The sequence below is a fragment of the Camelus ferus genome, chromosome 5, assembly GCF_009834535.1.
Source record: "Camelus ferus isolate YT-003-E chromosome 5, BCGSAC_Cfer_1.0, whole genome shotgun sequence".
Lineage (NCBI taxonomy): Eukaryota > Metazoa > Chordata > Mammalia > Artiodactyla > Camelidae > Camelus > Camelus ferus.
The window spans coordinates 31,633,965-31,706,053 of NC_045700.1; the positions used below are offsets into that span (position 1 = coordinate 31,633,965).

General features: G+C 39.1%; 1 protein-coding gene and 1 long non-coding RNA gene across 2 annotated transcripts; both read right to left on the reverse strand.

Annotated features, from left to right (window-relative positions):
- Window positions 1-18,943: 18,943 nt before the first annotated feature.
- RPRM (reprimo, TP53 dependent G2 arrest mediator homolog) lies at window positions 18,944-20,761 on the reverse strand. The gene has a single exon (XM_032479454.1). The coding sequence runs from the start codon at window positions 20,160-20,162 to the stop codon at window positions 19,833-19,835; it is 330 nt and encodes a 109-aa protein (XP_032335345.1). The 5' UTR covers window positions 20,163-20,761; the 3' UTR covers window positions 18,944-19,832.
- A 4,747-nt stretch (window positions 20,762-25,508) lies between these two features.
- LOC116663865 lies at window positions 25,509-40,269 on the reverse strand. The gene is made up of 3 exons (XR_004320230.1): window positions 40,188-40,269; window positions 38,539-38,542; window positions 25,509-25,520 (listed from the first exon to the last, which is right to left on the reverse strand). It is a non-coding gene; the product is annotated as an uncharacterized LOC116663865 (long non-coding RNA).
- Between the last annotated feature and the right edge of the window lie 31,820 nt (window positions 40,270-72,089).

The window sequence follows — 72,089 nt, forward strand, 5'->3', positions numbered from 1 at the left end:
TTCTTATCAGTTCAGTGACAGATGAACTTAATACCAGGACCCATCTGACTTTCAGAGGTTCTGCTGGGTGGGACCTGTATGAATCCACCACCCAGCACCATGTTAGACAAAAATCTTCTCAATAGCAGCCACACTGCAAAGTTCAATTAGGATGAGGACAAGATGTCACCAGTGCTCTGCCCGAAGCCTTGGCATTTTGTAAGCTCACAACCTTGGGCCCAGCTGAGGAAAGAGGTGGGGTGTGATTGAGGGGAAGAACTTATTCAGCAGTATGGGAGCTCCTACTATGAGTTAACTGGTTGTAGAAAAAGAAGATTACCATTTTTTGTATACTTGAGTTTGTAGAATGAAATTTGTATCTGCCATCACCTGAATCTCTCTTCTTCTCTCACTTTCTTTTAATGCCCAAGTTTTACTTAAGTCCCCCCACTCCCCTACTGCCACCAAGAGTTTTTAGGGAACAGGTGGAGATTTTCACTTTTTCCCTTATAAACTGCAATGTCATGTTAAATTTTTGCAGCAGTACATACTTCTTCTGTAATTAAAAATAATAAAAAAATAACAGTTGACATCATCCCCACCCCATACCCATAAAACAGTAGGGCAAAGTAAATCTCAGATGACTTGTTGAAGGTTACATGTCTCCAAAGTACACGTTTAATTACATGTTTAATTATTCGCTGTAGAAATCATCTGGATTTTCTGCATTTAAATTTAAATTAATTGACCAAATAAAATAGATGAAGCCTTTTTAAAAAAAAGAATACTGTGAAATGCTCTAGTTGGATCTGCTTCTTTTCACAGCTCAGCAGTTGAAGCAACTCTTAACTCTGCTTATGCCTGTTAATGGCTGCACGCAGTCTTCCAGAATTTTTTCCCCTAAGACAGCAGGGCAGAATTAATGGCAGTTTCAGCTCTCTTGAAGATTGATGCAGCATTGCAGTGCTTAGCAAAGCCATGTGATCTTTTAATCAATCACTGAAATAAATCTGTGCAACTGGTGTCAAGCATGAAAGGCATTTTACATTCACCCTCCCAATTCCCTGGGAACAAAGGAAATGGACCCCCAATTAGACTCACTGAGCCACACTACTGAGCCTTCGCTCCCAAAGGGATTTCACATTTGTCACTGTTCAAAAGACTTGTCTTGCAATGAGAAAATGGAGGTTGGCATATTTATCTATAAATATGAAAGTGAAGGAGCATCGTTTATGGTCCTGGCTCATAAGTAGGCTGTCAGAATATTATCGTGTGAAACCATAATTCCTAATCGCTGGCCTGAAAACTGTAGCTATATCTTTTCATAGGATCCTAGACAGGTTTTGCAAAAATCTTATGATTCGCTTTTCTCACATAAGATTTATGAAATACTTCTACACAGAAGATTATTGTTTACTCTTAAATATCTTGAGGAAAGAAATTTCTCTAAAAATATAATTTATAATCTCACCCTCTTCATTTCTAGGAATTTCTTCCCCATAAAATCAACTCTTGATGTAACCCAGGCAATGGAAAACATGAGTGAACCAGTGAGTACATAATTTAAAAAGTATTTTAACTTTCCCTGGTAGTGTTGTGGGACCATTATGTAGTGAAGAACAATGTAATGTTATCTTAGTAATGTTCTTAAGAGCTTTTATTAGCTGACCCACCCCAAATTCAAGTATGTATAAAGGAGTGCCCATATTCAGTGCTCCTCAAATTCAGGATCAAAATAGCATCTTAAATCATCTCCTTGGCCTCTGTGTCTGAGCACTGGCCTCTCTCTGAACACTTTGTTACTTTGCTAGGATTTCAGTGAATATGCAGGCAGAGAAAGCAGCACAAATGTACAATTGATGAGAGTAGATGCAGCTCTCAGCCACACCTCTCTCCTTTTACTTTTGGTTCACATCAGTCATCATGCTACAACATATAGACCCCAGGATGAAAAGCACACTGGGGACTTCATTGCAGATCAGGGGAATCAGCAGGGAACAGGAGACAGGTGACCAAAGCTGGGAAGCTAACTCACCTGTAATTTTGGCTCCAGATGAGAGGAGCCAGCAGCTGTCCAAATTGCTGTGTCCACAGGGATGTGGTTAATACGAGCTGATCCTGACTGTCATAATTACCCCAGAGCATGTGCTCTAATTGTTGAAACATAAGAGAAGAAGATTCAAAGGAACAGTATGCTCTACTCAAAGAGGTGGCGGCTTCGCAATATTAGATTGTCACAGCAACAGCTAGAAGTATATTCAAACAAAGTTCCAGTCTCCTGAGAGGGAAAAATCTTGGCTGGGTGTCAGGACCAGTCCAATTCTGCAGCAGAAGCCAGGACGCTGGGCAGAAACCAGCTATGTAGACTAGACAAACAAGTGGACTTCAGGGGAAAAGCTGTGGTCCTCCGGATTCAGGATTGTCCGGGCATCATCCTGAGCACACCAGATATTGTAAGATCCCACCCGCTAGTCCCTACTGGATTCTCTAAGTGGCTCAGAAACTGAGCAAACATGAGCCTTTGGTTGAGGGCCACAGGGCTGAAGATTCAGCAGAGCTGTGGAAGTCAAGAGTGTGGTTTACTTCTGTTCCAGATGTTTGGGATCCTCTCCCAACAACCACTGCACTTCCAGGTGCCCAAGAGATCTAGGACATGGAGGAGCCACAAGATTTCCTTCTAGGAAGCATTTCTCTCCCCATCAGAGTTTAAGATCACAACATCTGTTATTTTTAAGTCTAAGTTTGAAGATGATTTATTGTCATTTCAAAGCATATGCTACTTTGTGTTTTATAAATGGAAACTGGGTGAGATACATCCTTTGAAAGACATTCTTTAAGACTATGATTAATCAAACTCTAGCACTCAGAATTATGGTGTTCTTGGCAGAATTTCAAAATAAAGGCCACCCTGAGGACAGGACATGAAATTATATTATAGCAAGGAGGATTTAAGCAAGATCTTAAGATGGTAATGCCAGTTACAGTGACTTTGGAATACAGGACTGAGACGTCACACCGCTGTAAAATTAGGCCAGAAGTGTCACCTAGAACATAGACAACTCAGGTCTTAGGATTCCATGATTTTTCACCTTTTGCCATAAAATGTAAAACATCAGATCATTAACAAGGCATTAAACCAATGTTAAGTGTATAACATTTTCTTTATCGAAATAAATGATAAAAAGCAGGTGATGCATGGAGACTATTATAAACTTTGCCCAACCTAGGTATTTACCTATTGGAAAGTCTGTACTAAGGCTTTTGTGCCAGGGATCAGAGATAAAAGAGCACAGTGATACAATTCCAACAGGACTGATTTTGATTCAAGATGAATGAGTGGTCTCCTGCTCAGTGAACCTTATTACCTCCTCTTTTCAATGAGATGAACAGACTCAGTCTGTATTCAGAAAAGTGGTCTTCACATCTCCACTGTGTCAGTGTCGACGAAGAATGTCTCAGCCACTTGAAAAGAAGTCTATTCTAAAACATTACTCTTGTTGGAAAAATATATTTAATTTTTTTATAGGAATCATTACAAACTAAACTATAATATTGTGGAAAGGTATTTTGGAATCTGACAGTGCACTGGCAAACCTCGCCTCTATCCTTCCGAGCAATGACTTCTTTGCAGGGCTGTGCAGATTCTGAAATACAATGCTATAATTACAGGCTTGGATTCTGTGTGTGTTCTCAAGCCTTGAGACATAAAGATATTAAGTTCTCTTCCCTAGAAACAATGAAAGGTTTCTTATATCTGATTATTTAGTGAGGCAGAGACCACATCTTGTGCTGCATTAGAGAGAATGATTTATCCATTAATACCTTTCACCCATATAGTAAGGAAACAAAATCCTGTTAAATCCATGAGAGTCTGTACTTCAGGGATCCTTTTGTTTTGGATAAATAGGTGCCCCCGAGACAGCTTAGTTTTTCTTTAGAGGCAGGGAGCTTAATGTAAGAATTAGCCTTTGAACTTGAAGAAAGCTGAGAGGCTGTGTGTGTACCTGCCTCAGGAAAATAATCTCAAAGTCATTTTGAGTGTAACTTCTGGACAAACCAACTAGGAGTGGTCCATTAGAAGTGAGATCAGAAACTTAACGATATTTATGGCTGAGATGTAATGAAAGACGGTTTCAGCACGATGGGGGAGTTATGAAAAAATGCAGGCACGTGAGTGAGAAAGGAGGATTCACCCTTTTTATTTGCACCTCACGTCTTGCCACTGCCGCCCAAATCCTGTAACTTGGGTGGGCTTTCTGCAAAATCCCTAAGCAGGCTGCTGCTTGTTCGAGCCAGACAGCAGACCGCCTGCCAGGTGCCTGTGCTTTCCTGTCCCCCTAAAAGGAGGAGAGAGTGGTAATGAAAGCACAAGATTGGAAGGTGCCGCACAGAGCTAGTCTAACCATCTAACTCTCGAGTCTCCTGTGGTATCCCTGCTGAATGGGTATCCAGTAACAATATATTTATTCTTTCCCAAGGCAGTTCACTTCATCTTTTTATAGCTCCAACTATTAAAAAAATCTTGCTTGTTAAGAGTTGAATTCTCTCTGTATGTAGCGTCCTCTCCTTACTGCTGCCAGTTTCCCTACTTGAGTTCATTCTAAACAAAAGTGACCTTTCTTGTTTGTGGCAGTTCCTCAATTCTTGGAGCACAGCTACCTTGTTATTCCCTGAAGTGTTGTTTATTTATTTATTTTCAGTGGTAAACACTGAGGAAAACTCTTTTGACCATTTTTCATCTAATGTGGTTTTAGAACCTTTACCAGCATAGTTGTTTTCTTCTGAATACACTGAATCCCCTTAAAACTTTTTTTAAGTATGACATTAGGACCAGAGCTACTCTAAAACCGGAAAACTCTAGAAACAGGAGAGTTGGCCCCTTGCCTCCCCCTTACAAGATTCTTTGCTTCCATCAATGCAGACTAAATTCACGTGGTGTTTTGCTTTGTTTTGTTTTTTGCAGTCTCAGTATTTCCTTGGCCTGTCTAGAGGTTCTTCTTGAACAAAACTCTGTGTCTCTTATATTTACAGTCTACTGATAAACCACATTTTCCCCATTCTATTCTTGTACAGTTGTTTTAGAACTGAGTACAGGACCTTGTATTTGTCCAGATTAAATTTTACCTTGTTAAAATCAGACTATTTTACTATTACTCAAGTCTCTCAGACTCTTTCGGTACCCAGATTTAGTCAGTCACTGTATCCTCCTTCTACGCTTTAGTTTCCTCCTTAATGAGAATACAAACTACCTCAAAAGACGATTGTGAAGCCTGTGACCCAACACGTGGAAAGTGCTTAGCATGGAGACAAATACATATTAAGTGCCCAGTAAACCGTATTATTATCATTTTGTAAGCAAGCCCAGTTCACAAAAATGTCTTTTAACTTTAAAGTGCATTTGTTGGCATCATGTAAATAAGCCCCAACATTTTAGAAAATAATTTAATCAAAACTGTATTATAGGCAGAGTTCAAATGAAAAATTATTTAAGCAACATATATAATTGAATACCAGAGGCCTTCAATTATAGAATTCAAAGGGAAAAAATTTTAAATCTCTATATATTTCCAAGTAAGAAGGCTACCTAATTGGACAAGTTGAGACTCATTTCGAATTGCCTGCGAAAATCCACATTTCCACTTCCTAGAGCCATCTGCTACCAGCAAACTCTAAATCTACCAAAATGATAAATTGCTTTGCATCTCCTCTATGTGAAATCATTACTCAAATCTGTAGGGGTGAGTTGTTAATGACAAACCACCATGTGTGTGAGAAAGTTGAAATTTTCCTTACTGTCAATTTGTTACCAGAAGAATTAGGAGGATGACATGTTGGAAATGCTCTTGACTTGTGATGCTTCCATATCTGGGTTCACATCATAGCACAAAATATTGTAACCATGTGACCTTGGAAAAGTTACTAACCCTCAGGCCCTCCGTTTTCTCATTTATGGGAATGGGGTAACAGTAACTTCCAGAGTGGGATGGAACTTGAAATAACATGTGCAAAACACCAACTATGATTAATACTAGTGGTTATTATCAATCACTCACATGAGTGGATGAAGATGACAAAAATCAGCAAGAATTTATGTGATGCCTCCCCAGTTTCCGTGAAGAATCTGAAGATCAGCCATGCTAATAATCCAATCTGACAGAAGACAATAGTGAGAGAATGTAGAAAACAGAAATATATCATATTATGTTTAAGTGCTTTGGAATCATTGTGAAAGTAAGATTCTCTTAAAATAATAATTTTTCTTAATTGAAAACAGGATAGGAGAAAACAGGATAGGAGAATGACCTAATATTCCAATTTCATTGAAATATGGGAATACTAAAATTCTGTAACTCCACTAAACCTTTCTTAAGTGACTGCTACATGCCAGGTAACCCGCACTCTAAGACACTGCCCTTGGTGGTCATAAAGCCTTTCTCATAGCACTCTTCCAATGTCTAAAGCACTCTTTAGGAATCCATAGAATCATAAATTTAAAATATTTTTATCTCAAAAATCACTGAATCAGGGAACACTGTTAACATTTTCTTTCTTTCACTACATAGCACATTAAGCATGAAATGAAAGTCAATACCAATAGCACAGGTTTATCCTTTGAATAGCTTCTCTTTATCTTAATAGTAAGTGAGGTCTTTGCTTTGTAGAATGGAAGTAAGATGTTGGGAAACTAAAATACATTTAGCAATTGCAAAGAATTTAGTAAAATTTAATCTCTGTATTATCATATTTGAGATGTGAATCTCATACAAAAGGTAAATATGAATTTAATTTTGAAGTAGATGTTTGTCTGAATGCTAAAGGAATCCTTCAGTAAATCCTCCTTTTAAATGGAGAATACATTCAATTTTCAAATTTGGTTCTTTATATTTTATTGTTTTAAAGTGATAAATCTCATATTTACCAGAGTTAATTGTTTTGGCAATTCTAAAAGTGTCTATTTATAAATATTCTAAATAGTAGGGAATTTTAATAAAGAAACATTAAAAAAAAACTTTTATTGGGGATGTGGCCAAGATGGCAGAGTAGGAAGACCTTGAACTTACCTCCTTCCATGGGCACACCATAATTACAGCTACTCACAGAGCTGCTACCTATGAGAATGACCTGGGGGCCAGCAGAAAAGGTTTTCCACAACTAAAGAGATAAAGAAGGAGCTACAAAGAGACAGGTAGGAGGGGTGGAGACACAGCATAGTCAGGATGTACACTCCCAGAGTCAGTGACTCACAAACAAGAGGAAAATCACAACCGCAGAAGTCCCTGCTCCCCCAAGGAGAAAGGGATTTGAGTCCCACATTTGGCTTCCCAGCCCAATGGTCCTGCACTGGGAAGATAAGCCCCAGAATATCTGGTTTTAAAAACCAGCATGGGTTACATTCAGGAGAGTTGGAGGGTTAAAGAAGATAGAAACTCCACTTTTAAAGGGTACATGCAAAACCTCACATGCTCTAAGTCCCAGCACATAGGTAGCAGTTTGAAAGGAGCCTGAGTCAAACCCATTTGCTGATCTTGGAGAGTGTCCTGGAGAGGCAGAAGGCAATTTGGACTCCTCCTGGGAATGCAGATGCTGACAGCAGACATTTTTGGGAGATTTACTGCAATGACACCGGCAAGTTCCATTTTGGAATCCTCCCTCTAGTCTGTTAATGCCAGGGGCTTGCCCTGCCCACCAGTGGGCCTGCAGCAGCTGAGTGCTGCTGGGCTGTGCAACTGGCCATGCAGAGACCCTGTCCCATGTAGTAGCAGGCTCACAGGTGCTGCATGCCACCAAACTGCACAGCCAGCCACAGGGGAAGTCAACCCCACATATGACTGGGCACACAGCTACTGAACAAGGAAGGGCCTTGTAGCCAGTCAGGCCAGGGGCCAGTCCTGCCTACCAGCGCACCCACGGTAGTCAGCCCCACCATGAAAGAAGGGAGCATGCAGTCCACAGAGGGGGCACACCTAGAGGTGAGCATGCTACTCGGCCCATAGGAAGTCTCCTGTGTAAGGCCACTTCTCCAAGATTGGGAAATGTAACCAACCTACTAAACACATAGGAGTAAAGAGGTTTTATACAAAATGAAGATACGTAAGAATATGTTCCAAACAAAGGAATGAGATGAAATTTCAGGAAAAAAGGGCTAAATGAAGTGGAGATAAGCAATCTACCTGATAAAGAAAGAGTTCAAGATAATAATCATAAAGATGCTCAGCAAACTTGGGAGAAGAATGGATGAACAGTAAGAATTTCAACAAAGAGTTAGATAATATAAGGAAGAATCAAATAGAGCTGAAGAATGCAATAACTGACATAAAAAATACACTGGAAGGAATCAACAATAGATTAGATGATACAGAGGAAAAGGTCAATGAACTAGAAGACAGACTAATGGGAATTACCCAAGATGAACAGAAAAAGATTTTTAAAGTGAGGACAGTTTAAGAAACCTCTGGACAATATCAGGTGGACTAACATTCACATTATAGGGGTCCCAGAAGGAGAAGAGAGAGAAAAGAACTCATTTGAAGAAATAATAGCTGAAAACTTCCCTAACCTGGGGAAGAAAACAGACATCCAGGCCCAGGAAGCAAAGAGAGTCCAAAACAAGATAAACTCAAAGAGGTCCACACCAAGGTACCTTGTAATTAAAATGGCTCAAGTTAAAGGTAAGGACAGAATCCTAAAAGCAGCAAGAGGAAAGCAACTAGTAACATAGAGGAGAACTCCCATAACACAATCACAGTTTAGCACCACTAAACTGGCCTTAAAAGAAATGTTAAAGGGACTTCTCTAAGTGGAAAAGAAAAGGACACATGTAGAAATAAGAAAATTATACAAAGAAAAATTTTATTGGTAAAGGCAAATAGTAAAAGTAGTGCATCAGCCACTTAAAAGCTAGTCAGAAGGTTAAAAGTTAGAAATAGTAAAATCATCTATATCCACAATAAGTAAAGGATACACAAAGCAAAAGGATGTAAAATACGACATCAAAAACATTAAAGAGGGGGTGGGGCAGTAAAAATGTAGGGTTGTTGGAACATGTTTTAACTTGAGATCATCAACTTAAAATTACATGCTATAGGACACAGTAATCTAAACAGTATGGTACTGGCACAGAAACAGACACATAAATCAGTGGAACAGAAAAGAGATCCCAGAATGAGCCCACACCAAATGATCAGCTAATCTATGACAAAGGAGGCAAGAATATACAATGGGGAAAAGACAGCCACTTTAATAGATGGTGTACGGAAAACTGACAGCTCAACGCAAGACAATGAAACTGGACTATTCTCTCACATCCTATACAAAACTAAGCTCAGTGTGGATTAAAGAGCTAAATGTATAACCTGAAACCATAAAACTCCTAAAAGAAAACATAGGCAGTGAGCTCTTTTACGTAGTCTTAGCAACATTTTTTGGTGATCTGTCGTCTCAGGCAAGGGAAACTAAAGTAAAAATAAGCAAATGTGACTATATCAAACTAAATAGCTTCTGCACACCGAAGGAAACAATTAACAAAGTGAAAAAGCAGCCTACTGAATGGGAGGAGTTATTTGGAAATGTTATATCTGGTAAAGGTTTAATATCTAAAATATGAAAAGAACTCATGCAACTCAAAATCAAAAAACCAGACAACCCGATTAAAAAATGAGCAAAGGTCCTGAAAAGTCATTTTTCCTAAGAAGATGTACAGATGACCAACAGACACATAAAGAGATGCTCAACATCACTAATCATCAGAAAAATGCAAACAAAACTGCGATAAAATACCACCTCACACCTGTCAGAATTTCTATCATCAAAAAGACAACAAATAACAAGTGTTGGCAGAACTGTGGTAAAAAAGATAGCCTTTGTACACTGTTGGTGGTATTGTAAGTTGGTTCAGCCACTAAGGAAAAAAGTATGACAGTTCCTCAAAAAATTGAAAAAGAACTGTCATATCATCTGGCAATTTCAGTACTGGATGTTTATCAGAAGGATAAAAAAACCCCTGCTAATTCTAAGAGACATATGCACTCCAGTGTTCATTGCAGCATTATTTACAGCAGCCAAGGTATGGAAGCCACCTAAGCATTCATTGATAGATGAATGGAGAAAGAAGATTTGATACATATATATTTATATAAAACACATACTGGAATATTACTCAACCATGAAAAGTGAAATCTTGTATTTGTGACATGGTAGATCTAGAGGGTATTATGCTAAGTGAAATGTCAGACAAATACCTTAGGGATCTCACTTCTATGTGGAATCTAAAAATAAATAAATCAAGATGAAAGCATATTCATAGATACTGAGAACAATGATTAGTTACAGGGGGTAGCATATGGGTTGGGCAAAATGGGTGAAGGGGATTAAGGGGTATAGACCTCCAGTTATAAACTAAAAAGCCACTAGGATGTAATATACAGCATAACGAATATGGTCAATGATATTGTAATAACTTTGGGAACAGATGGTTACTAAACTTATTGTGATCATTTCATTGTGTATGCAAATGTTAAATCATTATGTGATACAAATGAAACTAACATAATGTACATCAACTATGTATCAATTAATGAAACATTTATTATTCATTGAGAAAATATAAAACTTAGATATTTAATTTTTTAAAAGAAAATCCAAATAGGCCTGGATTTGGATCTGTCTTCAGACAAACCAGAGCAGTACATGATTTCCTGTCACAGTATGAGCAAAATTTTGTAAACCACTGTGTAATGTACTGTGCTACAATGGTACAAAAAGACTAAACACCAAGACCAACCCAGGAAATCAGAAGTCAGCAAAAAGTAGTTTAGAAAAACTATCACTGAGCAAAAACTGGGTAATCAAGCTGTTGCATATAAAGCAATTAATCAGAGATCAACATCAAAGTAAATCATATGTCTAGAGGACAGTGGCTTATGCTGTTAACTATTTAAACTTGTTTATTCCTGAAAATAAAAAGTCAAAATAGAGGAAGGCCACCATGCCAAGAAAAAGAGGAATACATTGCCAAAAACAGGGAGTGCCCTTATATTTGAACAAATGTGCCTTGGAGGCCATTATGTATGTTGCAAATGCAGAGACCCTCTACTGTGAACATTGTGCTTTCAGTTCTCAGATTCCAGCTTTCACAGTTGGAAGCCTGAAGATGAGATGAGCTTACCTGTTGTGATGAGCCACATGAGAATCACGCTCTAAACACCAGTCTTAATGCTTGATGGATTTCCTCTCTCAACCACACCATCAGCTCCACTCCCTACTTGTGAATGAGAATGAAAAGGCCCATTCGTACAAGTCTCATGGGAGGAGAAAATAACTTGCAAAGCAGCTAGTCACAGTTAGCAAGGTGATTTCCCTAAGTCAGAAGCGTGGAGCAGGCAAGGCAGCTGGAAACCCCCCACAAAATGAACAATGATAGTTCGATTTCTTTACAGATAAGAAAGCTAAGCCAACTCTGGGCTGGGACGCATTTAGACGAAGGACCATTTAGAAACAGAATATGGAAGAATTCAAAGAAAGGTCATAAAAATCTCACATGTATCCGTAAGGCAGCAGCATTTCCAAGGAAGATGGGTCATGGGAGAGGCTCCATCCAAGTGCATTTGTCAGATCAACTTTGGAAATGCTGTCCGTCCCATGGAGAGTCACAAAGCCTAGAAGAGAGAGCCTGTAGTGAATGAATCTGCTTAATTTTGTCTAATACTTTATTATAGTAAAGGCATTTTTTTAACATGAATTTATCATGTCATCTTGAAGACTTTTTTTTTGCCCTGTCAGGTCTAGGGAGGGCAGATGATTTTATTCTCATAAACAAAGAGAGAGGTCAAATGACCGGTAGAAATTCATATCACCAGGTACAAGGTGGTGGCAATGTCTGCTTCCCAAATCCAGGGTATTGTCCAGGGTGCTTGGAACTACATCAGCTCAGAGACAGAGAATCTTGAAAGAAATTATGACAGGCTTCTGAGCCTTGCTGAAAGATTAAATGGATAGATTAAATAATTTTTAAAGGAATACTAAATTAAGAGTCAGGAGATGTAGGTCCCATTACTGGCTCTACCACTGGCTGGTCACGTAGAATCTTGGGGAAGAGACTTATCTTTTCTAGGCTTTGGTTTCATTGAATGAAGTGAGAATCATTTCAGGCCATCCAGCAGCCCCGTTGCTTCTTCTGATACTGGAATCTCTTTCTCAGGTGAGCACCCATGGCCTTGTGATTTGACTGCTTGTGGATGCTGAACTGACTCTGCTTCCCCTTGCTGTCTCCCCTCGCACCATGTGGGTGATATTGACTGCACACACACTTCTCCTGGCACCTACCTCAGTCATAGATTTTTTTCAGGGATGAATACATGACTCCGACAGGCCTGAGTTTGCCCAGGAAAAGACAGCCTCTTTTTGCCTATGGTTGTTAAGTTGGTATATGTGGTAAGATGTGAGGGTGAACCTATGGGAATTATTTTTTTCTTTTCTTTTTCCTGCCATGTGGAAGGAGCTTTACTGGAAGATGGAGAGCGTGGAAGAACCTGGATGACATCAGACATCACCTTTTCATACAGCTGAAGCACCTGTGTGCTTGGACATGGGAGTCACCCAAGTCAGTAAATTCAGTTTGTTTTTTTTTTTAATTAGGTTGAATTGGGTTTATGTTGATTATGACCCAAAGAGTCTTAATTAATCCATCCCATTCTCGCTTGAACATTTCATGAATTTAGAAGATATTTATGTTACTTAAAACAAGGAGAAATCATTTTCTTAGAAAACTCATCTATGGAATGTAGGGGAGGGAATTTCACACTTGATCCTTTCGTTAATTATTCAGTGACTGAGAATTCCTGGTAGGGGCAATGAATGAAACACTCATTTTGGACCTGAATTCATAGGAAAATATAGGTAGTCTCCAGAAATTCATTTTAAGCACTTTCTTCAGGCTTTCCACATTCAAGCTTATCCTGTGCTTGAATATATAACATACAGTGAGCCTTTTGTATGCTCCCTAAAGACAGGGAAAAGTCAAATTAATCTGAGGAGGTCAGGTCCCGGAATCAATTATAGAAAAGGACAGAGTGTGTTTCATCTGTAAGGGGAAAAGTCACAAGTGTGTATGGCTCATACAGCTGGATCTCCAAGGACACATGGGCACAAATCAAGCAGAAGACAGTATGGAATCACAGAGGCCCCTTTAAATCTCATGTTACTTTGCACTCAACTTCCAAGATCTACGTTAGTACCCAGTGCAGAGTCATGCCATAATGGATACTAAATAATACATATTTATTGATGATAAAGATAAGAAGATCTGGCAAGGCCTCTTTGACCTCTGCATATAAGAAAATTGAGCAAGCTAACAGGATGCTTGCAATTAGTCCAGTACTCTGCAGAGAAGACAGAAATGGAGAAGGAATGAACAGTCTTCCCCATTCTTCTCACACTGCTGAGCTCTTCTATTCAGGTAATCTTTGATGTTTGTATAAAATCCTCCAAACTTTAAATTTCCTAGTCACCCGTTCTGAGAATTCAGAATCTGCTTGTCAATTTCTAGAGACCTAACTTGATAGGTTCTTTTTGTTTTCATCGATCTTCTTCAAATTTAGGGTCCCCTCCCATTTAGCTTAGCATTTAAAGATTTTCAAGCTTGTACAATATATAATCTTTGACTTTTCTGTCCCTTGGGGTTTTAGCTTTTTTTTCCTTCTAATTCTTAGATGAAGACTGAAACATATATCTCAAGATACAGATGTATTATAAGACTCCAGGTACCTCTTGTCAGTCTTACCTACTGAACGTTTTGGGAGTATTTACTTGCAACTTTTCCTATGCATTGTTTCATTGTTAGCAAATGAATAGTGTAAAACAAAGACTTGGGGAGTATGTGATACTTACGTTTAGTCTGCAGTGAAATGGCTGTGTTTCATCGGTATACAATCCGAGAAACACAGAGGATGTGAGTGTGCGCACGCGCGCCTGCCTCAATCAATACTATTTAGAATATGAACTGTATGATCCTGCTCAATTTATAGGAAAATAAATAAAGCCAAAGAGACACTCTGGATCCCAGAGGGATTCTTTTCCCAAAGCAATCAGACATCTGGAGTCTTGGTTTGATAAAAATCAATGACTCTTTCAGGGTAGTATATCTTTAGATCTGGGTGAGGGAAGGAGTACATAATGAGAAGGAATTGGTGAGGGTGGAAGGCAAACAAACAAAAAATATTGATAAGAAAAACTGTAACATTTTTTCCCTGTAATAAGCCATGCCAGCACACAGGCTATAGCATAATTAAGTATGTATATTTATATCACTGTGAATTCCAGAAATAGTAAATAGGGACAATGTCTTTATTATTTGACTCTGGGAGACTGTATGCCTTCCCTTACGTGTGCCTGTGTTTCATGGCTCAGATGAACAGCAAATCATCTCATTTTTTTTTTTAGTAATAAGTATAGTATACCACAGATACATGTGTGCTTGGCAAACACTAACTGTTTGGATTATGAGTTCAGAAAATATTACTATCGAATGGAAATCAGTTTTAAAATGGGGGGCAGGGCAGAGTTGTGTCCCAACATTATCACAGATGGCTTGACCTTCTATGTATTGATCACTCTGTCCCTGCATTTACCCACTCAAAAATATTTCAACAAGCAAGTGCTTACATGTATTCAGGAAAGAAAACTATTTATTGTCCCTTCAAAATACACATAAACAGTCAGATGAATGAAAATACAACTTGTTTATTTTCACTTAGAATGTATTGTTATTTGAGTTAGAAGTAAGCCACTGTTTGCAAGCTTATTGAGGAGTATTTAAAAATGCATTTAGTTATCCTTACAGTAGGTACAGTAGTCCTTGTGGAAGCTCCCCTCTGATATAGTCCGAATTTCTCAAATATAAATAATAAATTTAGAGTATTCTATTATGATCACCAGAAACACTATACTTCTTGCTGATAATATTATATACTTTATGTTTTCCTGAACTATACTTTCCAAGGATTTTTAAATCTAAGCTGATGCTATAAAACTAATCCTGGACTTTCAAGCACTTTAAGCATTTAAAACAACACAAAAATACCTGGAAGGAGGACAGAGTAAGATTGGCCATGGAATCAGTTAACCATTGAGCCTTTAAATTCAGACAGTAGGAAACAATTACTACTGTTGGAGCAGACTTTAAAACATATCCCATTTAAGCTATTGTGCACGTATCTAAATGGGATTTGGCAGGGGGATAAAAGATTTATTGATTCCTGTTTGCGGTATTGCTGTAGACTTATTTCTTCAACAGGCTCTCAAACTAAGTTTGAGTCTTACAGAATGGACTGAACTCTGGAATCCTTTCTTGGCATCGCAACCCCCAAAGTGACAAGTCTAATAAGCCAGGGCTAAGGAAGGCTTTAAATTACATGTGGAACAGCTGCTGTGTGCTCTTGCAGAAGCTCAGAGAAAAAAATGGGGGGAGAGAAATTGGCTGTTATTTAGACTTCAAACACCCATGAAGTTTCTATAAACAACAATGCATATTAGTCTAAATGTATATGGACCTAGAGGAATCACTTGCTGATTATTTGCTGCCCAGTTCACTGGTCTTTCCTTTCATTGCTTGATCTAGTGAGAACAGAGATCTGGGATATTTAAGGCACTGGTTAGAAGACATGTGATCTGTCAGCTTAGAAACTGCTGTCTTCCCAGGCCTGCCTAGGTGTCTGAAATTTTTGCTTTGGTTATTGTGAATAACATCCTGAGATGAGAAGCACTTGACTTGGCCTTGGCCAAGGGAGTGAGTGGGTCCTACCTGAGGGACCAAGATAAGAACAACAAAATATATTTCTAAGATACCTATTGAAGTGAGCCAAGAAACATCTTAAGAGACAAGGAAATACCAAACCAATTAATTCAATAGAATAATAGAATAGGAATGTCCTTTCAGAATCCATCTTCCTAGTTTTAGGGCTGATGCCACTCAGTTACTTAGAGAGTAGAACCACACTTTCCTACATCATAGTCCAGTGCCCTCACTCAGAATTAGTGCAGGAAAACATAGTAACAGGACTGACCCAGGATCCAGTGAGAGGCCAGGGTGACTTGAAAATCAGAAACAAACATGATCTTAGACTTAACACAACAGTGTGACCTGTGTGCTTAGATTTCCCTCAAGCAGCCCTCGAGGTGTTTAACACTCAAGTCCTTGATACATTTTCAGAGAAAGTGGGAAAATTCATAACAATCTTAAGAAAAATAGTATTTATTAATAACGGCTAAGCTACCTATGTAGAGGTGACCCAGTTAGGCTCAGGGGCATCAGTGGCTATCTGCACAACCTGAGAGAGGTTACAACCCTGCTATTCCACTTGTCACGAAAACCTCTCCCTGTTTCTGCTGCATTTCCAGAAGGGTTTCAGGAAGTATCAGATGCCTCCCCATGGACCATGCCAGATCCAGCAAGCTTTTACAGGAAGCCATCTCTCTCTCTCTCAGGACTTCCCACTAATTACTGACCAAATGGTGGACTTACATGTGGGATGATCAAATCTGCCTGTCTGCATCTCTCTCTCTCTCAATTCCCAGTCTCTGAAGACTGACATTAAAAAAAAAAAATGAAATTCAGAGAGTGATTCTTTAAAACTCACTTTCCTTGTAGCACATCTGTGGGAAAGGATCACGCTCCATAAACTCTGGGAAGGATTAAAAATTTCATTTAATGCATTTGTTAGGATTAGGGAAAAAGAGAGTCAAAGGCAGAGGGAGTGGTGTGGGACTGAGAAAGTGGTCGTCGTGTGGGCCACTGGGGAATAGGGAGCGTAAAAAGCTTCTTGCACGTGTTGCCTCATCTATAAAAGCAGAACCACTTGGCATCTCTCTAAGTAACAAATGGATCTAAGGGCTGTAGAGAAGAGTTGCTGGCAGGAAATGGTCCCAGGGCTATGATATTTTCAGATCATGTGCATTTCCTTATAATGCATAGATCATGGATTACAGGGCTCTGTTCACATACCTTTTCTACCTGAGGATTACATTGTGCAGCTTCTGGTTTGTCTGACTATCACAATTTCTGGTGGTAAGAGAATAAATCTGGATAGTTGAAATAAGGAGAAAGCATAGATTTTGATTTTGAGGTGAGGGAGGAGGAAAGTGGTGTGAATTATTGAGCGGAACAAGGATGGAGATGGATCATTGTGATAGTGGAGATAAAGAGTATCAGTAGAAGAGAGAGGAGCAGGGGGCTTAGGCAGACCCCTCTCTCAACTTTCAGTTCTTTGCCTTTGCATGGAGTCCTCTGTTCTACACAAACATGTACAAATTGACGTGTAGGTTTGAAACCTTTCTGTGTCTGAAACTTGCTATAAGCATGCACTTTGCACACAGCAGAGCACAATACAAGATGCCTACAAACTCTAGCTGATTGGGTTTTGACCCCAAATCGATTTCCACCAGAGCACAGAGTTCACTGTAGGCTGACAAATCTGCGGGAAGAAGGGACCCTCAGCAGATGCTGCAGCCACGAAATAACTGAGTTTAATTTTAAATGTCTGGTTTGTCAGTGAGTGCTTTGTTTCTCCCTTTAAAACATGGAGGCAGCAGATTAACTTGGTGCCACAGAAACTGTCTACAAAATAAGGAGTCTCCATTTCCTATCTTACCCACTAGCAAAAGTAAACTGCCTTCCATGACTCACTCTTGACTACACTTTGACCCTGACCCCCCTTCTTAGATAGAAACACACAAGCAAACCCTTACCTACTGACAATACAGGAACAAAAGGCAAAACTTCAAAAATCCTTCTTCCCCCCAAGCCTGGTATCTATTAGCAATCAAAAAACCATCCCAGGTCGTAATTCTTGACCGGAGTTACTTTGGGAGTGAAATAGACACTTCATAGTGGATAGGATGTCAAAGGTCACTCAACCCTTTGATCCCAACCCTTGAGTCACTGACATTGTTTATAGCAGTTGTGCCTCTTCCCAATTAAGTAGGACATTTTGTTGTTTTTTAATTTTAGTCCATTTTATATCTGCTACCGTGAAGTCTTTAATTTCTATGGCATAGTAGAGGATTCTTTATATTCTTGAAAATATTTAGGATACTGCCCCAGGTGTAAACTGCTCAAAACCTCTTGTCAAGTTTTAGCTTGAAGCTATTGTATCCTTTGGGTTATTTTCACATTCATCGTTTTCCAGGCTCTTCTTTCCAAATCCCCTTCAATTTCTGAGCCCCACGACCATTTGTAGCTCCACCACGGCCTAACTTTCCAGTTTAGGTTGTAACGCTCATTTCCGACATTCAGGACCTTGGCTAACTCCTCTGAACCTTTTTGCCTGGCCTGGGGCTAATTACTCTAAATTAAACAGCAAGCCGGGTTTCTCTTTTAATCTGGCCCTTTCGCGAAACGTAATGTGACAAAGACAATGCATGTCATGTTTTATTAACAAAGGTTTACCCCAGGGAGAATTAGCGTCACTATATACTTAAGCAGCAACTACTTTTTCTCGGTTTTTTTTTTTTTTTTTTTTTGGATCAGCATCCTGACGCCGTCTTGCTGACGCTGGTCAGGGGGAAAGACGCCCTCCCTGAAGGCTGGCCAAGCCGTCTCTTCCTTTCATTAGCGATGTAACCTTGTGTTCCCGCCGGAACCCTGCACGGAAGTGTAATCTTCCCGCAGGGGCCTCCTGTCGTCTCGCCTGGCTCAGAGAAGCTGAGCCTAAGTGAAATATAAAATATTAACTGTAAGGGAAAACAAAGGATGCTGCCTCCAGGATGGCTCCTGTGCCTGAGGCTTGGCCATGTCTCACTAGTCCCTAGGCCTCTCCGTCTCGCCCCCACCCTTGTCCCTGCGTGGAATCCACGAGTTGAATCGCAGCTCTCCAAAGAGAATTCCACCCCCGGCCGGTAACCCGACTCCTCACCGTCGCCCGTTCCCTTTGGTCGGTCGGGAGCCCAGAATGATCACCAGGAGGCCAGGAACAAAACACTGAAATGTTGCATTTATTAAGGAGGTGTTAAATAAAGGGGAGGGGGGAGTCCAAACGGTGTCACGAAATGTCAAGAGCACTTTTGTGGCGTAAACCGTGCAGTCACGAGCTATGAGTTCTATTTAAAGCCTTTGTCCCGGGGCCAGCTGGAGTGCCAGCCCCCCACCAAAGACCCAGTAGGAAATGAAATAGAAGAAACAACTCGCCTTGTTCACATTCGCAGGCTCCCCTCCCCCACCCTTTCTCCCGATAACAAAACTCTAACCCTCGGGCAGGCAAACAGGCCACTAGGGCAGTAAAAGACATCAAATTATTTGTATTCAAGCAAAGAAACACAAAATCCTTTAAAAGGGCTAGTTACAATCAACCAAAGGTATTTATCGTCTCTCCCGCCAGGGCTGGGAGAAGCGGGAGGGAACCCGCGCGAATCCAACAGAGATTTGCGTTTTCCCATTAGTTCCGTTGAGTGAAGTATACGCGGCTCACTTTTCCGGTCACCAGGCAGGCAGTGCCGCCGGTCTCTCCCCTGCCCGCCCTCTCCACCTGCCCCCAGAGCTTGGCCCACCTGTGGGTGGAAAAGGGCCTTGGCCGGGTAGGTCTCCCAGCATCCCGCGCTAGCGGCAGCTTCCAAAGTTCTGTGCCCTAATCGCCTTCTTGCCACTTGCTGCTGAGTCCGGGGTTAGGGCTCTCTCTTCCTACAGCCAGGCCTGGGGACTTTAAGAGGGCGAGCGAGAAACGGGTTGCTTCATTCCGAAAGGCAGAAGTCGAGAGAAGTAACTGACTCCGACAGGTCTGCTTCGCCCAGTCTCGGATGGTGAGGGGGCGCGGCCGGGCTGGCGAAGTGGGGAGGCGTGGGGCGGCTGCCGCGGCGCCGGGGGCCGGTCAGTAGGGCCCCACGATCACCGCCTCCACCTCTTTAGACGGTCTCCGGTCCTTCACCAGGAAGTTGATCATGCCCTCAGACTTGATGAGGAGGTTGCAGCCAAGAAAGAAGATGCCGAAGACCACGGTGAGCGAGAGCACGCACATGACGGCGATCTGCACCACGCGCATGATGTACAGGCTGCGCTCGTCCGGGCCCCCCTCCGCGAAGCCGTCGTCGGTCACCACGGACGCCTGGGTGCAGCAGCGCACCGCGCGCTCCAGCGCCTCGCTGCTGTTGGCCAGGAACAGGCCCACCACATCGGTCTGGTTGCCCAGCACCGGATTCATCGCGGGAGCGGGCGGGCGCCCGGGGAGGCGCGGGTTCGAGGGGTGGGAAGGCTGTGGCGCGGAAGAAACAGGTGCGGGGCTGAGCGCGCACTTGCAGACTTGCGCGCGCAGAGGCTGCTCGCTCTCTCCAAAGTCCCAGGGCCGTGGGAATTTCCCGGGAGTCTTTCCGACGCGCGCCGCAGCCTGGCTGTTCTGCGCCGTCTGCTCCTGCCCGGGCGGTGCTCGTTCCGGCGCTTGCTCGACTGGGGGCTGTTGGAACTTGGCGGGGCTGGGCCAGTGGGGCCGTGGGAGGTGCGGACGGCGGCGGCGGCGGCGGGGCAGGCCGCTCTAAGCGAACAGCGGCCCCTTCCGGCAGCGCCGCCGCTCTGCGCCGGCAGCCTTGGGCGGTGGGGGAAGAAAGGGACGAACCTCCTCGTCTTGCTTCTCTTGTTTGTCCGCTTTTCCAACTCCAAAGGCGAGGCAGAGGTCACTGTACTTTTCTGACTTGATGGATGATTGGAAGAGTTTGGGTGTGGGAAGGTTGGCGACCAGCTGAAAGTTTCAGAAAAACTGGGTCACACCGGCTCTCCATGTCCTTTGCCTCCCGCCTCTCTCACCTCCGGGAGTGTGAAGTGGCGAAGAATCGGAGGTGCCAGATGGCGCTTGCAAATGCACGGGCCCGCCGCCTGTGCCTGACTTTATCTCGCTTGCGAAGGATTTCTAGTGGGGTAGGGGTGTGTTTTTAAAAAGCAGTGATTTTAGGAAGAAAGAAAAGCTAGGAGGGAGGGAAGGAGGGAAAGACGAAAGGAAGAAAGGGAGAGAGGAAGCGATCGTAAGACATTAAGACATCGTGACTTTTGAGGAAAAGAAAAGGGGGTTAGGGAAAGGAGGGGTCCTACTGTGGCCTTTGTGTGGGGTGGTTGCAGGAACAGGGTCACCAATCCGGTAGGAGAGGGGAAGGTGAACAGAGCGGCCATCCTTGTCATCTTTATTGCAAATGAGTTTTTGGATGTGCTTCCAATGTTTGTCTCTGTTGGCAGTAAATCAGTTGTTTAAGGGAATTGCTCATCAGCATCCATCACCTAGAACACTGGCCAACTGCTGGAAGCCCTCCCCGCTTTCCGTAAAAGGGTTTATTTCACCGTAGTCATTTTAAACAAAGCTACAGGCGTTTTAGGGCCTGATTGGAGCTCCAGTTCATTATGATTATGCTTCTGGCTTCAGTGACATGTTACAGATCTGTCAGACCGTTTCTTGAGTTCTAGAAGAATACTTCGCTTAAAAAAAAAGGCTTCCCCTTCTCTCCTCCTTCCTCTCTACCCCCCCCTTCTTTTTTTCCTTCTAATTGTGGCAGTTGGAAACCAGTAAATTGAGGCCCAGTCCAGACTTTTGATAGAATACGTTTACTAAATTTCTATACAGACAAAGTAGCTGTCTTGCCATTTTTAACTCTGTTCTCAATTCCATTGTTTGCTTATTAACCCCTCTGATCTTTGTCTCACCAAACATTATTTATTCCATGTTAGAGGTTTCTTTAAATGTTTTTGTACTACTTCGTGACCACCATAAAATAAAATGAACTATCTTTTAGTGAAGAGTTTTCAGTTTGAGGATGATTGTATATCAGCTTCAGTAAGTTTAAGATCCTTCTAAACAGCTATTTTTACTTTGGAGGGGTGTTTAATAGCTGAAGACCCAGGCTTCCAGGCCTCATCCACAGTTCACCTGGTTTATTGCTCTAGTTTCCCAAGGTTATAATTTCCTTGAAGAATGCTCCACTCCCAACAATTTCTTCTTTGAACAAGAAGACTCAACTATCAATTGATTGGAAAAAAAAACTTTAAAAAAATCTCATTATACAATCAACCTGTCATAGTTAATATGGGTGATACTTAACAGTAGAACATAATGCATATGTGAAAAAATGTAGAAGAATTTATGATAATATAAAACATTACTGAAATGAATGGTAGAGGTAAGTAGTAGGAATCTAGAAAAGGAAAAGGTGGAGAAGAGAGGTTGACCCCCAGGGATATAACTGTGCCCAGGACTGTGTGTTTAGTAGAAGTTGGGTACAGATGAATAGAGAGAGAATAGCCCCTTCTTTATGTGACAAAAACAAATAGAGTTATAGTACATTTGTAAGGTCCAGTTATACAGATTTCCTAAAAATGTTAATTGAATCATTTCAGAAGTTGAATGTATTTATTGATATTAACAGTATTACTGTTTTAATCGGAAATGAGTGTTAAAATGATCAAATTTTGAAGTCCAGTGAGGTTTTATATTGTGACACCTCTAGATTTGAGGAGGACGTTCTTAAAAGAAATAAGGTAGTACTCTGACTTTATCTTCTCCCAGCTTTAACTAACAACCCCAGAGTTGTGAATAAGATCATGGCTATTCCTATCAGCTAGTTCAGATGTCTGGGAATGTGGTTTTGGTTCCTTATCCCCTCCTCCCCCGCCACCCCTGCTTGATTTTGTTGAATAAAATTTCTTAGAGTATTTAGATGGAAATCAACTACAAACCTGGTAATACAAAACTGGATTTAAAGGGATATGGACAACTACAGTTTTTTACAGAAGTATTTTATCTTTGCATTTTGAGTGAACATTTTCCTCTCAGCTTTACTCCTGTTATTCACCTATTTTCTTGAAAAATCTTAGAGATGTGGGAAACTATTCTTTAAGAAAGATTGATATAGAAAGACTTAATTTCTAGAAAAACAGATAGTGATGTGAAATGAAATAACATACTGATAATTCACTTCAAATAAAAAGATTGTGATACATACAAGGACTCATTGTTTTATTTGTTTAACTAGTGACCTCTCCTAATTTATTGGAAAGGATATTTGATTTCAAAAAGTTAAATGGTCAACATTTCACAATATACATGTTACACAAGGAAAGAAACATTTGTCTGTTCTTTCCAGAAAACATGTCTATGGCATATAATAAATTCTATAAAGATATTCCAGGCTGATACTGATGGCCATTGCTGATGAATAGTCACTGAATCTATAGTTTGAATGGTCTTGATGTAGGACCAGACAGTTTTAATATCAAAACTCTTTTCCTTGATTTTCTTTGTGTGTATCATGAAACTAGTAAGTAGACAATTTTAAATAAGAGAATATCAGACATAGAAAGGATATTTATTACTTTGGGACAAGCTTTTTAAAAATAAATTTCATTATATTACACAATGTAAGTAGAAGTAAGAGTAAGCACTCATATTCATGCTGCATAAGGGCAGATTCAGTACCTAGAACACAAGAAGGAAAGCCAGAAATAAGCAAAATAGGTCCTTGAACTACCAAGATAGATATATAAAAGCCAAATAACTAAACTCATATATTTTTATCCTGAGATTGATCCCTCAAGTTCTCTCAAATCTACACTTCTCACACAGTGTAAACTCTTATCTTTATCTCTTTTTCTTGATGACAGGACATCAGTGTCAACATGTGGGCTGGAGAGGAGAAAATGGCTGGAGGTAGGTGCTTTTACAACCACAAGTAGTAACAGTAACAACTAAAAGGAAAAACAAAGTAAAACATTAAACAGCATACACAAATTTTCCAAGAGTATACAGTATCAGTTTGGAGACATTGAATGTAGACACAAGCATTCTTAGATGGTTAGAAGTCTAGCAAAATGTGTAAAGACCTGGACTTTGAATCCCCCTACCTTCACTTACTCGCTGTGTGATCTTTACCTCTGTATGTGCCTCATTTACTCATCTGTGAAATGGGGATGATATTTCACAGGAATGTGAAAGGACTGATCTAATCAATGGAAATAACTGAGAATGGTTATTAAATAAAACAGTTTTCAAGTAAAAGTATATTTCAATAACGCCTGAGGGGACATGAATTATATAGCTCATTTTTTAAAGGCTAAATTTTGTTCAATATTATCTTTTTAAGAAGGCTGGGAAGTGAATGATATATTTTGGAAAGATTGCCATATGAAGTGATTGACCTTGTTAAGAAAAAAATTGCAAGGATGTGGAGAAATTAGAACCCTTGTTAATTGCTGATGGGAGTGTAAAATGGTGCAGCCTCTGTGGAAAATAGTATGATGGTTCCTCAAAAAATTAAACATAGACTTGCCATATGATCGAGCAGTTTGATTTTTAGGTATAGTCCCCCCAAAACTGAAGGCAGGCACTTGAATAGGTATTTGTACACCAGTTTTCATAGCAGCATGATTCACAATAGCCAAAAGGTGGAGACAACCCAAATGTCAATCAGTGGTTGAAAGGAGAAATGAAATGTGGACTGTGTGGAAATAATACAGTGGACTATTATGCAGCCTTAAAAAGCAATACAATTCTGATACATGCTATAACATGGATAAATCTTGAAGGCATTGTGCGAAGTGAAATGAACCAGACACAGAAAGACAAACATTGTATGATTACATTTCTGTTAAATACCTAGAATAGTCATTCATAGAGACAGAAAGTAGAATACTGGTTACCAGAGGCTAGGGGCAGGAGGTAACGGGGAGTCATTGTTTAAGGCATACAAAGTTTCAGTTGGAGAAGACAAAAAAATTCTGGACATAAATGGGGGTGATGCTTGTACAACAAGGTGAATGTACTTAATGGCGCTGACTTGTACACTTGAAAATTGTTAAAATGGTAAATTTTATGTTGTGTATAACACAATAATAATTCTACACATTTTAATGAGATCTAATGTAAATACTATATAAATTCCTGAAATTCAGAAAAGTTAGAAAATAACCCCCAGAAGTCATTACATTTCCCCTTAGCTCAAAGATCAGCACCCTTAGAAATTCAGAGTATTTTCTTCCTGTCTTTTTGCCAGTGCTCATTTTAACTTAGTCTTGACTGTGCAGTAAATACAATTTATTCCTTCCTTTGTCCTCTTAATCCTTCATTTTTCCATAACATTAAAACCTATTACATGCACATTTTTAATGAGTGTATAGCACTTCATTATTGAACATACATCTTTTATTAAACATTACTCCATAGCATGGCAGTTGTGGTCTTCTCAAATATTGTTACTGAATCAGTTACACATAGAGAAAATTTCTGCTCATTAATGGTTCTATATTTAGATGATACTGATAGGATAAATTAACACAACTGCAATTTTTAGTGAAAACGATATTATTTTTAATAAAAAGCAAACAGCCATATTGTTTGTAAAAAGGGTAGTACACATCCTCACTCCCATTCGAAAAGCATACAGATACCCATTTTATCATGTCATTTTCTCACTCTAGAGTGTATGTTTTCAACTTCAGCCGTGTTTTGGAATCACCTAAAGAGCTTTTTAAAATTGCTGACATCCAAATCGAACCCACAAGGTTTAAGTCAGAATTTCTGAGTGTAGGACTCAAGTGTCTGTATTTCTTAAAATCTCTCAGGTGATTGAATAGACCAGCTATGGCAGAAAATCGCTGCTTAGAGCAATGTTTTCAAACTTGCCTTATCTTAAGATCACCTAGGACTGGGCTGGGACATGACCAATTCCCAGGTCCTACTATAAGCCAATTGAATTGGAATTTCCCTAACTTGCTTTCTAGATCCATCTGCTGGGATTCTGCTTTGGTGGATCTGGGATGGACCCCCTAAATTTGTATTCTTAGCAAGTGCCCTTAGGAAATGCTGTTCTTGAACACCAAGTATGATTTTTAAAAGTTACCTTTGCAAGTTTGATAAGGAAAAAATGGTACCTTATTTGAATTTGCATATTTATCTTTATGGAGGACAGTGTTTCTACATTTGTGTCACAGAACTGTGTATCCTAATTTGTATAGTCTTTATAATCAGGATCAGGTCCTTTGTCTTTCTCATTTGACATTTTGTCATTAATATTGATTTATTGATTTATAATAAGTCTTCTTCATCAAATATATTAACCTTATATATGACATATTTACAAATGTTTTCCCCATTCATTTGCCTTTTAAATGGGACTATATTCTTTTTGGGTACATAGAATTTTCTCACATACATAAATGCATCAAGATTTTCACCTGTGATTTCTTTCATTGCTTTTTTTTTTTTTTTTTTAAGGGGAAAGCACAGATTTATTACATCAGAGAAAGTTCTTTCACATTAGACCTATATGGGGACACAGGGTCAAACAAGACTAGCACAATAGCTTTTGGCAGGTGGCTCACTGGGGATGTACACTTCGACCTGGCTTTGCTTTAATGATCTTGCAGGTGTTCCCATAACATCTGCCAAGGCATCAAACTGGGATGTGAAAATGTTGCAGACTCTTCCATGAGTTTTTCATCTTATGAACAGTCTAGCATTGCTATCATAAAATTAATAGTTTCCCTAATAAAACACGGCATCTACATTTTATATCCAATATCAGCCCCAGCATAGCCAGCATTTTGAGCATGTCTTCTCTTTCTCACTAGGTACCAGGTACAAGAAAGCTGTTCTGAGTCTCAGATTATATAGATCATCCACAGCCATCCACTAGAAAACGTTTAGAAATAACCCAGCCCAGGAGACCTTTCACATCCTTCTTGGAAGTTGCCTGGCTGATCTTGGAAAAGAATGTGAATAGTGGATGGTAGAGGTAGATGGTCCCTTCACACCAGCAAACAAACGTATGCTGTCCTTCCCTTGGTCATCCATAAAACCTTAGCAGAGATGAAAGTGAAGTGAAATAAAGTGAATTTCTGTGATGTACAAAGTTAAGCCAACCCCATTATACATAAAACCCACCTCGACTAAGTGAAATAAGCCAGTCACAGAAAGACAAATACTATATGATTCCATTTATACAGGGTGTCTAAAATCGACTCAGAGAAGCAGAAAACTGCCATAGTGGTTGCCAGAGGCTGGGGGATGGGGAAAATGAGTTGTTCAATAGGCACGAAGTTTCAGTTATGCCAAACCAGTAAGTTCTAGGTGTCTGCCGGACAACATAGTGCATATGTCCAAACACATCAGATTGTACACAGTAAATATCTCAACAAACCTGTTTTTTTAAAAGAATGAATTAATTATCTAAGAGAGAGAAAGAAGAGTGTCTCCCAGAATTCACTGTGGAACAAAAAACAGGCTAAAGCATTTTCCCGAGGTTGGTCTCTGACCCTGTGCAAAAAAATTATCCAGTGAATTGCTACCATCAGCAAAGCTAGCGTGTGCTATGTATTCAGGAAGCTATTGACTGAGGAAGGATTTTTTTATTGCTTCTAAACTTGGAATGTTTATCCTCATTCAGAATTTATTATTTATGTATTATTCTTTTTATTTGTAAAACTTTTTAATATTTGCATTGCCTTCCATTTAACATAATGATCTATCTAGAAGGTATTTTGCTATAAGTTTGCTCCCACTCTAAATGGACCATAATAGGTAAATAATAATACTGACAAAATTTTAAAGTTTAGAATTTTTAAAACAAGAGATTCCAGGTATCAAGTTGTTTACAATAGAAAATATGTAAACTTTCATTTTTAATGAAAAATTTAAAATTTAATCTTCTAAAATCTACAGACTGTATCTGCATAAGTTATCTTTCGTTGTTTTTTTTTTTTTTTTTTTTTGCATCTACTTTGTTAAAGGTGGTTCAGAGGAAAAACAGCCAGCAAGTAAGGGAAACAATAAAAGTTAAACCAGGTGCCTGTCTCTTCCTCTTTTATTTAAATACGCTCCCTGGATCTCTGACCCAAGGCCATCTGGTGACGGTCGATTTCTTTCTGTGGGAGGAGAGTGAAGACTGTTTGGGTGTTACACGGGTGACCTCTGTGAGTCAGAGCGCTCCTTCAAAGCACAGGCATGTGGAGTGAAACAGTGAGCAGCAGCCATGATGTTCTCCTCTGTTAGTACCGTTTTACTGTTGTTGAGACAAAGGGCCAAGGAAAGCATGCAATAACTCACGCCCAAGCTTGATTAAAAAACCCTGACCTCTGAACATGCCAAGCAGTTCTCAGAATGATACATCCTAGACCTATTTTTAGATGTGCAGCATAGACAATTTTTGCCTCCATGCAATTTTTGCCATTATTTCATTCTGATTTTCTGCCCACTCTTTCAAGTCTGCATGATTTAGACTTTAAAGTAAAAAAGCGACCGAGCTGCTTAAAGCTTTTACTGCCACTGGTGCATCCTTTCCCACATGAGAGAAACAGGACTTGCACCAGTGTCAGAATGGAGAGAAGCAAGTGGCTGCAAAGAGGCATGGAAGATGCAATTTCTCCAATTTCTTGGCTTCAGCTCAGTTCATCTAAGGCAGGATTATAGCTTTCATTTCCATAGGACAAATGTGTACTTTTTCCCTTGAATATATAAAAATATGAAGGAGACATCAGCCTGGAAGAAAAAGGGGAAAACAAAATCCCATAGCACGATGAATTTTTACTTGTATATTTGAGCTTATAGAGATGTATGCCTTCTGCAATTTTGTAGACACAATGGAGGGAAACAATGAAGGTCACCTATTTTTAGATAACAAGCAGGAGTGGCAACGTTTCTGTGTTTATTCACTGATAATCATGGCACCAATAGTCCAACATTTACTGTATGCACATCTGTGATTCTCTAGTTGAAAAAATCTTTAAAGACATAAATAAGTCAGTATGATGACATTGAACAAGTCACCTACCAATATCACTGCTCTACCCCCAAAATTCATATTTTAAAATCTATATGTTGAAAACCATCATATGATGGTATTAGGAAGTGGGACCTTTGGGGGTGATTAGGTCATGAGGGGTCCACCCTCATGAATGAGATTAGTGCCCTTATAATAAAGACCCCAGAGAGCTCCCTTGCCTTTTCCACCATGTGAAGTTATATAGAGCAAATGGCCATCTATGAACCAAAGAGGGAGCCCCCACAGACACTGAACCTGTCAGCAACTTGATCTTGGACTTGACAGCCTCCAGAATGGTGAGAAATACATGTTTACAGTCTATGGTATTTCTGTTGTAGCATCCTGAAAGGACAAAGGCAAGAACTAAGAGATGCAGTCTCTGCTTTCTGGTAATTGGGAGGGCAGACCAACAAAGAGGCCAATACTGTAGACTGATTCTGTGGGAGGTAGATGAAGAACATCTAAGCCAGATGCACTGGGGCACTGGGAGAGTGCAGGATGAGCAATGGTAGTGAGCTGAGTCTTGAAGGGTGAGTTGAAGAGAGGTTACCCAGGTGAAGTGTGATGAATGCGCGAAGGTGTGCGAGAAGGTGTATTTTACTGCTTTGTATCTGCAAGTAATTCTGTATTTTTGGAATGTTGACCACTACAAGATGGAGAATGATTAGAGAGTTTGGAAAGGCCAGCCCACGGAGTGCTTTTATATTATCTTATGGAATTCAGATTTCCACTTGAAAGCCCTGGGGATCCACTGAAGGGTTTTCAGCAGCAGACAGAAAAAGTCATATTTGCATTTTAGAAAGAATATCTGCAGGCAGTGCTAAGGATTATTAAGGTAAATGGAGAGTATAAAGTCCTGTGATGTTAAAGAAATCACACCAGAGGTGCCGGGTAGCCCTGTGACAGAGGTGGCTTCTCATTTCTAGAATTCATAAAAGACAGCACCCAGAAGGTAAACACCCACTTTTGGTTTCAGTGTCTTCAGTTGTGCTGAACAGCTTTGTGAAAGAGGCCATTGTCCCCACAGGGGACCTGACTGAGATGACCAGGGAAGGCGTTTCTACCCTGTGAGCTTCAGTTCTTTCTCTGTGATGCCGGCTTCTCCTCTTGCTGCATCTCTGCGTTTGGCGAGTCACATCCACGCACACTGAGCAGTGACTCTGAGTCCTTCCTGCTAGGGTGTTCTTTTAGGTCCTCCTTGTCTCTCAGCAACCCTGTGCTGTAATACTCTGCTTCCAGTGGTGCTTTTGTGATGCTTTGAAAATCTCTCTCTCTTTTTTTTCTCCAGGCTGCCGTGACCCACTTTCACTTTGATAGTCATACCAACCAGCTCTGTGTCCAACTCAGTTAATGATGTCTTTGGTGGTTCACGAATCCATCTAGTGGTCTGACTGCATTCTGCAAAGCCATTGCTGGAGAGCCTGCCTGTATTTAATCTCTAAGGAGCTCACATAGTGGCATTGTTGAAACTCATCCAATTTCTGGATGATGCATCTGTGATACATCCAAAGCTAGTTTCAATGTTAGAAGGCAGAGACAATTGAGAACCCTAGGGGAAAAAAATAATGGAGCCTTATCCATCTCCCTTTTTAAATTGTTAACTCCTAAATGTCAAGTATCTCTTCTTGTCCCCTGTTGTCCAAGAATTTTTTGGATAGCACTTAGACATTTAAAGTTGGTGGGGCACGTTTACTTTTTCTCAAACTTAGCTTATATTTGGTTGTGGCAGGGTAGACTGTCAATAGAAGTTAGCACATGCAAGTGGAATTACTAGCCTCCAGACTTACTTTCTCCAGATTTATTGAAGTATAAATGACAAAAATGGTATATATTTAAGGTGTACAATATGATGTTTGGATGTACACAAACATTGTGTAAGGATTTCCATAATCAAGCTAATTAATATATCCATATCCTAACATAATTACTTTTTCAGGGAGGCAGTGAGAACAGTTGAGATCTATTCTCTTAGTAAATTTCAAGTATTCAATGCTTGAATATTGAAATACTGAATATAGTATTATTAACTATAGTCACCATGCTGTGCATTAGGTCTCCAGAACTTAGTAATCTTAGAACTGAAAGTTTGTAACTTTGGATGAACATTTCCCCATTTTCCCCTACCACACCAGCCCCTGGTAACCACCAAGACTCTATGAGTTTGACTTTTTAGATTGCGCATATAACTGAGATCATGCAGTATTTGTGTTTCTCTGTCTGGCTTATTTCTCTTACCATAACGTCTTCCAGGGTCAACTATTTTGTTGCAGATGGCAAGATTTCCTTCTTTTTTAGGCTAAATAATATTCCAATGTGTGTATGTATATATTTGTATATATTTATCATTTTCTTTATCCCTTCATCCATCGATAGGCACTTAGATTGCTTCCAAGTTTTGACTACTGTGAATAATGCTGCAATGAGCACAAAATGCAGGTATCTCTTCATGATAAGGATTTTATTTCCTTTGGCTATATACCCAGGAAGTGGGATTGCTGGATCAGATGGTAGTTCTATTTTTGATTTTCTGAGGAACTTCCATGCTGTTTTCCATCAAGGCTGTATAAACTTACATTCCCATTAGCAGTGCCCTTTTCTCTAATCCTTGGCAACACTTGTTATCTTTTGACTAATAGCATTCTAACAGGCATGGGGCACTATCTCATTGTGGTTCTGACCTGCATTTCCCTGATGATTAGTGATGTTAAGCATCTTTTCACATACATGTCAGCCATTTGTATGTTTTCTTTGAAAAGTGTCTATTCAGATCCTTAGCCCATTTTTGAAAAGGTTATTTATTTATTTATTTGTTGTATGAGTACCTTGTATATTTTGAATATTAAACCCTAATCAGAAATACGGTTTGCAAATATTTTCTCTCATCCTATTAATTGCCTTTTCATTTTGTTGATTTTTTCTTTATTGTACAGAAGATTTTTAGTTTGATGTACCCCCACTTGTTTTTCCTTTTGTAGTCTTCATTTTTGTATCAAATACAAAAAAAAAAAAAAATCATTCCCCAGATTGACATCAAAGAGCTTAATGCCTATGTTTTCTTCTAGAAGTTTAATAGTTTCAGGTCTTCATTTAAGTCTTCAATACATTTTGAGTTGATTTTTACGTGTGCTGTAAGCTAAGGGGCCATTCTCATTCAGAATAGAACACATGTCCCGTGGTGTGCTTAAGAATTTAAGTGAGAAAATAGAACTATTACAAATCAATAGGAGAAAGGATGAGTTACAGAGTAAATGGTGCTATAATTTGCTTGGATTAAATTAAATCCAATTAGATTCCTTTTCCATGTCATATATCAGAATAAAATCCATTCCATAAATGAGTCATAATACCTAGACTAAAATATAAAGCAGTTTCTCATAATGAAAGTAACAGAAACTGAACAAATAACATTTGACTACACTGAAACTACAAAAGAAAAAAAACCCTCAGCACATTTTTTGACCACAATGTAATGCAATTACTCTAAAAGTTAATTTAAAAGAATAATTTTACAATCACAGTGTGGAGAGCATAGTAATGGTCATCCAAGGTATGACTATGTGCTGACCCTAGAACCTTTGAATGTTACCTTACATGGCAAAGGGGAAAGTTGTAGATGGAAGGAAGGTTGCTAACCAGTTGACCTTAAAATGAGATTATCCTGGATTCCTGGGTAGTATTAATGTAATCACAAGGGTCCTTAAATAGGGAAGAGGGAGGCAGAAGAGATCAGAGTGATTTGATATGAGAGCTTTGATTGCTGTTGCTGGCTTTGAGTAAGGAGCAAGAGGGCCATGAGCCAAGGAATGTAGATGGCCTCCAGCAGTTGAAAAGGTTGAGGAAATAGACTCCCCCGCTAGAGCTCCTAGGAAGTAAAACAACCCTGCCCACTCCTTGAATTTAGCCCAGTGAGGCCCGTTTTGGACTTAGAAGATAACAAGTGTTTTAAGCCAGAAAGTTTGTTGTAATTTATTGCATCAATCCTAGAAAACTATGATCTCGAGATAGTCGGTTCAAACTTAAAAGAGGGTATTGTAGATAATTCTATGTAAAGGTTACTGAGTCCAAACTCATTCTGCTTGCCGCACGACAGGCCAATAAATCAGAAGACGGGGTGTTAGGGCTAGGAATAACGACTTTATTCAGAAAGTAGGCAGACCAAGAAGTTGGGGGATTAATGTCCTAGAGAACCATTTTTCCCAAGTCAGAATCCAGGCTCCTTTTATATTAAAAAGGGAGGGGGTGTGGTTGGTTGTTTCAAACTTCTTGGTGTTGGAATCCTTTGTTCTTGCAACTGTCCACGTAGGTCAGGTCGTGGTATTCCTGCAAACCTCCAACAAGACAAATGTTCTTTTCTATTCTGCAGCTTTTTATCTTTATATGAATGCAAAAATGTTAATACCCTTAAAGGTTAGAGCCTTGAGAATAGGCTATCCTGTATATTTCAGGCTATAGGCAGCATTCTTTTACAAAAGGTGCAGAGCCAGTCCAGGAAACAGAGCATAGTGTTAAAGCCGAAGGAACAGATCTAATATGGAGTCAGATTTGTTCTTTTCTATTATACAAATTCATTTTAAAGGGTAGTTGATTTGTTAGACAAATGTAAGTTATCAAGATTGGCCCAAGTTTAAAAAAAATCCTAGCAGGTCAAAACTCAGATACTGTATTGGAAAAGTAATTAAAATTTTGCTTTGAAGAAGGATATTGGTCTTAAACCATCTTACTCATGAATTAAATCAGGCTTTCAAGAAACAAATGCTCTCATGCTCTACAAAGATCACATACACAGTTGGAGAGCCTCCTTATACATTTTGTAAATGTGGCTTTACCCTGATACCCCAAGCTTAAAAGTACTATACCAAAAATAAACCACAGACTATCCTTGTTTAAGAATAAATGCAAAATTATAAAGAAAACACCTGTTAAGTCAACCTAATAGTATCTTAATACTATCCCCAACCAATTATGGTTTATTCTAAGAATAAGTATAAAATACATTAACATATCACATATTAGTTTGTTATATAATATATGAACATAATTTTTCTAATTAGGAGTTTAAATAAAAAAGGCCAAATGGTCAATGTGCAATAATAAGTTTCCTTTAACCCAACAATAACAGATTATAATATGTTAGAAATGAGCCACTTCACAATAACCATGAAACATATAATCTGCCTAAAATAAACTTAAATGTGAAGCTTTACAAAGAAGAACTTTAAAACTGTGCTAGAAAACATAAAAGAAAATTTGCATAAACAAATAATGTACCACATTCCTGGATGAGGTAGTTAATATAGTTAAAGAGCTTAATTCTATCTAAATTCATTTATAAGGCATAGTGTTGTTTCAGTCAAAATCCCAAAGGGATTTACTTTAATACTTAATGAAAATATTGAAATCATTTTGAAAGGGATACCAATGAGCATAGACTTTCCCTGTAAGAACTGAAACAGTACAGTACTAATGAAGGAAACGGCCAGAAGAGCATATGAGGAAACTCAGAAACAGATCCAAACCATACTATGTTTATTTCTATATTAATTAAGAATTTCAAATCAAAAGATGAATTTTGTAACATATGGACCCAGTGAAACTGGATGGTGGAATAGTTTATGTATCTTCTCAAACGGCACCCCCCCCCCCAAATTAAAACACACAGGACAGTTAATTTATGAAAATCAAACTCCAGGGAAGCATCTACAACAAAATGAGGTGATGAAATATCCCCACTATCCCTAAAATATAGGGCAACCCACCAACAGCTTTAAGACCAATGTATGATTAGCATCAGTGTGGGAAGAAACAGAGGAAAGCAATAGGGTATCTGAAGGACATGAGAATATCAAATCAGCTCACAGGTACTTGTCCAGAAGCTTAGTGAAGCAATTGGAGAACATCATTAATACTTTTTGGGTTGGTTTGCACAACCCAGTAATGGGTGAGTACCTGTGATCCGCAGAAAAGACAAACGGAGCTGACAGGAGAGCCTGAGATCATGAACTCTCAGAATGAGTCAGCCAAATTTCCCTTCCACATCAAAGTCAAAGCCCCACTGTACTGGGAATAGAAAACAAATTGAGCTAAACAGGAACCACAAAGAAAGAAAGAAACAATGTTCATGTAAAAGTGGACATAGTAGCAGAGCTAAGAGAACTCAAAAAATAAGCTGCAACCACTTTGACCCAATTGATATTTTTTTGAATATGCGTACCTCCCTTAATAACTATTGAGTACACTCTTTTAGTGTATGTGATACAGTCACCAAGATAGACCATATGTTGGACCCTAAAACTAATCTCACTAAATTTAAAAGTTTTGAAATATTATAGACCATATTTTCTGATGGTAAGACAATTAAATTGGTATTCAGTTATAATGAAACATTTATGAACCCCCCCCATATTTGGAAATTTAACAACCTACTTTTTTCAATTGAAGTACAGTCAGTTTACAATGTTGTGTCAATTTCTGGTGTGCAGCATAATGTTTCAGTCATACATATACATATATTCCTTTTCATATTCTTTTTCATTATAGGTTGCTGTCAGATATTGAATGCAATTCCCTGTGCAATTCCCCAGTAGAAACTTGTTTATCTGTTTTAAATATAGTAGTTAGTATCTGCAAATCCTGAACTCCCAAATTATTCCCTTTCACCCCTTTCCCCCCTGGTAACTGTAAGTTTGTTTTCTGTGCCTGTGAGTATGTTTCTATTCTGTAAATAAGTTCATTTGTGTCATTTTTGTTTAGATTCCACATATAATTGATATCATATGGTATTTTTCTTTCTCTTTCTAGCTTACTACACTTCATATGACCATCTATAGGTCTATCCATGTTGCTGCAAATGTCACTATTTTACTCTTTTTTATGGCTGAGTAGTATTCCATTGTGTAAATATATCACAACTTTATCTAGTCATCTAACAACCTACATTTTTTTAATGGTCCATGAGTAAAAGGAAAAACATAAATGAAATAGAATTTTCAAACTAAATGATAATGAGAAAACAATATATCAAAATATGTGGGATGTAACAAAAGCAGCATTTAGGGGGACACTTAGCTTTAAATACTATTAGAAATGAAAGGCCCCAAATGAATGACCTAAAGCTTGACCAGTAGAAGCTAGATAAGTGAGACTGAAATAATCCCCCCAAAATAGAAGGCAGATAATAAAACTAAGAGAAGAAATCAATGAAATAGAAAGCAGATGAACAATAGGAAAAAATTAACATGAAAGCCTGGTTCTTTGAAGATATGACCAAAACTGATAAACCCCAAACAAAAATGATCATTGTTTAGTGAGAGAGAAATCAAATCACCAATGCTGGAAATGAAAGGTCCTATACATATTAAAAGGAAAACAATCAAATACTGTCAACAACTTTTATTCCAAAAATTTTACAACTTAAATGAAATGGACCAATTTCTTGGCAAATAAAGTTTATCAAAAATTGACATAATGTGAAACAGAAAATCTTCCTAGGCCTATGTCTGTTAAAGTGAATTTTTTTAATTAAAAAAACTCATTTCAAGTGATTTCACTGGTGAATTCTGTCAGTTAAATGAGTTTTTAAAATGCAGATTAGCTATTTTTCTTTGGGCTTGATGTCTGTGGCCTGAATCCCTCCTGAGCCTCTACCTCTGTGGTCCCACAGCTGTTGTTTTACCTGCTTCGTGTGTCGGTCTCCTGCTGCCTGTGATGTCTGATACACAGAAGGCACTCAAGAACTAGATGTTGAATTTGAAACACATTTAGCCCAGTAGCTAATTGTTACTTTCTTTAAGTCTCTCCCAGCAATTTTTTAGAACAGAGTGTATTCTTTACTCATCAAGTGCAAACATTTCTATTTGATATTAGAATTTGGGAAGGGGGGAGCTGATGAAAAGGGAAACTATAATGTTGTTTTGCAGTTTAATGTACAGAATTGCTGAGGGAGGTGAAAAGGAATTTATTTTTATGGATGCAATTGACCAGATACAAGCAAGAGGGCCGGCTGTTTGGGAAACATGCCTTGGAATTATTGTGTACCATGTGCCGATCTAGCCTATGAAGATAGTAAAGAAATAGATCAGATTGCAGCCAATATTTCAGGTCATATAGTGACATCTAGTGTGTGTAGGAAACAATATGCTGGATTCACATATTTACCTGACTCTCAAAAGATAGAAATTTTCTTTCTACTTTTTAATCTTTGAAAAGTTTGTCCTAAAGTAAAGGGAGTGCTAAGTTTTGCTAATATTTAAGAACTAGAGACTGTCATACATAATTAGAAAATTTTAACACACAGGCAGTAAAGAAAAATCCTGGTTAAAATATTTAAGGAAATTTTGCAGATAAATTGAGTAAGTGGAATTCGTTAAAAGTATTGTTGTAGTTGGTCATTTAGTTGCTACCATGTAAATAGGAAGTATCAGATTTTAGCATTCAACATTTAACTTGTGTTTGGCCCCTAAGGATTCTCAGAACTGACTCTGGCAAAAGGCCTTCCTTTCTTTTTTGGCTCAGTTATAAAATTTTTCAGGAAGACATCCAACTTCATTTCCTTGATTGCAGGGGGTGGAGGGGGCTGGAGTTCTGCTTGTAATTTAAAATTTGTAGTGTAGATACAGGACTGAATTTCAGTTTCAGTGAGACTTATTTTTACTATCCAATATATTTTGATTTCATTTTTATCCTGCACTGTGGTGTTTGATTTTACTTATTTGATGAATGTTTTGGTAACAGTACCAAGACTTCTCTCTCAGGAACTGTGGTTCTGTAGGGTCTTAGAGAATTTAGGAAAGAGACAGAGAGTATGTAAATGAAGGAAGAAAATGTTCCAGCTCGAGCATGACTCAGAGAATATGCATCTCGCAATGATTTATTTTAAGCCACAGTAATGCAATATCTGTTTTAGTCTTGTCCCAATTTCCACACCCAATTCAAAGGGATAATCCTAATAAAAGGGGAAAGGGCGAAGGCTTCCAAGGTGTATTGTTTCCAAAAGCCTTGTCTGGTCTATGGTGTTCCTTTACTTACCAGAGCATCACATAGGCTATGGCTAGACTCCTTAGCTCCCCACCAGGACTCATTTGCTCAGAAAGTGGCTACTGAATGCCTACAACTTGCCCAGAGCCATTCCAGGCTTAGATAAAAACCCTGCCCTTGAGAAGCTTCTATTTTATTTGGAGAGACTGAAAACAAACACACATGTGGAGCCGAGGTGGCTAATAGGGAGTGCAGGCTGAGGAGGTGCCGTTTTGTGTAGGGTGGCCAGGGAAGAGCTTGCTGATGAAATGGCATTTGAGTGAATCAGGAGAGATATCTGAGGGAAGGATGTTCCAGGGCGATGGAACACCAAGTACAAAAGCAAGAGTGTACCTGCCGTGCTTCAGGATAGTACAATACCTAGTGCGCTTGGAGTGGAAAGAGTAAAAGAGGGTGAAGGGAGATGGGTTCAGAGTGGGAGCAGGTGCTCACATCATAGAGGGAGTTTAGGTGATTGATGCTGTTACGTTTCTAAGCAGTGGCATGACATGCTGAACTAGAGCAATAATGCAGTAAAAGAAGATAAGGGCTAAAATCCGAGTTTAACATTGAAAGTGGTGAGAGAAGTAATCAGAGCCTAGGCTTATTTTGAAACAGAACTGGCTGACAGTTTGGAGATGAGATTATAGGAGAGGCATAAATGGTGACTTCAAGATCACAGCATTTACCTGTGTGTGGGTCTGTGGAGCTGGAAAGATGAAATTGCTAGTTCTTAGGGCTGAATGCAGGACACGTTAACTTTGAGAAACATATTACACATCTAAGTGTAGATGACAACAGGGAGTCATATATAGAATTCCGGAGTTCACGAGAAAGGCTTGGGCTGCAGGTACCAGTTTAGAAGACATCAGGTATTGAAGCCAAGAGATTGGATGAGATCACTAGGGAAGTGTGGATAGAAGATACTCAAGGTCTGAGATGGGGCCCTGGGGCACACCAGTGTTTACAGTAGTCCTCCGCCCGGCTGCACATCAGAATCACCTGGGAAATCTTTAACAGAATGGCCCAAGCCTGATACCTCGCCCCCAGAGATTCTGATTTAATTAGTCTGCTTGAGGCTTGGGCATCAATGTATTTAAAAAATTTACCAGGTGATTCTTTTTGTTTTAAACTACCAGGGAACCAGGTGATTCTCATATTCAGCGGGAATTGAGAAGCACTGGTTTAGAGGCTGGAGGAGGCGGAGTCTATCAGCAAAGGAAACAAAGATGGTGTAGTCAGTGAAGACGCAAGCAAGAGAGCTGTTACAGGTTTCCGCCAAAGAAAATGTTTCGAGAAGGAGAGGGTAACTGGCCAGATACTATCAAGAGCAGAGCATTGACTGCTGTGTCTTACTTAGCAACATGGAGGGCACTGCTGGATACGGATTCGTTGGAAAGGTAAGGACGAAGGCTTGCTCTCTCTCCCTCTCCCTCTCTGTCTCTTCTGGTAGGAAATACTAAAGTTTGTATGCTCATGTGAATTGATGAGGCGGGACAAAGGAGAAATTTCTCAAAGGACGTCCTTGCACGTGGGAGAAGGACTGGAATCTGGTGCAGAAACAGAGTGGCTGGAGACTGGAGCCCCAGCGGGTCGTCCACAAGTGATAGGAGAGATGGCAGAGTGTGTGGGCACAGGTTCAGAGGAGTTGCCAGGGCCAGTGGAACTTCTTTTCTGATTATTTCTTTTGTCTCAACGAATAGAAAGCTAGGGAGAGGGATGTGTTAGATGTCCGAGGCCAGAGAATAACATAATTCTGGGAGAGAAGGCACATGAGTAGACCAGGACCACACGAGATTAGTGGTCATGGCTCAAGATTTTGCCGGTTAGCATGGCTGTGTATTTTTCACTAGCCGCTGTCAGCTATGCTAGGACAGGTTCAGAGCAAATGCAGTGAGTCTGTGAGTGAAGTAAGTTGATTTTTACCAGGGTTGGCGTCTCATTAAGCATGGACAGCAAAACAAGGGAGGATCCTGAGCTTCCTGCGTGAATAGGAGAAGCTGTTTATAATTAGGAGCGGTTTGATCTCACATTGGTAAAATAGAAGCTAAAACAGGAAGGAGATGTGGGGGCGGGAATAGACGCTCAGATAATATAAATCAGGTCCCAATGAAGATGAAGAGTAATTGGGGTCTGGGAACTAAAATTAGCGTCTGGGAAGATGAGAGGACCTGGTCAGAGAGGAGATGGCTTAAATAGGAGATTCTGGAGAAGGGGCAGTTTGGTTAATCTGTGTATAACTGTTGGCAGCCTTAAGTGAGTGGTCCATGGGGCCCAGGCGAAAGTTCACAATAGCTTGCACCTGGTAAGAGATAAATGTACGCATGCGCTAGTAGCATGAGTCAGCATTATGAACACCACGCATGCGCCACTAACATCATAAAAGGACAAGTGCTTACACCTGAGGGCCGCCGTCCACTGTGCACACCACCCACTTGTACTGCAATAAAGTGCTGTTTTGCTCCATGTCGGCTCCTTGCACCTTCTTCCAGTTGGGCAACTCACCTCTTGAGATCCCTCTCCAGCCCCTCTTGGCTGACAATGACCTACTGCGTGGCTGAGGGGGAGAGGGGGTGAGATATGGTGGGGTTCAGGTGGTTGGAGGAATCAGGGGTAAATGAGCTGAGAGGCCCACGAAGTGGAAGGGTTGTCTATAAAGACACTGAGACCACTGAAACCCAAGGCAAGGGGAGTATTGGTGAGAACCATAGTGGTCCAAGTGCTCTGCGCTGAAGGAAGAAAGGAGGACCAGGTAAGTCTGTAGCTGACTGCCACAAAGCAGAGTAGCGTATGGTAGAGAGTGATGTTTTGAGGTTAAAACTGTGTTTTTAGGAAAGAATGCATATCAATTGTTTGGATGAGACAATGAGAGGCATGAAGAACACCTATTACCACTTACAGGCATAATGAACCAAGTCTGTGGAAGAAAAAAAAGCCGCTACTTGGGAGGGCTACAGGCTTTTTACACCAGATGACAAAAGCAACATTTGTAAATTCATTGAGAGCAGTGGTATGTAATGACGGTGAAGAGCGTGAGCTCCGGAGCGCAACTGTTGATATTCCAGTCACAGCTCCTATACTTACTGGCTTTGTGATATTAATGCCTTAGCGCCCTGACTTCATCTATAAAACTGGGAGAATAACAGGATCTGTCTCATAGGGTTACTGTGCAGCGTAAATGAGTCGACACACATTAAAAGACTTAGGAGAACACCTGGCGTGTGTTAAGAGTATGCAGTCAATAAAAAGATGATGATGATGACTCATCTTTAATTTGCCTTTGAGGGGCAAAAAAAGATGATTGTTGTTGTTATTATTATTACTCCTTCTTGATTTGCCTTTGGGGAGAGGAAAACAGATGCCTGGGAAAGAATGAGTAAAACAGTTTTCTGCCCAGCTGAGTTTACTCTAATGTTGTTTGAACATTTGGTCTCCATATGATATATACCAGGCATCTGTAGCATCAGGCCCCTGTAATATTAATTAATAATTCTCAACATGTTACTTGGTAATTAAAAAAAATTCTAAAATCTGAGAAAAGAAATCCCAAATAAGGGGTCCATCTGTTGGATGTCTGAGCATCGGACATGGTATTGAATTTTAACCTATAGGATAAAATAAATATCCATTGAGTTCATACTGATAGAAATAATTGAACAAATACATTCCCTCTTTTTTGTTTTCAGTCTCTATGTATTCATTTGGGTTTAATATATTTCCCACAATGTATTCCTGGTCCTTTTCTCCTTCTAATTTGAGAGTTTCTAATCTTATTTAGTAATTTTTATAGATTTATATTTGTTGAAATTGCTGCTCTCCTAGAACTTAATTTTGCCATTCTATTCAGGGAATTTTGTTGTCCATAATTTCTTTTTCTTGTCTTCTTCATTCCCTTGAACAAATTAAATTCCTCTGCTTCTTACTAAATTCTTTGGTCTAAATTACTCAGACCAAAACTTTTGCTTATTTTCCTTCTTAATCTCTAAAATTTATCAATATCCACGTCTAGTGAATAAGAAAATAATCTGAGAAGATTTTTACTTGCCTCAGGTCACTTTCTTCTACCCTCTTTTTTTTTTAAACCACTTTATTGAGGTATGACTGACCTGTAAAAAGCTGTACATATTTAATGTATGCAACTCAGTGAGATACTTGGAGATGAGTATACACCTGTGAAACCCACCCCACCGTCAAAGCCATACACATCACCTCCCCTTGCCCTTTCCTCTTGCTCTTTTATTAACTATGCTCTTTTGTCAGTTTGGTGCCTGAATTTTGGATATGTTTGTTTCCACTGGTCATCATTTATCTAGAACTTTACTAATGTGCCTACTCCTTTACTTTCCATATGATTCTTCCTCCTTATATGCCAGAGAATATCTTTGTTTTACTTTTAAGTGAAATTTTAACTCTACATAGAGATGTAAATTCAAAATTCTTTTCTTTCCAAGCTATGAAAAGACTGCTCCATTAGCCTCTTGTACCTAGTTTTGTTATTGATAAATTTGGTGTCACTTTCCTTTATAAATGGTTGTCTTTATCTCTGGAAACTATTAGATTTTGTCTGTGTGTGTTTTAATAGGCTTTATAGTTTAGAGCAATTTTAGGTTCACAGTAAAATTCAGTGGAGGCACAGAAAGTTCCCATGTACTCTCTGCCCCCACACCTGCACAGCCTCCGCCATAATCACCATCCATCACCAGAGTGATACTTTTGCTACAACTGATGAGCCTACATTGACACATCATAATATCATAATCAACCAAAGCCCATAGTTTACATTGGGGGTCACTCCATGTACATTCTATGGACAAATGTACAATGATTTGTGCCCACTGTTTCAATATACAGAGTAGTTTCACTGCCCCTAACATCCTTTGTGCTCCCCCTGTTCATGCCTCCCCCTTCCCTAGCCACTGGCAACCACTTACCTTTTAACTGTCTCCTTAGTTTTGCCTTTTCCGGAATATCATATAGTTGCAATCATGACAATATTTAGCTTTTTTAGATTGGCTTTCATTTAGTAAGTTGTGTTTAACTTTCCTCCATGTCTTTTCAAGGCTTGATAACTTATTTCTGTTTAGCACTGAATAATATTCCAGTGTCCGGGTGTACCAGAGTTTATTTAGTCACCTACAGAAGAACATCTTGGTTGCTCACAACTTTTGACAGTTATTGTGCATAAAGCTGCTATATACATGCATGTGCAGGTTTTTGTATGGTTATACATTGTCAACTTATTTGGGTAGATATCAAGGAGTTCATTTTTGGTGGTTTTATTTGGTGGTGGTGGGGTGGTGGAGAGGATGTCTTCTGTCCATTTGGCATTTACACTAGATCCAGTGTATGGACCTTCTTAGATTTGCTTGGACCATCCTGTGTACAGTCTTTGGCTACTTGCTTAGTGGACATCCTGGACTCCACTAAGGCTGAAGGCTGTCTCAACTTCCACGGATAATGCCAGGGCTTCAGTATAGCCTTGATCATGCCAAATGCTGCAGTTTTCTTGGTCAGGGTTGACCTAATGGGACTTAGGGAGACTATTACTCCCTATTACTTTTAATCTCAAAAGAAGTGCAGAAGTGTAGGGAGAGACATCAAGCTGCCCTCCAGGCAGCCTGGCTGGAAGGTAGGAGAGGCATGTAACACAAACCCCAAGTTCAGGAAAGTTTACGCCTTATGAGGCAATGAAGGACAGAAAGTGGGAGGAGGTGGCAGATAAATCCTATTCCCTGAGACACTTGCTTGTCTGAATACAATAAATATAACTGAGCACCAAACTGTGATTTATTTTTGTGAAGCTGTGGTGAACTTGAAAGCACACCACCTTGTATTTGCTTTCCCTCTTCCCTTGCTTCACTTCCCTTTTCACTCATTCTTGCCACCCTCGAATTGCAGTTTCCCAAAAAATCTTTAGCGTGTGAGCTTTACTTCAAGCTGTTTTCTAGAGGATATTTATAACATGGTGTTATTTCCAATCTGAAGTCTTTTATTTTCCTCTAATTCTGGGGAGTTCTTTTTTATTTTCATATAATCCTGTTTATTCTTCTCACTCTGGAATTCTTAACATTGATATTTTAACTTAACCCTCATCTATTTTATCTCCATTTTTTCCTCCCTTTATCTTTTGCTCATTCCTTTTTCAAGAGTTCCTTACCATAATCTTTCCAGCTTATGAAATCATTTTTCAGGTCTATTAAATTATTAAAAATTTTTAAACACATCCATTGAGTTCCTTATTTCAATGCCTGTATTTTCCAAGCCACCATTACCACTTGGTTGTTTTCTTGACTCATGTTTCCTCTTCGTCCTGCGCGTATCTCCCCCAGCTCTCTGAAGGTGAATGATTATTTTATATTCTTACTTTTCTCTGTTCCACAGTTCTGCTACCTCTTTTTCAGACTTTCGTAGCAAGTGGCCACCTATTAGCCACTTCTTGCCAATAATGGTAACTTTGGGGGAAGAGGGTAAAATCCTGGGCCCTGGCTTCTCCTCCAGAAGAGTTGCAGGGTTTTGGGAAGAGGGCCTTTTAATGGATGAGCATTTCTAGAGTTAGAATCCAGGCCCAAACAATCCTTTCTCTTCTCCTCTGCATTCTCCCCACCCCTCACCCCCAGGGAACTTACCAGGACTTCTGCTCCAGTCCTTGCTATTATCCAGGGGCCACTTCATGTTGCAGTTGTCCTCAGATTTGTAAAGAGGTCAGGGTCAAGGACACTCACTTGCTTGTGTCTTTATGCTACTGGCTTCTTCCTTCATGCTGTTAGAAGCCTGTGGTTCTGCTGCCTCTCCCAGCTGAATGCTCAGAACACTGATTTCCTGCCCAGTGATCCTGGTCGGTAATCAGTCCAGGGCAATGTGGGAAAAGAAACGTGCAGTTGACCCTTTAACAGTGCGGGAGTTAGGGGTGCTGACCGCCCACTTGGTGGAAAGTCCAGTACAGACACGGCTCTTCTACATCCCCTGTTTCTCCACGTCTTTGGATTCAGCCAACCTTGGATGGTAAAGTACTGTAGCATTTACTACTGAAAAAAATACGTGTGTATGTGGATCTGCACAGTTCAAACCTGTGTTGTTCAAGGCTCAGCTGTACACAGACAACGCTTTTCCTGTGGCTCTTCACCCTCCACCCTCCATCTTCCTAGTCTGTGGCTCCTGGCCTTCGCTCAGAAGTCCAGATCTTTGATCACCTCCTACTCCAAGACCTAAGGCTTCTAAATGTTATGGTTAGATGCTAGGTATCACCCTAAGACCCACTGTCCTGCCCATATTTCTGGTTTATTTCCAGCTTGGATTTGGGGGCAGGGATATTGCAGCCCCAGCTTGTTCACTGTCTTTTCTCCATTAGCAAAATTAAAGGGATTTAAGCCCTTCAAGACTTCCTATAAGATGCACTCTAAACTGTAAATTGCTCAATAGATCAGAGACCATCCTTTTCCTAGTCTATCTTCTTCCCAGATGAATGCCCCCACTTCTCCAGCCTAGCCCCCCTCTACTCCTGCAGCAGGGAGTCCTTTGTACTTCCCTGAACAAGTGTTGCTGTTTCAGGGTTCTGTGCTTTGTGTTTGCTAGTCTCTTTGCTATGAAAGTCTTCCACCTTTATCTACAAAATTCTTATAAAATATTTACCCATTCTTTCACAACTGGCAAGCAATGAAAAATCTTGATCATTCATTTAGTGAACAATATTTGCTGAGTAACAACCATGTGCCCAAAACTGGGATATACACTAAGAAAATAGGGCTGAGCAAGATGGTTAATCTGTGACTTCTTAGAATCCCATTTGGTTAGAAAGTCAGCTCTTATTTAATAGAAAGTTATAATACAGTGGGATATGTGTTACAATCAGTGTGACCCAGTGGGATCCCTTAGTGCTGGTGTCCAGTGTAGTTTAACCAGGGGAATTAAGGAAGCCTTGCTGCTTGAAATAACCTAAATATTGATTAGGAGTTAGCTGGACAAAAAGGATCTAGAAGATCCATCTAGAAGATCCAGATACAAAGAGAATAACATTTTATGTTCAAAGATCCTAAGGTAAGAGGAAAAAGAGGTGTCTGAGAATGTATGCTGGAAGAGTGGCAAGAAGCTAGATAGATGGACAGGTGCCCTGTCACTGGGAACCCTGGTGGGCATGTTAAGGAGCTCTGCCTCTATCCTACCAAAGGCCATGACAACAGTTGCGTGGTTAAATTTGTTTTGAGAAATCACTCTGGCTACTGCATATAGAAAGAACTGTGGGATTTGGGGTGACTATCAAAGAGAGACCAGTTATGAGTTTTAGTCCAATAAATGATATGACTTGAATTCAAGTAGGGAGGGTAAAGTTCTCATTCCTTGATGCTGTTTCTGCCTAGATATGTGCCATTATCATATTTATAGCCCAGTCCTTTAATTATTTGTTTACATGTATGTTTCCAAAATTTAGACTTGAACTGCTTAATGTAGCTATTTTTTTTTTTTTGACCATGAATTCTCAATGCCTGATACACGAAAAATCCTTGGGAAGTATCTGTACAATGAAAGAGTGAATTACTTTACTGGATGACTAATTTGGCAGGCTGGATTAGGGAGGTAAAGGATCTGAATGCAAGGACCTAACCAATCAGGAGTTAGGGAATTTGCAGTAGTTGGGGACAGAAAAGGATGTTAGCCTTTCATGAATAGAGGCACTTTATTAATAGTAACTGGAAGAAAAGAGAAGTGTGAATATAGCTTTGGGTAGATTTCAAGTTAAGTGGTGGGCACAGGAGGGATCTCCTGTCTGGTTGCTTCTGCTCTCTCAATGGAATATAAGGAGAGGCCCTCAGATAGGTATGGGTGGACCTAGGATATTTGGGGTGAGAGCAGAAAATGTGAAATAGCCGTTTTAGAAAACGACAAAGTGATGATACTAGAAGATTACAGTAGGAATGCCATGCATTGAGTCTCTTATGTTTGAGAAATTGTTAACCTAAATAATTAGATGTGAATTCCATTCTTCACACATTTCTAGAGAAGAACATAAAAAAAGGATCAAATTCAGGAAATACTTGCAGACCTCCTGGACTCTATTTCAATTCTCTTGGACATAGTATTCAGGTAGGGCTCTTTTATTTTGTCCCCACAAATAAACAGCTTGCCCTCTTATAAGGTTTAGTAGTGCCTTCTACCCCCTTCTTAATTCTTCATTTTTTTTGAAATTTAGTAATTATTCTTCTATCCTAGGCTCTTCGCTTATTTCCCTATGACCAGTCCTCTCTGCCGAGGGTTTGATTCTAGGTCAAATAAGACTGGTAGCTCATCTGGATAAGAGGCTGAGAGAGTCAAGGAAAGGAGATATATCTGCTATTAGAGGATTCTCTACCAATGGGCTAGTGGTAGTAGATGGGTAAATCTGTGAACATTTTCACCTTCATTTTTATCGTGTCATAAAAATATCAGACACTCTGCTGCCTTTTAGGATAGTGAATCTCAGCCAGAGAAATGCACATGCTTACCTGTATAGGTTTGTAAAAATTCAGGTATCTAGGCTGCACCTTCAGAAATTCTGATTCAATAGAACTTTAAGGTTTCAAAACCCCAAGGTGACTCTAATATGCACTAAGTTAAGAATTACTTTTATCATCCAATAAAAGGAACCCAAGATTCTAGGCAAAGCGGTTGGTTCTAGGGCTGGGACAGAAATAATATAAGCCTGGAAACCTGCGTGGTTCTAGAAAACAAGGAAATGCTCAAAAAAGATAAAGGCTTGTCAGAACAACACAAGAGATAAAACTGAAGGAACTAATGGCCAAAGATGGAACAATTTGAGCAACAAAAACTAATGGCAGTATTGAATTTTAACCTATAAAAGAAATTTCCACGAATCCTTACGAAAATAAAATAAGTAAATGGGAGTTAAGAGCACATCCTCATTGTTGAATTTCAATTAATAAATGTCAAAAGAAAAGAAAAATAGAAAATAGCCATTAAGCAAGTAGCACAGTAATAGATATTGCAGACAAGATCCACCAATGGATGCTGAAATCAGTGGGCAAGGGTTGAAGAGAAATGGGATTTGTATCCACTCCAAGTATCTCCACCAAGATCATTATCAACGACAGAGGGAAAATAGTTAATGTACATTGGAGTAATGTAACACACAGCAACCTAATGATGTGATCAAGATAAACATCACTAGCAATAAGACATATGGACAGCATGAAACCCTTGATATGATACACTGAAAAGGACACATCCTTTTAAAACTTTTTTTTTGACAGAAACGAATATCCTCACTACAGTCATGAGAAAACACCATGGTGCCTCAGTCACACATACTTGTTTCTTGAATGCACTGTCCCTATTTCCAGATCCCTGCTCAACACACACACCTTGTCTCTTGCTAAGACTCACACTGTTCACTTATTTAGTGTCGATACTCTAAGCAACTTGATGGAAAGCACCATATTTGTTTCACTCATCAAGGTACCTGGCATATATTTTTTTGTAAAGAATGCCATTAGAATTTTGATAGAGATTGCATTGTATCTATAGATGGTTTTGGGTAGTACAGACATTTTTACAGTATTAATTCTTCCATTTCATAAATACAGATTACCATTCCATTTATTTGTGTCTTTAATTTCTTTCGTTAAAGTCTTATAATTTGCAGTGTGCAGATCTTTCATTTCCTTGTTTACATTTATTCCTAAGTTTGTTTTTTTTGTTTTTTTTTGTTTTTACTATTTTTGATGCTAGTGTGAATGAAATTGTTTTCTTTATTCCTTTTTCAGATGTCTTTCAGTGTATAAAAACAATTGATTTCTGTATGTGGAGTTTTTTACCCTGAAAATTTACTGAATTTATTAGTTCTAACAGTTTTTAGTAGAGTTTTTAGGGTTTTCTTGATATAAGATCATATCATCTGCAAACAGACAGTTTTCATTCTTTCCTTCCAATTTGGATGCCTTTTATTTCTTTTTCTTATCTAGTTCCTTTGGGTTGGACTGACATAACTATATTGTACGGGAGAAGAGAGAGTGAGTACTCTTATTGTCTTTCTTATCTTAGAGGAAAAGCTTTTAACCTTTCACCACTGAATATGATTTTACCTGTGGGTTTGTCGTATACGGCCTTTATTATGTGTATGATGCAGCTATTGCATGGAATGTTGTGTATATGTCTTTATACAGGTTCATTTGGTCTAAAGTATAATTCATTTCTAATGTTTTCTTGTTGATTTTCTGGCTGGATGATCTATCCATTGATGAAAGTGGGGTATTGAAGTCCCCTCCTATTACGGCATATGTCTCCCTTCAGATCTGTTAGTATTTGCTTAATATATTTAGGTGCTCCAGTGTTGGGTGCATATATATATTTGATTATTTTATCTGCTTAATGAATCAACTCCTTTTTCATTATATATTGACTTTGTCTCTTGCTTCCATTTTTGGCTTTAAACCTATTTTGTCTGATATGAGTATAGCTACCCCAGCTCTCTTTTGGTTTCTACTTACATGAAATATCTTTTTCTATCCCTTCACTTTGAACATACGTGTGTCCTTAAAGCTGAAGTTAGTCTCTTGTAGGCTTCATATAGTTGGGGCCTGTTTTTTTTTTTTTTTTTTTTAATCCGTTCATCCACTATGCCTTTTGATTGGAGAAATCAATCTATTTACATTTAGAGTAATTACTGATAGGTCGGGACTGAGAATCTTTTAAATTGTTTTCTGGCTGTTTTGTAGTCCCCTTGTTACTTCCTTCCTCTGGGGCATTCCTTTGTGAATTTCCATGTTTCCATAGCGGTGTGCTTTGATTTCCTTCTCTTATCTTTTGTGAAATATGCTGTATGTTTTTGCTTTGTGGTTACCATAGGCTTCCATAAAACATCTTACAGATAGAAGAGTCTATTTTACACTAACAGTTTAACTTCAGTTGCATACAGAAACTCTGCCCTTTTCTCCCTCCTTTTATATTTTTGAAACCATGATTTATATCTTTTCTATTTTATATTTGTCAGCAAATTATTGTAGCTATAGCTATTTTAATACGTTTGTCCTTTAACCTATAAAGTAGATTTAAGTAGTTAACACACCACCGTATTCCAGCATTAGAGTATTCTGAATCTGACTCTAGGCCTCCCTTTACCTGTGTGTTGTATATTTTCACATGTTTTCATGTTACTAAGTAGCATCCTTTCAGTTAAGTTCAAAGAACTTCTTCCAGCATTTCTTGTAGGTCAGGTCTGGTGGTGATGAACTCCTTCAGCCTTTGTTTGGGAACCTCTTTATCTCACTTTCATTTCTGAAGGACACCTTTCCTAGATAGTATTCTTGTTTGGCAGTTTCTTTCAGCACCTTAAAAACATCATCCTGCTCTCCCCTGGCCTGCCACGTTCTCTGCTGGGAAATCTGCTTATAGCCTTATGGGGGATCCTTTGTATGAGGGACATTTTTTTCTCTCACTGCACTTGAAATTCTCCTTGATTAATTTAGACAGTTTTATAATGTTTCAGAGAAGGTCATTTTGAATTGAAATTTTGGGGTGACTTATTGGCTACATGTACTCGGATGACCAAACCTTCTTCTAGGTTTGGAAAGTTCTCAGCCATTATTTTTTTGAATAAACTTTCTGCCCTTTTCTCCTTCTGAGACGAGAGCCTGTGGTGTGCGCCCAACCAGCTGTGGGGTCCTGCTGCAGGTGCCTTTGTAGTGTCAGGGGCAGGCTGGTGTAGTGGTGGTTGCCAGGGCAGATAGCAACGGCTTACCATGGACTCGCCAGCAGCGACAGGGGCCCTGGCTGTCGGTGTGCTGTCCTGTGGCTCAGGGTCTCACCAAGGATGTATGGCAGTGGAGGGTGGTGATGGGATTCAGGCTGGAGGTGTGCAGGTACACAGCTGGAGGGGCTGGCTCCAGTGAGCATAGTGGTGCAGGCCAGTGACAAGACAGAGACCGACCTGGGCCCACAAGTAGCTGCACGGGTCCTAGCTGTTGATGGGATTTCCCGTGGCTGCACAGTCTCCCCCTGGGCAGTCGCAGGCAGTGGAGGCCAGGGATGGTTATGAGAACAGAGGCAGACAAGTACACAGCTGGAAGGGCCAGCCCCAGTTGCACACATGGTGATGGGGCTCAGCCAGAGTGGTCTACGCTGGCATCTTGCACTCCCGTAGCCACAGAACTGGGCTGGCCATCAGTTCAGTTCCTGGGCTCCTGTGGTGGGGGAAGAGTTTTGAGGGAGGAGGGACTCAGGTGGCTGTTCTTAGTTAACGTGGCTACCTGCGGGGTAGAAACTAGTGAGATCTGCCAGGGCCGCGTGGAGGCTGTGGGCTGTCGGTCTCTTCAGTGTGAACGCTGCTGGTTTGTCTGCAGAGCAAGCACTGTGAACCACGGTCGTTCCTGCTATGCGGCTGCTAGCGGGAGCCTGCTTCTCTTCTTGTTCCTCTTTGTCGTCTTGTGTCTCAGCTTTGCAGTCTGGGTGGAAGCAGGACCGTTGTGCAGTGCCCTGGGAGGCTGGGGAAGCTGGTTGCTCTCTCTGGCCTTCCTTTCATGGTGAGAGGAACTTTTTCAAACTGGAAAGTTCCCTGATGGCACTGAGCAATGCCAGCTTGGAGGATTAGATAATGAAGGCAAAATTAAGCTGTCTTTCTTCTCTTCTTGTACAGCATTCTCAGGCTTTTTGTTCCACTGTGTTGCTAAAGTTTCTTAAGTGGACGTCAGAGTGCTCTCAGACCTGGTTTTGCTCTTGGGTAGCTGTCTATTGATCTTTGCCAGGAGATGGAGACTGGGGTCTCTGATATTGCCGTTTTGGTTGACATCACTCTAGGTCTTGTTTTTCTTATCATTCCTAGAGATGGCAAATTAGTTTCATCTGAAGTGAGAGCTGTATTGAAGAGAGGCTTGATGTGGCTCAGCACAATACAGTGCTGTAACTGGCTGGTGATTTCTGCCTTAGACACTAAGGGTACATAATATTCATAAGTTAGCCAGATCATTTTGATCCTTGGAGTAAATGACTTACAAATTCCTTAACTTACATAGTTCCTTAATAAATGACTTACATTCTGTACATGTTAAATTGCTTACATCTGTAAGCGTCCCTAAGACCTATACTGAGGAGTTAACGGGTGGGTCTATTTTGTCCAAGGCTCCTGTGATTGTTAGCAACCTATTTAGCCTATCTTTACAGTAAAGTGCTGCTGTTTCACTCATTTTAACATCTAAATAGGATTCTTCTTATGAACCGTAAAATAGATATTTTCCGACATTTAAATGGCTTTGCCCAGTAACCCACAGGGCCGGTAATATGTTTATTGTAAAATATTGACAGTTGATACTGTTAGCAGAGTCAGTCGATCGGTCCTGGAGGTTTAACAATTTCCTTTAAGTTCTTTGCTGACGGAAAAAAATTGGGCCCAGCACAACATAATTCACCAAGTTAAAAAGATAGGAAAAATTCAAATAGGGAAATTAGAGGTAAGGAAACAGGATAGTGCAAATTCGTAAATCTCCAATGGCTAACAATGGTGGATTGCAGCTCCACCTGCTGGTCAGAAGTATTGTTTTTATTACTGTTTCATGAGTTTGTTGCTCCCTCCCAGGGTTTCTGCATGCACCTTAACTAGGTATGTAGGGTTTATTCATAAAAAATTTTTCAACTGATTGGCAAATCAAGCTATTCTACTACTAAATCATTCGTGCTGTATAATATACAGCAATAGGCTTGAATTGGAACCATTTCTGTGACAAAAATTTTAAAACCCATTCCCCCCTCAATCTTGCATCACAAATAGAGTGTCCCTGTCAGAAGCTGAAGTTATGGGAGTTAGAAATTAAATGACGAGGCGCTGACAGATTCTATTACATTTCATTGCTCTGGGTTTCTTTTGGCACTTTTGAATTATTTCTTAGATGAATCTAGAATACCTAGAGTGTTCTGGATCTATCACAGATGATGGCTATCACCCCAGCATCCCATTATGTGGCCTGAAGATCTTTGCTTTATAGAGCATGACTGCTTTTGTGGCTATTTATAACTGCAGATGTGGCCTGTCTCTAATCTCCTTGTTGGGCTGGCTGCAAAAGCAGCAGATGCTACATTAAACAATTTAACATATGATGATGTTAATATGAGCTGGACACACACCTGTATTACTAGAAAAAAATCACTCATTTAAAAGATGATATATAACCATGTATTTGAGCTTTATATTAATTATTTTGATAGACATAGTGACTTTTATTTCAGGCAATAAGGCACCTAAGGAATGGGTAATTGTTGCTTCTTTCCAGGGATCATAAAAATAAGGTGCACACTAAGCAATTCAGGTGGGTTGAGTTGCTGATTTGTTGGGAAGATGAGCGTCTAAATTTAGTAGCCTCAGGAGAGTTATTTGAAGTTTATAATTCTGCAAAATTTTCTGGTGACTAAAGAATGAAGTTTTTTTTCAAGCTTAATTTGGGCTCTCAAAACTTTGGAAATTGTTAGCTTCACTGAGGACCTAAGGATTTATACAAGAATGCAGTCTGAAGGAGTCTGAACTCAGCCTGTCCTCGGTAATGTTCCATTTCTTTTCTTTATTCCCACTCTGGTAAGAGAAGGAGAACTCATTAGTGGTTCCAGGGATGGATTTCATCTTGATGGTTGAGAAATAAAAGTAAACCCTGAAAGACTGGCGTAGTGGCTTTTCCTGTTTCCTGGTGCAGCTGCCCTACTGCTTTTTCTTTCTCTCACTAAAGACTTTATAAAGACATTTTCTCTTATATATTAATAATTTTCAAAATCATTTAAGAGCCCTTTTAGGGACAAGTTATTAAATTCATGGGAACTATTAGAATATAATCATCAAATCCGAAAAATTCCCTGGCTATAGACAAAAGTATGTGGACAGAAGGGACTGTGAGATGAATGTAAATGACAAATAGGTTATTTTGTTGATAAACATGAGCTCATTGAGATAATTGAATAGGAACTGCTTTTAAACAACACATTTTATTAGTGAATTTTTATGACATCCGTTATAGCTTCAAAAATTTCTTTTTGGTGCACAAGAGATTTAATTACAATCCTGTTTTATACTTTTAAATGTGCTTATTTTCTTTTAAAGGACTCCTAAGTGACATTTAGGAAATAAATCTAAAACCACCATATAAAGGATACTTACAAAGAGTACGTGGTATAGATAGGTATCTCAGTGCATAGTGCTTCTTATGAAGGAACTCCAAGCATTTTTTAAAGCAGTCCAATTAATTTATGCAGGAACACTATGCAAAGTGGATGATAAATACTACTAGATCGTTTTTTTAATGGAAAAATTACAGCATAAAAATTTAGGTTCCTTGCCTAAGTTTATATAGTCCAAAGGCATAAAATATATCAGTTTTTAAACTGAACAAAACAGATATTTGCTGCTTATTTTTGGTTTTGACTATGAGAATCCTTTCCACTTCAGTTTTCCATTCTTTTATTCAATTGATACACATTGAGTATAGAATTCTATGCTATGAAATGGGTGATGATTTCTACTCTTAAAGTGCTTACACTTTGTTGGAAAGATACAGACATGTAAATTAGGAATTTTGAAGCAGTGGGATGAAGACTTTTGTCCTAAGGTAATATATATTTATAAAATTGTGAAAGTTTAATGTAATTATTAAAGTATGTAAAGTAAAAACAAATTGTAAAAGACTATATATAATAACCTATGAATAAATACATACTTATGAAATAGTATAATTAAGGCTTTGACAGTATTTTGCCTTCAGTGTTATATGCATTTAATTGAAATTACCTCTGGCTGGAAAATCACTATAGAAACTTCTTTTTTTTCCAGCTTTGAGAGGTAATTAGCATACAACATTGGAGGTGAATATTGAGCTGCCTTTCAAAGAATGAGTAGGACTTAGTAGGCACAATAGGGGAAAAGACAGACCAGTAAAAGAAATGAGTGTGTATGGATGCCCAGAGGGGTGACTTCTCCTGAGTTCAAGGAAATCAATTTGCCCTAGGTACTTGAGAGGAAGATCTGAGGCTGCAGGAGCTGATAGGACATGAGGATGAACACTGATCTTGACCTTGGAAGCTTTGGGGAATCACTAAAGTATTTTTAAATAGTTCACAGTTGAGTTTTCCAAGGAGCACTCTGGACTTCATTGAACACTGTCCCAACCACGAGGCGAGAACCTGAATGAGGCTGTAGCTGTCAGAATGGGCAACTCTCAGAATCTATTCATAGGATGAAAGTGTTGAGATCTGTCTGTAGGAGAGATTCTTTGGTGAGTGGGTGATTGTGGAGGAGGAGTGGTGTGTCCTCTGTCTTGGGTACCCAGTGAATACTGGCACCATATGCCAAGCTGGGAAATCAGGAGGAACATATCTGGTGAGAAAGATTGTGACTTGTACCCCACTGTTTGAGGAGGCAACAGATATATTTATTTTGCATATTTTATACCTCATCAATAAAAATACATATCCAATAAAATTTTGAGCTTGCATCCAACTTTATAGTTTATGAATGACGTACATACCTATAAACTTTGTATGCAGTGTACATTATAAATAAAAATTGTAAAAGGCTGAGATTGAAAAGTATCTGTAGATAGATGTTCTAATATTTTCTTTCCACCCTCCATTGACTGCTTTGCAAATTGCAATTTGGAAGCGGTTGCTTTAAAGCAAGTCCATAGATGAGGTCCCCCAAGAATAATTGAATGAACAAAGTAGAAGTGGAGGTGAATGCTTGGCAGTGCCCACATCTAAGCATTAGTTAAGAATCCAACAGAAGAAAAGGAGACTGCAGAGGAGACTGAGATGTGGCAGCCAGAGGCTAAGCACAATCTCCCAGAAGCTAAAGGAAGACAATGATCCTTGTGTTTATTGCACCAACCACACTTCATTCCTGAGTTCATGCCCTGCAGCAGGAGCATTCAGGGGGTCAGGGGCTGGAGACTCAGTGTAAAATGAGACATTAACACTGCCTGAGAGAGACAAAAAGGACATCAATAATAATATTACAGGGCAATATTAAATGCTGAAATTAAAAAAAAAATACACATTCTGCATTCTTAATGGAGTTTACGTTTCTGTGTGTTAGGGAGGTGGGATGCTTAAGTTTTTCAGGAGAGGCAGTAGCGAAATGAATTTGAAATGAGGTGGGTTTTTTGGTTGTTGTTTTTGTTTTTGTTTTTGTTTTTGTTTTTTTGTAGTTGTTGAGCAAGAGTTAGGCAGAGAAAGCTTAAAACATCTGTGACTCTGATCTAGGAGAACAAAATTTTCAGTCCAGTACACGGAACCATCTTCCTGCTGTCTGTCATCGTCATGAATCCATGCGAGTACTGGCTCATTTATATTCCTGAAAGGTATTACATTCTTGCAAATTGTTGCAGATAACAGTACTCACATTTAAATGAGAACTTTTAAATACCTTTCTCTATTTATAGCAGGAAAGGAAAGAAGTTCCCTGGTTCTGCTCCCTGGAGGCGTTCATTAGGGGAAGTTTAATGAAGCAGGCAAACAGGTGCTTTTTATGTGCCTCTTATAAAGGGTTGCAACAGCGCCTTTCCCATCCCTTCAGCTTCCAACTGGGAGCACACGTCATCCGCTGAGCTAATGGCTCACAGCAGGGTCCTTTCCTGTGTTCCACATAAATATTCAGAGTTCTATCATCCTCTGCCTGGCGATTGATCATAAGCACAATAGGGAGAGAAAGATGAAAAAAAAAATAAATTCAGAAATGGATGATTTGTGTCTTAAATCTAAAGAAGTTAGTTTTGGCACAGTAAGGTTTAAGAAATATACACTGAATATGGAGTTAGTGCATGAGTTAATAAAAACACTGCTGGATTAATATTAAAGAGTTCCCTAAATCCCCAATATCCAGGGGAAAATAATAATAGTTTGTGACCACCACTCTTTTCCATTGCTTTTTGATCTCTTCCCCTTGCCAACAGTTCGTAAGTTTGTGGGCACTTACACATTTACAACCATTCTTAACAGGTTGGACATAATATAAACATCACATAAACTCTTTATTGGTTTCACTTAAATCGGGAAGCTAACATTTTAATCACTTAGATACTTGAACACATGTCCACTTGGTAGTACTGTTTCCTTCTACTGTCCACGGAGTGGACAATCACTTTAATTTTCTTCCTAAAAGCTCACTGAAGAAATAACCTAAATGAGGGAAATTAAAAAAAAATTGTCCAATTTAGATCGCAACCCCCTGAACAATTTCTACTGGGTCACAAAGAACGAAGTGTTCTGTAGCTGAGAACTCAGTTTCTCTATAGCAGCAGAGACTGGAACATGTAGTTACTCTTAAGTGGTCAGCAATTGCTCCCTCTTCTCAAGAAAGGAATAGAATCTTAATAAGATCAATTACAATCATGTTGAGTTATATAAGGGAAGATATAGCTATGGCAAAATGCAAACATTGAAGAACATCCTTCTCAAGTAGCCTAAGGGCAGACATTGGAAAGGCAGGAGTAGAGGAGAGAAGGCATCTTAGGGGTGGATGCTGTCTTCCCAACAAGGGTCACTGGTGAGTGCGGTGGCATAGAATCAGACTACACCTTTTCTGCTCTGCTTAGGATTACAGTTAGGCTGTGACAAAGAGATCCAGAAAAGAAAGACTTAAATGTTGAAGTTAGGCATGTCTATGTCTTTCCCTTAAGATGGGTGGTAGGCAGTCCACAGCTGGTGAGACGGCTCTGTGGCATGAAATCCTAAGGAACTCAGTTCCTTTCAGCATCCAGCTTGGTCATCCCTGGAGTATGCCCTTGTTCTTGAGGTTCAAGATGACACCTGGAGCTCCAGATATTAGATCCAAGCTCTGAGTAGCAGAAGAAAAGACGAAGAGGCAGAGGAGCACGGATGCTGATTCCACGCACACATAATTAACCATGACTTGGTCACACTGCGTACTTAGCTGCAAGACTGACTGGGAAGTGCTTGCTTTATCCCAGGTGTCCTTCTGCCCAGCTAAAAGTCGTCAAGGGTTCCATTACTGTAGAAGGAAGAAATGGATTTTGGAGAGTGAACAGGTGTCCATGTACAGACTGCTTCTATGGGAAGACTGTGTTAGCAAGCAGAGCTGTTTCATGGGTGTGGACCAGTGCAGTGCTCAAGCCCACAGGGGTGAATGCTAGGTGCTCTCTTCTCCCCGGAAGCCTGAGCCTGAACCCTATCCAGCCTCCTCTTTATGCCCACGCAGCCACTGCTGCCCCCTTGTCCTATAGAGAGGGCCTGGGTGTAGGTGTAAAATTCATGCTAATAATTTAAAATCTCAATATACTTTACTTAGAAAGAAATTAAATAGCAGATATAACAACATCATGACAAATTGGAAGAGAGACTGCAGAAGAAAGGAAAATCCTTGTCTTTAAAGCCTTTAAGGCCATTTTTCTCCCCTACCTCATCCTCCGCTTTTTTGAATAGGAAGCTCCACATTTTCACTTTGTACTTGACTCCACAAATTATACAGCTATCTTGTAGGCTGGTTTCCTTACTGAAATATAAGAATATCTTGCTTTTGAAGTTTTGGAGGCAAGTTTGTAAAATTTCATGGAAGGATTAATTAGAACAGCTACCCTTTGGCTGTGCAGTGTGCCCTTCTTGTCAGGTGTCAAACAGGATTATATGCTCACCTTCATCTCATTACCTACTTGCCCAGTCACCATCCGTGGCCAAATAAGGTACTCTCATTAATGCTAATAAGACTTGCATGCAGATCAAGCTCGATATTAGCATTAGATGCAAAATAGCCTTGTCAATAAATCAGTGTGTATGTTGCCCAATAACCACAATGTAATTTTCAGCATGTCTGATATAGATTTACATCCTTTTATTATATTAAAGAAATACTGAAGGTCTTCTGTTTTCCTAAGTGCTTTTGAGTAATTGCACGCTTTCCAACCTTTCTGACTAATTCTGACAGTTTCTCTACATATAAATGGAAAAGGCACTCTGCTCCAAGAGATGAGATTATAGAAATGAATTCATTCTCTTTTTTTTCCTTGGGCTATGGCCCACCTATTCAGGGTTCTATTTATAAAGCTAGTGCGGCATGTAATTTGGTTGCCTCATGAAATGGAGGTGAATAACAAGTGATCCCACTGTAAAATAATCACGTATAAGATGGATGAAGTAGAATGTTTGGTTTCAAGAACTTCCTGCACTGTTAGTCCCTTGGGTAGTGGTCTTAACTTCTCCGCATGCATGTCGAGTCCCCATTAGGCTGCATGTTTTCAGTGCTTGCATAATGCACCAACGTGCCAGGCCCAGGCTGACACCTGCACATGGATGTTTCCTAATCAAACAACAACTGATGTTTTGGCCAAAAATGCAGCTCCTTCAAGGTTGTACTGTGTCAGAATGTGCTGTGATAAGATGGCATGGTGAGGAGTTACTGCTGATATTTAACACTGTATTACCTCTATTTTTTTGAGAATAAATGCATCACTGCCACAACAGACCAGCCATTAGCATTCATGTTACAGGTAAAGTCCAAGGCTGAGAAATAAGTAAAGGTGGAATTTTGCTCATTCTGATAAGCCATAGGTGAGATTTTGGTGCATAAATTAGTTCAACAAATCTAGTGAGGGCTTAGTACATGCTAGGTTCTGGTCTAGAGCCTGGCGGTGACAAGGACAAAACGTCCTGCCCTCATGGAGCGTTCGTTCTCATGAATAGGTAAAAACACATTAACACTAGTTATGGAAGTTGAGAAACTATGCAGAAAAGATCTTGTTTCTTTTTTTCTTCCTTTGTGTGAATTAGATATGGAAGTACTATTTGCAGAAATTACTGGAAAGGATAGAGTGATGGTAAGGAGCTTGGGTTCTAGAATTAGATAAATTGGAGTCGGACTCCTGGCTCTTGCTCTTAGAAGCTGTGACTTATGGCAGGGAGCTTGAGGTCTCTGAGCCTTGATTTTGAAATCTGTAAAATAAGGCAAAGTAGTTGATTGCCGTAAGGTTGGACTAACAAAATGCTTGGAAAGCACTTGGCTTGGTGCCTGAAGCTTAGTGGACACCCAGAAATTGTTTTCCGCATTGTTGGTAATAACATTGTTTAATGCCTGTATTTTCACAGGAGGACCCTGATCAGAAGACAGCCTCTAGTTTTGTTCTATAGGAGCTCGATGAATTAAGATTGTTATACAGGCATTGCTTCTCACTTCAATATGCATGCAAATTCATGGAGCTCTTGTTCAAATGCAGGTTTCTATTAAGTAGATCGAAAGTGGGGCCTGACATTCTGCATTTCTAAGAAGCTCATAGGTAATGCCTGTGCTGTGGCTACTGCTCTGTGGACCATACTTACATAGCAGTGTTGTAAAGTACCTTGATTTGAAAAATGATAGAGGGGTAGGGTATAGCTCAGTAGTAGGAGGCATGCTTAGCTTGCACAAGGTCCTGGGTTCAATCCCCAGCACCTCCATTAACAAACAAACAAACAAATCTGAGAATGATAAGAGAAATAAGACCTGGCACTATAGGTCAACATTAAGCAAAGTGTGTGCCTCCAAACAGTAGAGGATGTCAATGACTTCAGTTGATGAATGACTTCAGTTGATATTAATAACACCAAAGGACAGAAAGGGAGATCCCTTATTTATTGTAAAATATACATATGTGAGTGGTGGTGTATGAAGAGGATTGAGAGTCATGTGAACAGGGATCACTGTCCTCTGGCTGCTGCTCTGGAGGATTGTCCTGTCCTAACTACCTTGGACCACAGTAATGAACTTGAACTTGCTGGGCTAAAGACCTCCAGGCTTTTCCATTTGGCCTGGCCTGCCAGAAACATGTATCAAAATTGACTTTTATTCTTAGCTCTGTGTCTATGAGAATGTATAAGACACATTGGTATGCCTCAATCAAGCATCTCATAGTGAGAAATACTGAGTATAAGAGCACACCAAGGTCTAACAATCTCACTTCTGATATATACCCAAGAGAATTAAAAACACGTTCACACAAAAATTTGTAGACAAGTCCCAAGGTGGAAACAATCCAAATGTCCATCATTTGATGAATGGATAAACAAATGTGGTATATTCATGCAGTAGGATGTTATGCAGCTGTAGAGAGGAATAAAATGCTGATACATCCTACAGTATGGGTGGACTCTGAAAACACTGTAGTAAGCTAGACACAAAAGGCCACATTTTTATGATTTAATTTATATAAAATCCAGAATAAGAAAATCCATAGAAACAAAAATCAGATTATTGGTTGCCCGAGGGTGTGGGAAGGGGAGAATGAGCAATGGCTGCTAATGGGTATGGGTTTTTTGGGGGGGTTACAAAAATCTTCTGGAATTAGACCATGATCATGGTTGTGCAATCCTGTGAATATACTGAAAATCACTGAATTGCACATCTTAAGATGGCAAATTTTATGATATGTGAATTATATATCAATAAAAATACAAAAATTAAAGTATATCAAATGCCAGTTGCCTCAGCAGCTGGAGACCTACAAACAAAATACTCAAAGATTTTACCCATATTCTTTCATTGAAATTGAAAGGACTCAGTTTCATCATACAGGTCAGTGCTAGATTGAAAATGGGAATAAATTCCTTGTGATTCCTCAACTAAAGAGGTGGTGTCTGTTTCCCGAATCCTTGAAGCTGCAGTGTCTCTCGGCTTCCTCTGTCCAGTAGAATGGGGCAGAAACCGGGGTGCAAGAACTCCAAGCCTGGGCCTCAAGAGAAACTGTGCTTCCACTCTTGCTTTCTTGGAAAACTACAGGCATGTGGCCAAGCATGAAAAAGAGAGAGCGTGGGGAGAACAGTCTAAGCTTTCCCAGACATCCCAGCTGTCTCAGCTGCAGGGCAAATACACAGATGGGCTCAGCGGAGACAAACTTTCCATGCAGAGCCCAGTCTAAATTTGCCTATTCATGGAATCTTGAGCAAATAAATGGTGGTTGTTTGAAAACACTCAGTTCTGGGGTTGTTAGTTACATAGCAAGTTCTGAGTGATGGGATGGCTGTCATTTCTTAACAGGACTTTGCTGATGACCGTACTGAAAATAAGAAAGACTGAAATATCTGGCAGCATCTGACCAGACTGTTCTTTATATCTTCTTTATAACCTCCTTTATTCTCTCCAATCTTGGTTTTTAAAGACCTTTCTAGCTCAGTCTCCTTCTGATTTAATAAAGGCCTGACCTCTAAGAGACCACAGTGTCTTTAAGAGACTTTATGGGATAATGGGTACCTTGTCTCATGCCAGAGAAAAGGATCTTGACTGAAAGCCATGGAGGTCAGTCCTTTTCTGCTCCCTGTTTTCTAGTATACCCTTTGAGAGCCTGGCTCTACAAGATGCCAACCAGCTAGCAGCAAAGTGATTTGTAAGTTTATTTTGGGTGGTTGTTTCCATAAATACTTGTTGACATGTGGTATGTTGACAATCTTGGTAACTGATTGGTGTCTTAACTTTCGATTTAGCCATTAAGATCTGCAGAGCAGTGTTCACTGGTCCTTGTGGCATTCAGTAGGTACTACTATAATGCCCACTACTATTGCCATCACTAACAATAAGCACTTCTTGAGTTCCTAGTATGAACCTTATCTACATCCAAGCTAGTCTCCAAATACCTCTATCATTGGTAATGCTCAACTTTATACAATTTATATACTTCTTTATCTTCAGTGACAATGTTAATTGTCATTGAATATATGGAGCAATGATTAGTATACCATTGAGTAAATTATCTAATTATTAAGCCTATTTGATAAATATTTATTGAGTGACTACCAGGTCTGGCAATTTTCTAAATTTTCTAGACACTGGGGATACAGCAATGAACAAAAAGTTACTGCATTCCAGAGAATATACTCTAGTTGGAGGTGGGAGAGGATTACAAATTAAACCTACATATTAGAAGATATTAGTGATAAATGTTACAGGAAAAAAAAAAACTGAGAGGGTCTAGAGAGGACTGTTGGGTGGGATGTTAAAATTTTAAGTGAAGAAGTCGAATTGTAATACAGGCCCCCCAAACCTTGACCAACCCAGTTGGGGTCTCTGGAGCAAATATAGTCCATTAGAGTTGCCCAACATCAGGCAAAAATGACCAGACCACTATGGCTTTGCTTAGTCATTGGATGCAGGTGAGGTTGAAACAGATCCTGAGGAAGTGACAACTTGAGGCTGCCTGTTGACCACACTGTCTACATTTGGGCAACAATTTCCTCATTAAATGGGATGCTGGTGGTGCATCTCCATGTTTACCCCCAAAGACAATAGAGCATTTGGACAGAAGAGTAATGAGATATGACTGATACCACAAAACAGTCACACTGGCTTAGGTGTTGTGAATAGACGGTAAGGAGACTAAAGAAGCATTAAGGAAGACGAAAGCTGAGTGGAGGAGACAAGGTGGAAGACGATTGTAATACAGATGAGATACGATTACAGCTTGTACCAAGGGAATAGCAATGGTGGCTGTAAGAAGGAGTAAAATTTTGTGTGGATTTTAAAGTTTGTGCTGACAGTGTTCACTGAAGAATGTCAGATGTAAGAAAAAGAAATCAATCAAAGGTAACTTAAAATTTGGAGGGATGCTGAACAATTGAAAAAGTACAGCTTCCATTACTGAGATAAGTTTGTGAAAAGGGTATCAGGAATTCAGTTTGGGACACGTTAAATTTGTGATGTCCATTTTATGTCAGTGTAAACCTTGCGTAGGTAGTAGGACATAGAAATCTGTAGATCAGGACATAGCTGTAGGTTGTAGCCTTACAAGGCTCCAGATGTAAGTTTTGGGGTCATTAGTATATAGATGATAGTTAAAGGCATGAGCTTACTTAATTGTCAAGTTAGTGAGCATGGACAGGAAAGAGAAGTCTGGGGACTGAGCCCTGGAGCGCAGCACTATGCAGTGGTCATGGAGATGAGAAGAATCAGCAATGGAACCCCAACTGGAGAGGCCACACTGTAGTAGAAAAATGTCTAGGATAGTGGGAGATCCTGAGAACCAGACAAAATGGCATTTCAGTTGTGTCAAGTGTTTCTGGTGGGTCAAATTCCAAAGTCATTTTCTACAGAAATGGATAAAACAGTTCTAAAACTCATGTGGAATGACAAAATATCCTGATGGGGCATCAATCTTGAGAAAGAAGAACAAAGCTGGAGACTTCACACTTCCTGATGACAAAACTCTAGTAATCAAAACAGTCTAGTACTGGCATAAAAATAAGACACACAGGCTAATGGAACAGAGTATTTCCAGCTGAGAGCTCAGAAATAAACCGGAGTCAGCTCCAGATGGGGCAAGCAGATGAGGGACTTCCAAAGATGCTGAGGGTACAGGGAGCTTTGTCAAGGATGGACCTAGTCTACCCAGGTTTCCCAAGTTGGGGTATGGATGACAGCCCCAGGAAGGAGGGATGCCCTGGGCATCGTGGGTTTCTTGTGATGTTTGGCATCAACAGGGATACAGGGACTAATGTGAGCTAGCTGCTGTGTCTTCTAAGAACAAGCTCAAAAATCAAAGTTTTGTGATACCCTCAAATTAAAAGGAAGCAGACTTGGTCAGTTGCCTCTAATGTGGCACTTTGTGCTACACAAGAGAGAAAGCCAATAGTGACTGAATCTATTTATGTATGTTCTGCCATGCAGTTTCTTCTCTCCTTAACTCAGCATTTTTTTTCTGATGTGCATTTGAAAGAAATGCATCTGGAGTTTAAACCAGTTCCTTACATTTTGGACCAGACCAAATGTGTTTAACCAAATATCATTAATATCTAAGAAAAGGGCTTTGACCAAAACCAGAATCCTGGGGTACTGTATGGAACGAAAACACACACACACACACACAAACTGTGTATCTGGACAGTCTCTTTTGCATACCTTATTAAAGAGTCTAAGTGACATTTCCATCCCATGTTAATTCCTAACCTTATCATGTCCTCCTGGTGTACTTACATGATGCTCTGTACTTTCCTTTTTTAATCTTCTTTCAAAATGCAAAACAGTGATTTGTGTGTGAATGTGCGAGAGACTGTGTGTGCATGTGTGTGTATTTTGTGTGTGTGTGAGAGAGAGAAAGTTTATTTAATGTCTGTCTCATTAGAACATGAACTCTGTTAGGGCAAAGAGAGATTGATCTGCATCCCCGGGCATGACATGTTGCCTGGCACAGAGCAGATACTTAATAGTATTTGGTTGAATAAGTGAAAAGTATCGTTAAATTCCGTGGTGCCTAACAATAAGCTATTCATTTTATAGTGTGCTTCCAGAGCTTAAATGGGTGGACTGGATTCTGTTGTCCTCCTGTCTTGATTTTCTGGGGCTGCTCTAACAAAATATCAGACTAGGTAGCTTATGAACAACCGACGTTTATTTCTCTCAGTCCCAGAGGCTGGGAAGTCCTCCAAGATAAGGCGCAGGCAGATTCCGTGTCTGATGAGGACTTGCTTTCTGGTGCATCTTTGTGTGTCCGCAGCTGGTGGGAGGGGAGAGGGAGTTCCCTCCAATCTCTTTTACATGGTACCTCATGCCATCCATGAGCTCTACCCTCTGACTTCATCACCTCCCCACGGCCCCACCGCAAAGTACCATCACGTTGGAAATTAGATTTTCAACATATGAGTTTTCAGGAGACATTAACCTTCAATCTGTAGCATCTCCCTAATATATTTTGGTATCATCTTGGTTATAATTTTATTAATGGGAAACAGAAACTTCAATTTTAAATAATAATGGCAAAAGTAATAATAACAGACACTAATTAGATGTTTATTATATGCTAGGCATTGTGCTAAGCACTTTACTTGTAGTGATTAATTTGACTCTTTGATAAGCCCGTGAAGTAGTTACTATTATTATCCCATTTTAAGTATGGGGAAACTAAGGCATCAGATACTAAGAATCAAACAGAAAGTGGCAGTGTTGAACACTGGAACCCAGGCAGTCTGGACCTTAACTGTGCATGCCCTTAACTGCCTGGTTACTGTGCTTCTGAGTGACTGCTCTTAAGAACAGACTTAATTTTCTTTTAATGTATAATTCAACCAACTTACAGTATGAAAAATTATGGAGAAAGATGAATATTATGTAAGATTATAAGAAGATTATTACTAGCATATAGCTTATTTGAATATTCATTAATTCAGTGCATTAAACACAGCCAACTGCCTTAGCCTAAAACTGGGGAAAATAAATTTGTTGTGGAAGAACAAATGCCACTATAATTTTGTATTATAAAAGTTGTAAATGGATGATGACTCTTTGTCATTCTAATATTTCTGTAATTACAGCAAAATAGCTTTTTTCAGTCAAGTGCTTCCACACATTTTCAATATTTTTCATTACTTACACTCTTTTCATAGATGGTGATGCTTGAAATTCTATAATGACTTCCCAGTTTTTCAAAATTAGACCATGTAGGAATGAAGAATTATATATGATAGCCTAGTGAAACAATTTCTATTACATTTAAAGGTTAGACTATTCTAATTAGAAAAAAAATGATGGTAAGATGCAGTTTAAATTTTTAAAAAACTGTACATCATTTAAATGTCTGCTTCCCCACTAGACTATGCATTTTATATTCTTTACACATCAGAAAAGATCATGAGATTTAAAGTGAATATAGTACATGAATGATCATGGTTCAGATACTATAAAATACATCTTTAAGTAAATAATATCATTTTATAATATAATCTTATAAATACTTCCATGAAGATACAATACTTTTAAAAAAGACTTCTTGGCTAATAATCTTCCTTACTTCAGCCGTGTTCTCCATCTCATTTGCAGACTTCATCTCCCTCTTACTCGAATGTTTGATATGTAATGAAATTGCTGAAGTCATTCCTGCATCCTCTTCCTTCTCAAGCTATGCTGTGAAAACTCAATCGAGCCCACAAAGCCAACAGGTGCTGCAAGTGTGTTAAAATGGCAGAAGAGAGGGAAAATTGTTGAACTAGAAAATTCATGCACTATCTAAATATTTTTAAATTCAGAAGACTTTAAAATATTTGGCTAGTAAAAAATCAAACAATTAACTCTCCCTGTTGGCTTGATTGAGCTCATGCAGGGCTCTGCTCTCTACTCCCTCCCTTTCAGAAATCTCATTTATGCCTCTGGCCTCATTTACCATCTGGCTAATGAGTGTCAACTTTCTAGCTTTTTCTTTAAGCTACATATTTTTATATCCATTTGCCCATTTGAAATTTCCAATAAGATATCCCATATTTGACATATCTCAGAGCAAATATCTCCAAACCTAGTTTTCTCCAAATGTTCCCTGACTCCACAGATTGGCCCCACCCATCCAACTGCACAAACGAGACATCTAGGGGCTTTCTTGGCACCCCCGGTGCCTCCCCTCTTTTCCCTCCTTCCACCCCCTCCCCACCTAATCCCTTACCAAGCAAGGCCTGTCAGTTACACCTTCTTAGCATGTCTCTTCAGCCTCCTCTTCACCTTCACTGCCACCAGCTTTGTTTCATTTTCTTGCTTGGATGTTTGCGACACCCATTTACAGTATTTTCATCTATTCAGCTTTTTCTGCAATCCATTCTCTGTACTGAAATGAGGATGATCTTTCTTTATTTTTTACTTCTAAATTGAAGTATAGTTGATTTACAATGTTGTGTTTAGAGTAATCTTAAAATATAAATCTGATCTTGTAACTCCACTGCTTAATAACCTTCAGTGCTTTCCAATTGCTCTTAAAACAAAACCCAGACTCCATACCGTGGCTACAGTGTTTTGTAAAGTTAGCCTGACCTCATTCTCAAACTCCGTCATTGTCCCCTTAGTTCTTTGCACTATAGCCTAGCATAGCAGCTTTACTCCTTGAGTCCCTGCTGCCTGGGAAGTTTCTGCCACGCAAACCTTGTCCAGAGCACGCTTTTTTTCCCTTCAAGCCTCAGTGAAGCATCATTTCCTAGGAAAGCCTTTCCTGAAACCACCCAGCTCAGAAAAGGATTCTTTTGACATCTACTCATGAAGAAATGTCTTTCCTTACCACAGGATGTGATTATGTGCTCATCAGTGTGATTATTTGGTGAAAGCAGGTCTCCCTCACTTCACTGGAAGCTCCAACAGAGCAGTTTTTCTGCTTTTGCTGAGATTACATGCATCACAAATAGTTAGGGGTGAACAGATGTTAAAATAAAGTGTAACCTAATATTCAGTGAAATCAGGGCTTAGAAAGACTTTCCATGTAGGAAGGCTGCAGGAACACCTAACCAGCAGCTGAGCTCCTCAGGCGTTTACTGTCTGGGGATGCTCTTATTTTCCACCACTCTGCTTGAGCCTGAGGCACTTCCATAGATCTCAGCGGCAGAGTTTGCACATAGACCTAACTAGGGTTCACTGAGAACAGAGCCAGAAGCAGTAGAGGAAGAATTGTTCTGTTTGTGACAGCTCCTCCAGCTGCAGCCCACGTGTCTCAGAGCTGGCATAATATTAAACCTCCACTGCTGACCTTCTTCCTGGGGTTTCTAACACTGCTTTGTACCTTAAGTAGCAAATTGAGCTCTGCTGTCTTCCCCTTCTCAAGTTCATTCGGAAGTCCACATCTACTTCTATTGTTTTTAACAATCACCCTAAAACAGGTGTAGGAACAATCAACCACCTTCAGGCAAATGCCCCTCCCCAAATGGGAAACAATTCTACAGTATTCCTGTACATGGGTACCTTCTCTTAAAATATATTGGTTGCATGGTTCTCAAAGTATGTGTTATAACTCCACTGAAAAATCATAAACTCTTATAGGTCAAGCAATCATCAATTTTACTTTCATTTCCTTTCCAACAGACAAATGTAGTGTTTTGAACATAGTGGAAATTCCATAAATACTGATAACTAAAAAGTCAGAAACAGTGGCCAATTATAAGATATGGTAGTCTTCCTGGGAAAAACTTCTTTATTTTAGGCATATAGAAATATCACTATATTTTGGTGGTGATAAAAATGAGTGTTAGCAACTCTACAAGTATTACTTTGTTTTCAGGACTATATTAAGGCAAATCCCAAGTATTATGCTAATTCACACATAAATATGTGCATCTCTGGTGAATAAAGGCATTTATTTTTGTAGTATAACTAGCGTTATTACAGCTAACAAAATTAACAATAATTTCCTAATTCTATTTGATACTCAATTAATTTTCATAATTGTCTTAAAGATGTCATTTTACAGTTGATTTAAATATGGATCCAAGCAAGATATCACATTGCTTTTGATTTTTATGTCTCCTAAGTGTCTTTCATGCTCTAATAAACTCCCCTCCTTTTATTGTCTATGCCGGAATTTAGTTGGAGAAATGGAGTCTTTTATCCTGTAGAGTCTTCTGTATCCTGACTTTGGCTGATTATTTCCTTGTGGTATCATTTACCTTGTCTTGCTGTCTCCTGCATTTCTTGTAAAATTGTAGTAATATATAGGGAGTTAGATTCAGATTCAATTATGACAAGACATCCTCATAGGTTATGCTCTGTCCTTCCTAGTGCATCACATTAAGAGGCACAAAAAAATCTGCTTGTTTCACTTTTAGTAACACTTGCCTTTAAGTAGTAACAGTCTGATTCCTCTAGTAAAATATTCAAATTATTATCTAGTAATTAAAATCCTTGATTATTAATTATCCCATTAATTGAGTTTGAAAAATGGTGATTTTTAAATTTTATCATTTCATCTGCATTTATTAGCTGTAACTCTTCTCTAAAGAAGAACTTACTTTATTTGGCTTACTTATGTTTGGCGAGGATTTTTTTTACTTTTCTCTTTTTGTGAAAAGATCTCTCAAAAAGATCAATTTCAAGCTAGTAAGTTACATTCTAGCAAGTTTTATTATACCTAATCTATTTTTAAACTATTTCTTATTCGTAGGTTTTACTATATCAGGCGTTTCAATCCATTGCAATCTTTTTATATATATATTTTATTGAAGAATAGTCAGTTTACAGTGTATCAATTTCTGGTATACAGCATAATAGTTCAGTCATATATATATTCATTTTCATATTCTTTTTCACAAGTTACTATAAGATATTAAATATAGTTCCCTGTGCTATACAGTATGGACATATTGTTTATCTATTTTATGTATATTAGTTAGTATCTGCAAATCTCAAACTCCTGATTTATCCCTTCCTACCCCCTTACCCACCTGATAGCCATAAGTTGGTTTTCTATGTCTGTGAGTCTGTTTCTGTTTTGTAAATAACTTCATTTGTCCTTTTTTTTTTTTTTTTTTTAGATTCCACATATAAGCAATACCATATGGTATTTGTCTTTCTCTTTCTTGCTTACTTCACTTAGAATGACATCTTCAGGTCCATCCACGTTGCTCTCTCTGTTGCAGTCTTCATTCTGTCTGTTGCTCAATTTCATGTAATTTAGATCAGCAGGATTCCATCAAGTTGGCTCTTGAAACCTTTAGACATAGTGTTGTGGGATCACCTTATACATTTCCCACCCATGTCTGATATGAGCCATTTCTGGAAAGAGCACTATTTCCTCTCAGTGGGAAACAATATTTAAAGACCACAGTCTGCACCCAAAGGTATCCTTTGCGTGTGGGTTGACACTGCTTTTAGGTCAGAACTGGAAAAAAAAAATATATATATATATATATATGAAATTTTTGAGTATATGTAGGGGATTTATATTCACATGTATAATTAAAAGGTTTATACTTTGATTTTTTTTCTTGTATCCTATTTCTTTAATGCTGGATGGGTAGATGGGTGGATGGGTGGATGAATGAATGAATGAATGGACAGATATGTAGATAGGTAGATAGATAGGACTAAAAGTGTTTTCCTCTCCTAGGTTAAAAAGAAATTCAGGTTTTCTAATACTTTTATAATTTTATTTTTAAATTTCTGATTCATTTGGAATTTATCCTAGTATATTAGGAATGGGTAAAATTTTATTAACTTCCACATGTTTATCCAGTTGTCCTGATACAACTTATTAAAAATTTGTTTCCCATTGACTCAAGATGACACTTTTATGATTACTAAATCAGCATGTATTTTATCCTATTTTAGATATTCTATTTATTTTCATTGGTCTTTCAGTTTATTAGAGAAACAATACCATGCTGCTTTAATAATGAAGGCTTTAAAGTGGTTTAATATTAGGTATAATAATTCCTTCACTGAAAACTTTTTCATCTATTTCTTTGCTGACTTTGCTTATTTATTATTTTTTATGAACTTTATAATCAACTTTTTTTCCAGGGAACAGTATCATGGTATTTGGGGAGAGGGGGTTGATTGCATTTACAAAATCGACTCAGAACTGACACCTTTATGAAGTTGAATTTTCATACTTAAAGATAAGTTATACATTTCCATTTGGTCATGTATTCTTTGCTCCTTTCATGGGTATCTGTATTTTTCCTCATATCTTTTATTGTACTTTTAAAAATTTCTATCTAAATACATCATCATCATCATCATTATTTTAAGTAGAGCCTTCCTTTCCATTATGTCTTGAAAGTGGTTATTGCTATTGCCTGTAAATACTAAGGCTATTGTTTTGGGGATGTTAGCTTTATACCCTACCACTTGACTAAACTCTCTTATTTGTGGTGGATTCTCATTGATTCTTTGGGAGGTTCTTTTTAGTTGTAATAGTATAACTTCTGCATATAAAGGTAGTCTTCCAAATTCTTATGGGATACACACACACACACACACACACACACCCTAACTGGGTTAGATAATACCTCCAATTTAATGTGAAATAAAACAAGATGCTTGGTACACTTGTCTTGTGCAGACTTCGTTGCTATTACTGCTAGAGCCTTCCCATTAATTGTTGACTTTTGAATTGGAGTGATACAGATTTTACTATATTTAGGAAATTTCTTTTAATTATGAATTTAATGAATTATGTTTTTCTTAGCTCTATTAATGTGTATTACATTAAACTATTTCTGAATTTTGAATCAAACATACAGAAAAATATTGTCAGCCCTTATGTAAGAAACTCCTATTTTCCCTTTATCAGTATTCATTAATTTTTTATGCTTTAGCCCCTATGTTTATCATTTTCCCCCTTTCCATATGTGTGTGCCTGCATGTATGGCATTTCTATATATATTTTTTCTGAAACATTTGTAATTAAATTGGAAGTATAGTACCCTTTATTCAGTGTGTACTGAAGACTTTTGTTTTTTCTTAATAGTTACCTTAATATGTACACTTAGTCCATTCTTTTATCTATCAACCATTTATGTAATGTAACAATAATGAAATTAGCTAGTAATTTCCTCTTCAATCTTTCCTCCTTTTTCCTCAGAATTTAATTAGATATAATAGCCTCTTACACCAATTCACATCCTATGAGGCAGTGAACTTGCATATTCCAATCACTCTGCTT

What these genes read in the sequence shown, in the direction of transcription:
- RPRM (XM_032479454.1), bottom strand. Translation starts at nt 20,162, where the DNA reads ATGAATCCGGTGCTGGGCAACCAGACCGATGTGGTGGGCCTGTTCCTG.